Raw genomic sequence first — 72,089 nt, 5'->3', positions numbered from 1 at the left:
GAAGGTAGACACAGTACTTGAGGTTTGGGAGGGAACCACTGAAATGGGGTATCCTGGCATGACCGAGTCTGGTACTTAGTAGGGGCGTAAATCAGTATCAACTCATTTTCTCCTACCCTCTGCCCCAATCCAGTGTTTTGCAAAGGACCACCCGCATTAGAATTACCTAAGGGGTTTAATAAACATACACGTTGCCGGGTCAACTGAATTAGAATCTCTAGGCATGGGAACTAGGAAGCTGCATGCTTGACAGGCATCTGAAAGATTTTTTTATGTACACTAAAATCCAGAACCACTGGACTAGGTCAGCCGAGACTGCAGAAGAGATCTTATTACACAGTTTTACAGCTGCAAAGGAAACGAAAATAAAAGCCAAAAGTGGGCGTCAAAGAAGTTAGTGTCCCTGCCACACTTATTTCAGAAACTGTGAGTACAGTGTGTAGCTGATCAACTGATGCAAATACTGCTTAACCTGTAAAGAGGCCTTGCCCTACAGTCTGTCTACCATTTATTGTTTAAACAAACCAGATGTATGATGATTTCCTGGCCCATGTTTAACTGCCATTAACCTCAAAGGATTCTTGACACTGGATAGCCCATTTCTCAGTAAGATACTGGATATTCGATTACACTGAAGTGAGAAACAATGGTTTCTTTGGTTTTGATTTTTTTTTTATATTTATTTATTTACTTTGGCTGCACCAGGTCTTAGTTGCGGCAGGCAGGACCTAGTTCCCCGACCGGGGATCGAACCCAGTCCCCCTGCATTGGGAGCTTGGAGTCTTACCCACTGGGCCACCAGGGAAGTCCCTGATTTTTTTTTTTTTTTTAAATGAAACTTCCTCACCTTAGAACCAGCCTGAAATTCAATTGGCCTTTTTCTCACTGAGGAAATTTCAAAACGATGGACTTATTTCAAATAGCATTTTACTCACAAGTCCCCTAAATAACTGTCTTGCCAAGCCCTGCTCAAGTAAGCAAGCTGAGTGCACTACTAGAAGTTATTTGGCATTGCAGTGACAAGGTAAACGGTGATGTCGATTTTTATAATCCCACTCACTACACGGCCTTATCAACAATGATACCTCTGTAAGATGGGCACTAGGCCAAGTGCTGTATCGCAAAAAGTAACCTTTGCTTGGTGTGGCATTAATGCTCAGCCAAGCAGCTGGTCTCAGTCCACAGTCAAGTACAGAACAGGTATCAAAGGGCAGAATCTAAACCACAGGGGGAAGCACCACAGAAAGGAATCATACCAGACACCAAATGTCAGGAATGCTGGGTTTGCCTAAGGTGTCAGATACGGTTCCTTATCTGGTCCTCTTGAGGACCTCCAACAGCAAGAAAAGGATTAGATAGAAAGATTCAGATCTGTGCCTTCCCCCTTCACAAGAGTCTTGGTGCACCAGACACAAAGTAAATCATCACTCAAACCGGTATTTCCATTTCTTCCTTATCTGCCCGCACAGGCTTATACACCTGGTGTCAAATATTACAGCTTATTTTTCCTCTAGTAGAATCTGAATCATCAGAAAGAGGAAAGTTAAATTTTTCACAAATGAACAGTGATGACTTTGATAGCTAAATGACTGAAGGGGAAACTCCTTCGCCTGTGATAACTTGTGCCATGGTTTCAACATTCTCCAACCGCAAGTAAAAGTTAAATAAAGAGGGTGTCTGTAAATGCTAGTTTCATGTACACCCAAGAACACACAGGAAGTTGGTATATAATAAAGATGGTATTCTAAAATTGGTGGGAAATGGATGAAAGAGTAAACAAATTGTGTTTGTGAAGTTGGCCAGCCATTTAGGGGGAATAAATATATGCATTCATAACTCAAGTTCGGACCTTATGCCAAAATAAATTAAGCCTTTCAAAATATGTCACCAGAAACCAGAAACCACAAAGACTGTACCTGTGATTATATTAAAAAATTACATATGAGAAAAATACTATATGATTCCACTTATATGAGGTATCTAAAATAGTCAAACTCCGAGAAACAGAGTAGAATGGTGGTTTTCCAGGGGCTGGGGAAGGGGGAAATGAGGAGCTGCTATTCAATGGGTATAAAGCTTCAGTTATACAAGATGAACAAGTTCTAGAGATTTGCTGAACAGCACTGTGCCTACAGCTAACAATATTGTAGGTGCACTTAAAAATTTGTTGAGAGGGTAGATTTCCTGTTAAGTGCTCTCACCACGATAAAAAACTACAAATGATAAAACATATGTAGTATAACAAATGGTTAATCTCAAATATGCAAAAAGTTCTTAAATATCAAAGAATAAACGGTCATTGGGAAAATAGTCAAAGAGCATGGAATGGAAGTCATACACATACACTCCTCCACAAAGGACTAGTAAACAGATGAAAGCCTCGTCAACATTCAACAGGAAGAACATGGTTTTTGCCCATTTGGAATTAGTGACGTGCTGTTGCCAAAGGTTTGGAAAAACCATTATGCACTGCAAATGGGAGAGTAACCAGTACAGATTTTCTGCAAAGCAGCTCAGCAACTGCCATGAAAATATTACATACAGTTATGATTCTACACAGCTATTCCACCTAGGTTTTTATCTGAAGGAGAAATTAACCACGTGATAAACATAGGCACCAGGGCATTCACCTCTGTTATTTATAATGCTAAAAATGTAGAAACTAAATGTCAATAATGCAAGACTGGGTTGTGTAAGATGATAGTACATGCATTCTCTTGTGTGTGTGGCCATTGAAAAAGATGCAGACCTATATCGGACATCACGGAAAGTTACCTAAGTGTTTACTGAAGAAAAGCAAATTGTAAAACATTATATATAATTTGATCCCATTTGTGTAAAAGTATATTCGTATGTCTGTGCACATATGTTCATATGTAGAGAAGACCAGAAGTATGTTTACCAAACTGTTAACAAGTTATCTCTGGGATCTGGCATTGCAGTTGATTTTTACTTGTCTTGCACTTTCTGTCTTGTTGGGGGGTTTTGTTTTCACAATGAGTGTTTACCATTTTCACTAAAACAAAGGTCTCTTTTTGTAAGACGATACTAGTTTCATGAAACACATATATCAAAAACAGAGTAAAAAGATGCTTTCTGTATTTGGAACTCATCAGAGGAAAAATCACACACTATTCAAGGTTTGTCTCTGGTTTCCTTCTTACGAAATGTCCATCCCATTACCCTGGAACATGTTGCCTGAACATGCAAGATCTCAACTGGTGGTCAGATAACTCCTACCAAAGACATTGATAATGTTAGTATTCAGTTAGCATCATACAAACCAGACATGAAACTCAGGCCACCCCTGGCCCTTTCACCGCATCTCCCTCGAATTCACTAAACTGATCGATTTCTATATCAGAGGCAACTAGATTCTAGAGCACACAGAAGTCACATGGCTTTTTTTGATGAATGGTAATTGCTTCAGAGATTTACAAAGCTGCAAGTACCATAATGTTCACTAGAGACTATTCAATGGTGAGCCTCTCAACCCTAGATGTTTGTTTACATCCTACTTCCAATTCGTGTGTTTACCTCCTCACAAATCGGGGTGACAGAGTCTTCCTTGGTCCTACTCCAAATGTGATATGTGTGAACTGATGCTGATCCACGGACAGTTCACAAATCTCGAAGACGTAAGAAGATATTTAAGAGTAATTAGAAACTCTCACAGCAATTTGAAAGAGCAATTTTATGCTGTTGAATCCAAACTAAATAAAAGAATCGGGGCTTATCATTTGTATGCTTTTTAAATTTTTATTTCTTTAGGAGTAGTTTTTATTGTGTGTTATAAAAGAATCAGTCCATGACAGATGAGAAATGTTTAAATTGCTAACTTTTCAAGAAAGCCCCTTCACCTCAGTTTCAGGGGTGAAACTAATTTCCAGCAGTATGGATATGTTAGCATATTAAGTTTCCCATTGCTGTCATAACAAATTACCACTAATTTTAGCATCTTAAAACAACACAAATTTATTAGCTCCCGCTTCTGTGGGTCAGAAGTCCCGGTGGGCTTGTCTGGTTTCTCTGCTCAGTCTCACAGAACCGAAGTCAAGGTGTCAGCCAGCTACACTTTCATCAGGAGGCTCTGGGAAGAATTCCAACTGTTAGCAAAATCCAATTCCTTTCAGCTGTGGGACTGAGGTCACCCTTCCCTTGCTGGCTGTCAGCTGAGGGCCATCTTCAGCTAAAGGCCTCTCTCTGGTCCTTGCACGTGGATCCTCCTTGTCAGAAGCAGCAATGATGCACTGAATTCTCATGCTTGGAATCTCTCAACTTCCCCTTCAGCCGCATCACTCTTGCTTCCAGCTGGTGACTATATTCTGCTTTTAAGGGCTCGTGTGATTTAGATTGGGCCTTGCTACAGACTATCTGTGTCCCCCAAAATTCATGTTGAAACTTAATGCCCAATGTGATAGTATTAGAAAGTGGGGCCTTTGGGAGGTGCTCAGATTATGAGTGGGGAGCCCCCATGAACGGAATTAGTGCTCTTATAATAGGGACCCCAGAGAGCTCCCTCACCCTTTCTACCACGTGAGGACACAGTAAGAAGGCGTCATCTGTGAACCAGGAAGCGGGCTCTCACCAGACAATGAATCTACCAATATCTTGATCTTAGACTTCCCAGCCTCCAGAGCTGTGAGAAACACATTTCTGTTGTTTATAAACCACCCAGTCTATGGTATTTTGTTATAGAAGCCCAAACAGACTAAAAAAAATTGGTCTACAGTGATAATCCAGGATAATCTTCCTATTTTAAGGGCCACAGCCTTAATCACACCTGCAAAGTCCTTTGCCATGTAATGTAACATAGGCACAGGTTGCAGGGATTGGAACCACAGGATGTGGACATCTGTGAAGGGGGCGTTATTCTGCCAACCACAGACAGGGCAAGGTGAAGTCCAGGAGTCCTCACATACTTGTTCTTCTGGTGGGGAACCTAAAGGCTAAATGAAAGGAATGAACAATAATGATGGAATGACAAACAGTGGAAGTGACCATGGAGGACACATCAAACTCCCACAGGAAGCTGATCGACCTGACCCTGGTAAGGTAGGCCCTTCCAGTCTCATTTTTCCAGGATGGCTGCTTACTGAGTAGAGTTCGCTGCTGACTGCACCATCAGTGGGATTGTCAAGTGAAGGAAGACAAGTGGCGGTGGCTCCCCCTGACTAAAGCTGAAGGGGAGGCAATACACAGGAACACAGCAAAGTACACACACAATTGAAAGAAACGAGAAATGGAAAGAAGCTGGTTATGTGTGAAGAAAAAAACGTTGTCCACGATCTTACCTCCTTATGAGGCAAAGTTATGAATAACAAAGCCCTTCAATTTCTTCAGAGCAGAAAAAGATGCTGACAAAGCCAGCTTTCTGAAAAGAACAAAGACTGCCAAAGCCTCGATCCGAGAACATTCAGACAGTAGGTCAAATCCTGGCGCTCAAGGACAGTCAGCCCTATCTCCAGTCTCTTCTGCATCATCACAGACAGGCCTTCATTGCTCAGTTTTCTCCTCACCAGGCTGTCGCTTAGACACCAACTTTCACATCATTATTATTTTATCCCTTCACGTTCACCGCTTCATTTTAAATCAAACTTTAAACAAAAATTGATTTACCAACCTCTTATCTTTCATTTTAGATTGCAAATCTCTAAATCTCATTTCAGGTTATCACCACACGATAAATTACATAAATCTGAAAATTGATTTTTCCACAGGTTTTTCTCACCCTTTACGTTTCAACATGACCAAAGAGCATGATTCTAATTACAGCCCTGCACACCTGACCCACAGCCTGCTAACATTTACGCCCGCGATCTTTTAACTTCTCTAAATAGAATTCTTTGCCAGGCAGAAACAACTCAGTAAAATGTAAATAGCTTCAATGTCCTGGTGGGGTTGTGAGTGTCGTTTCTCTTTTTTGGTTTTTGCTTGTTTTCTCCCTTAACATGTGTCGGTTTTTTAATCCCATCTGCTACAAAGCACCAGTATCTATTGGGCTTACTGTCCTAGGTTCTGTAGCTATAAAGTTGATATAATAGTCAAAGTTGGTTATATTCTACGTAGAAACTGGAGACGTTTATATGTATCTACTCAATTGTAACTTAGAGAATTTAAGTGTTGAAGTAGGTTTCTCCCCATGAAGCAGGTAGACGGTATAAAGAATATTCATGGGTGTACAGGCACACTGCGTTTTACTACACTTGACTTTATTGTGCTTCACAGATGCTGTTTTTTACAAGTTGAAAGTTTGTGGCATCCCTGCCTATCGGTGCCATTTTTCCAAAAGCATTTGCTAACTTAGTGTCTCTGTCACATTTTGGAATTCTTGCAATATTTCAAACGTCTTCATTTTTATTTGATTTGTTATGGTGATCTGTTGAGATCAGTGATCTTTGATGTCACTAATATGACTCACTGAAGGCTCAGAAGATGGTTTGCATTTTTTAGCAATAAAGACATTTTAACGAAGGTATGTATGTTATTCTTTTAGATACAATGCCATTGCACACTTAATAGACGACAGTATAGTATGAGCATAACTTTTATACGCACTGGGAAACCAAAACGTTTGTGACTCCCTTTATTGGATATTTGCTTTATTGCAGTCTTCTAGAACCAAACCCACGATATGGCTGAGGTGTGTCTCTATGCGTGCTTGGGGGGATGAGGTAGAAGGGTGTATAAGTAGCCACCAGCCAGTTGTTTCAACTCTTCCTTCTCCACAGAACAGACTTCCTCCCCCACCATTACATTATAATCATTCTTACCAAGATTAGTTGTAGCCTGTTTCAATTCCACTAGATAGTTTTTGTCCCGTTACCTGACTTCTCAGCAGTAATTGATACTATCAATCGCTCCGGGTCCACCAGTTAAAGCAGGGTTTGAACATCAGCAGCCACGGCTCTCTCCCTCTCAGTGGTCTGAGCCTCAGAACTCTCCCAAGCTCCTCGATTCTCATTACTACCTCAGTCCTAGCAGCTACTAATCTCTGCGTGAACTCATCATGCACTGTTTGCTTTCAGCACCCAGCAGGAGTTGCGATGGTTCTAAAATATGTCAATAAACGCCCTGATACTTCCCCCTTCAAGAATGGAGCTGGGAGGAGCTTCAAGATGGCGGAAGAATAAGACGTGGAGATGACCTTCCTCCCCATAAATACATCAGAAATACATCTACATGTGGAACAACCCCTACAGAACACCTACTGAACACTGGCAGAAGACCTCAGAGCTCCCAAAAGGCAAGAAACTCCCCACGTACCTGGGTAGGGCAAAAGAAAAAAGAAAAAACAGAGACAAAAGAATAAGGACGGGACGTGCAGCAGTGGGAGGGAGCTGTGGAGGAGGAAAGGTTTCCACACACTAGGAAGCCCCTTCGCGGGCGGGGACTGTGGCTGGCGGAGGGAGAAAGCTTCGGAGCCGCAGAGGAGAGCACAGCCACAGGGGTGCGGGGGGCAAAGTGGAGAGATTTCCGCACAGAGGATCAGGGCCGACCGGCACTCACCAGCCCGAGAGGCTTGTCTGCTCACCCGCCGGGGTGGGCGGGGCTGGGAGCAGAGGGCTTCAGTCGGAGCGCAGGGAGAGGACTGGTGTTGGCAGCGTGAACACAGCCTGAAGGGGGCTAATGCGCCACAGCTAGCCGGGAGGATGTCCAGGAAAAGGTCGAGCTGCCGAAGAGGCAAGAGACCTTTTCTTCCCTCTTTGTTTCCTGGTGCGCGAGGAGAGCGGATTAAGAGCGCCGCTTGAAGGAGCTCCAGAGACAGGCGCGAGCTGCGGCTATCAGTGCGGACACCAGAGACCGGCATGAGATGCTAAGGCTGCTGCCGCCGCCACCAAGAAGCCTGTGTGCGAGCACAGGTCACTATCCACACCTCCTTTCCGGGAAGCCTGTGCAGCCCGCCACCGCCAGGGTCCCGGGATCCAGGGTCAACTCCTCCGGTAGAACGTACGGCGCGCCTCAGGCTGGTGCAACGTCACGACAGCCTCTGCCGACGCAGGCCCGCCCCGCACTCCGTGCCCCTCCCTCCCCCGCGGCCTGAGTGAGCCAGAGCCCACGAATTAGCGGCTCCTTTAACCCTGTCCTGTCTGAGCGAAGAACAGACGCCCGCCGTCGACCTACACGCAGAGGCGGGGCCAAATCCAAAGCTGAACCCCGGGAGCTCTGCGAACAAAGAAGAGAAAGGGAAATCTCTCCCAGAAGCCTCAGGAGCAGCGGATTAAATCTCCACAATCAACTGGATGTACCCTGCATCTGTGGAATACCTGAATAGACAACAAATCATCCCAAATTGAGGAGGTGGACCTTAGGAGCAACGATATACATATATATTTCCCTTTTTCTCTTTTTGTGTGTATGTGTATGCTTCTGTGTGGGATTTGTCTGTATAGCTTTGCTTTTACCATTTTCCTAGGGTTCTATTTTTTTTCTTTCTCTTAGTATATTTTTAGCCCTTGTTATCATTGGTGGATTTCTTTTTAGGTGTGGTTGCTCTCTTCTTTCTTTTTTTATTACTTTTTAATTTTTTTTTCCTTAATAATTATTATTTATTTTTTATTTTATTTTTTCTCCCTTTTATTCTGAGCCGTGTGGATGACAGGGTCTTGGTGCTCCAGCCAGGCATCAGGCCTGGCCTCTGAGGTGGGAGAGCCAAGTTCAGGACACTGGTCCACCAGAAAGCTCGCAGCTCCACGTAATAACAAACAGCGAAACTCTCCCAGAGATCTCCATCTCAACGCCAAGACCCAGCTCCGCTCAACAAGCAGCAAGCTACAGTGCTGGACACCCTATGCCAAACAACTAGCAAGACAGGAACACAACCCCACCCATTGGCAGAGAGGCTGCCTAAAATCATAGTAAGGTCACGGACACCCCAAAACACACCACCAGACGCGGTCCTACCCACCAGAAAGACAAGATCCAGCTTCATCCACCAGAACAAAGGCACTAGTCCCCTCCACCAGGAAGCCTACACAACCCACTGAACCAATCTTAGTCATTGGGGGCAGACACCAAAAACAACAGGAACTACGAACCTGCAGCATGCACAAAGCAGACCACAAACACAGTAAGTTAAGCAAAACGAGAAGACAGAGAAACACACAGCAGATGAAGGAGCAAGGTAAACACCCACAAGATCAAACAAATGAAGAGGAATTAGGCAGTCTACCTGAAAAAGAATTCAGAATAAGATAGTAAAGATGATCCAAAGTCTTGGAAATAGAACAGAGAAAATACAAGAAACGTTTAACAAGGACTTAGAAGAACTAGAGAGAAAACAAACAATGATAAACAACACAATAAATGAAAAATTCTGTAGGAGGATTCAACAGCAGAATAACTGAGGCAGAGGAATGGAGAAGTGACCTGGAAGTTAAAGTAGTGGAAGTATCTACCACAGAGCAGAATAAAGAAACAACAATGAAAAGACTTGACAGTCTCAGAGACCACTGGGACAACATTAAACGCACCAACATGCGAATTATAGGGGTCCCAGATGAAGAAGAGGCAAAGAAAGGGACTGAGAAAATACATGAAGAGATTATAGTTGAAAACTTCCCTAATATGGGAAAGGAAACAGTCAATCAACTCCAGGAAGTGCAGAGTCCCATATGGGATAAATCCAAGGAGAAACACGCCAAGACACATATTAATCAAACTATCAAAAATTAAATACAGAGAAAAAATATTACAAGCATCAAGGAAAAAACAACAAATAACATACAAGGGAATCCCCATAAGGTTAACAGCTGATCTTTCAACAGAAACTCTGCAAGCCAGAAGTGAGTGGCAGGACATATTTAAAGTGATGAAATGGAAAAACCTACAACCAAGATTACTCTACCTGGGCTTCCCTGGTGGCACAGTGGTTGAGAGTACGCCTGCCGATGCAGGGGACATGGGTTCGTGCCCCGGTCCGGGAAGATCCCACATGTCGCAGAGCGGCTGGGCCCGTGAGACATGGCCACTGAGCCTGCGTGTCTGGAGCCTGTGCTCCACAACAGGAAAGGCCACAACAGTGAGAGGCCCACGTACCACAAAAAAAAAAAAAAAAAAAGATTACCCAGCAATGATCTCATTCAGATTCGATGGAGAAATTAAAACCTTTACAGACAAGCAAAAGCTAAGAGAATTCAGCACCACCAAACCAGCTTTACAACAAATGCTAAAGTAACTCCTCTAGCAGGAAACACAAGAGAAGGGAAACACCTACAATAACAAACCCAAAACAATTAAGAAAATTGTAACAGGAACATCCATATCGATAATTACCTTAAATATAAATGTATTAAATACTTTAACCAAAAGACACACACTGGCTGAATGGATACAAAAAAATGACCCGTACATATGCTGTCTACAAGAGATCCACTTGAGACATAGGGACACATACAGACTGAAAGTGAGGGGATAGAAAAAGATATTCCATGCAAGTGGAAATCAAAAGAAAGCTGGAGTAGCAATTCTCATATCAGAGACAAAACAGACTTTAAAACAAAGACTATTACAAGAGACAAAGAAGGACACTACATAATGATCAAGGGATCAATCCAAGAAGAAGATATAACAATTGTAAATATTTATGCACCCAACATAAGAGCACCTCAATACATAAGGCAAATGCTAACAGCCATAAAAGGGGAAATCGACAGTAACACAATAATAGTAGGGGACTTTAACACCCCACTTTCACCAATGGACAGATCATCCAAAATGAAAATAAATAAGGAAACACAAGCTTTAAATAATACATTAAACAAGATGGACTTAATTGATATTTATAGGACATTCCATCCCAAAACAGAAGAATACACTTTCTTCTCAAGAGCTCATGGAACATTCTCCAGGATAGACCATATCTTGGGTCACAAATCAAGCATGGATACATTTAAGAAAACTGAAATCGTATCAAGTATCTTTTCCGACCACAGCGCTATGAGACTATACTTCAATTACAGGAAAACGTCTGTAAAAACTACAAACACATGGAAGCTAAACAATACACTACTTAATAACCAAGAGATCACTGAAGAAATCAAAGAGGAAATCAAAAAATACCTAGAAACAAATGACAATGAAAACACGATGACCAAAAACCTATGGGATGCAGCAAGAGCAGTTCTAAGAGGGAAGTTTACAGCAATAAAATCCTACCTTAAGAAACAAGAAACATCTCAAATAAACAATCTAACCTTACACTTAAAGCAATTAGAGAAAGAAGAACAAAAAAAACCCAAAGTTAGCAGAAGGAAAGAAATCATAAAGATCACATCAGAAATAAACAAAAAAGAAATGAAGGAAACCATAGCAAAGATCAATAAAACTAAAAGCTGGTTCTTTGAGAAGATAAACAAAATTGATAAACCATTAGCTAGACGCATCAAGAAAAATAGTGAGAAGACTCAAATCAATAGAATTAGAAATGAAAACGGAGAAGTAACAATTGACACTGCAGAAATACAAAGGATCATGAGAGATTACTACAAGCAACTATATGCCAATAAAATGGACAACCTGGAAGAAATGGACACATTCTTAGAAAAGTACAACCTTCCAAAACTGAACCAGGAAGAAACAGAAAATATAAGCAGACCAATCACAAGCACTGAAATTGACACTGTGATTTAAAAACTTCCAACAAACAAAAGCCCAGGACCAGATGGCTCCACAGGTGAGTTCTATCAAACATTTAGAGAAGAGCTAACACCGATTCTTCCGCAAACTCTTCCAAAATACAGCAGAGGGAGGAACACTCCCAAACTCATTCTACGAGGCCACCATCACCCTGAGGCCAAAACCAGACTAAGATGTCACAAAGAAAGAAAACTACAGGCCAAGATCACTGATGAACATAGATGCAAAAATCCTCAACAAAATACTAGCAAACAGAATCCAACAGCACATTAAAAGGATCATACACCATGATCAAGTGGGGTTTATCCCAGGAATGCAAGGATTCTTCAATATACGCAAATCAATCAATGTGATACACCATATTAACAAAATGAAGAATAAAAACCATATGATCTCAACAGATGCAGAAAAAGCTTTCGACAAAATTCAACACCCATTTATGATACAAAACCCTCCAGAAAGTAGGCGTAGAGGGAACTTATCTCAACATAATAAAGGCCATATACGACAAACTCACAGCCAACATCGTCCTCAATGGTGAAAAACTGAAACCACTTCCTCTAAGATCAGGAACAAGACAAGGTTGCCCACTCTCACCACTATTATTAAACACTGCTTTGGAAGTTTTAGCCACAGCGATCAGAGAAGAAAAAGAAATAAAAGGAATCCAAATCGGAAAAGAAGAAGTAAAGCTGTCACTGTTTGCAGATGACATGATACTATACATAGAGAATCCTAAAGATGCTACCAGAAAACTACTAGAGCTAATCAATGAATTTGGTAAAGCAGCAGAACACAACATTAATGCACAGAAATCTCTTGCATTCCTATACACTAACGATGAATAATGTGAAAGTGAAATTAAGGAAACCCTCCCATTTACCATTGCAAGAAAAATAAAAAAATACCTAGGAATAAACCTACCTAAGGAGACAAAAGACCTGTATGCAGAAAACTATAAGACACTGATGAAAGAAATTAAAGGTGATACAAATAGATGGAGGGATACACCATGTTCTTGGATTAGAAGAATCAACATTGTGAAAATGACTATACTACCCAAGCAATCTACAGATTCAATGCAATCTCTATCAAATTACCAATGGCATTTTTCACAGAACTAAAACAAAAAATTTTACAATTTGTATGGAAACACAGAAGACCGAATAGCCAAAGCAATCTTGAGAAAGAAAAACGGAGCTGGAGGAATCAGGTTCCCTGACTTCAGACTATACTACAAAGCTACAGTAACAAGACAGTACTGGCACAGAAACAGAAATATAGATCAATGGAACAGGACAGAAAGCCCAGAGATAAACCCATGCATATATGGTCACCTTATCTTTGATAAAGGAGGCAAGAATGTACAATGGAGAAAAGACAGCCTCTTTAATAAATGTTGCTGGGAAAACTGGACAGCTACATTTAAAAGAATGAAATTAGAACACTCCATAATACCATACACAGAAATAAACTCAAAATGGATTAAAGACCTAAATGTAACGCCAGACACTATAAAACGCTTAGAGGAAAACATAGGCAGAACAGTCCATGAATCACAGCAAGATCCTTTTTGACCCACCTCCTAGAGAAATGGAAATGAAAACAAAAATAAACAAATGGGACCTAATGAAACTTAAACGTTTTTGCACAGCAAAGGAAAACATAAACAAGATAAAAAGACAACCCTCAGAATGGGAGATAATATTTGCAAATGAAGCAACTGACAAAGGATTAATCTCCAAAAGTTACAAGCAGCTCATGTAGCTCAATATCAAAAAAAATAAACAACCCAATCCAAAAATGGGCAGAAGACCTAAATAGACATTTCTCCAAAGAAGATATAGATTGCCAACACACACATGAAAGGATGCTCAACATCACTATCATTAGAGAAATGCAAATCAAATCTACAATATCACCTCACACTATTCAGAATGGCCATCATCAAAAAATCTACAAATAATAAATGCTGGAGAGGGTGTAAAGAAAAGGGAACCCTCTTGCACTGTTGCTGGGAATGTAAATTGATACAGCCACTATGGAGAACAGTATGGAGGTTCCTTAAAAATATATACTGGGCATATACCCTGAGAAAACCATAATTCAGAAAGAGTCATGTACCGCAATGTTCACTGCAGCTCTATTTACAATAGCTAGGACATGGAAGCAACCTAAGTGTCCATCGACAGATGAATGGATAGAGAATATGTGGCACATATATACAATGGAATATTACTCAGCCATAAAAAGAAACGTAATTGAGTTATTTGTAGTGAGGTGGATGGACGTAGAGTCTGTCATACAGAGTGAAGTAAGTCAGAAAGAGAAAAACAAATACCGTATGCTAACACATATATATGGAATCTAAAAAAAAAAGAAAAATGGTCATGAAGAACCTAGAGACAGGATGGGAAGAAAGACACAGATCTACTATAGAATGGACTTGAGGACAAGGGGAGGGGGTAGGGTAAGCTGGGACAAAGTGAGAGAGTGGCATGGACATATATACACTACCAAATGTAAAAGCGATAGCTAGCGGGAAGCATCCGCATAGCACAGGGAGATCAACTCGGTGCTTTGTGACCACCTAGAGGGGTGGGATAGGGCGGGTGGACGGGAGGGAGACCCATGAGGGAAGACATATGGGGATATATGTATATGTATAGCTGATTCACCCTGTTATAAAGCAGAAACTAACACACCATTGTAAAGCAATTATATTCCAATAAAGATATTAAAAAAAAAAGAATGGAGCTGAATTCCCCTCTTCTTGGGGCCTGGACTTAGTGATTCATTTCTAATAGAGTGTGACAGAAATGAGAACGAGAGGAGAACACAAGTATCTGAGATTAGAACACAGAAGGAAATGTAGCTTCCTTCTTGTTTCCCTTGGATCACTTGCTCTGGAGGGAGCCAACTGCCCTATCACAAGGACACTCAATCAGCCCTGAGGAAAGGCAGACACAGGGAGAAACTGAGGTTAACAGCGATGTGTGGGGCCATCTTGGGAGTAGTACTCAAACCTGCAAATAACTGCATCACCAGAACTACCACCCAGCTGAACTGCTTCCATTTTTTTGACACACAGAAATGATGAGATTAAAATTTTGTTGTTTGAAAATCACTAAATTTGGGGATAATGTATTATGCACGGATAACTAGAACACTGGCATTACATCCTCTCTGAAATACCAAGCATTGTCTTTAATTCCTGACTAGACCCAACCAATACAAATGCCAATATCTTCTGAGCTAATCACTGGCTGGCATTCTTTGGAATGTTTTTTTTTTTTAAGTAAAAGGTAAAGACTTGGACTTTTAATTATAACTTTATCACAATTTTAAATGGTTTAATGGCTCTGATTTAGTCTTTTAATGTATAGGCAGGGAAGACAGACAAATATATAATCATATGATATACATATAGTTGGTTTCAATATATATATATTTCATGTGTTCTCTATATAATTTCCCTCCCTCTCTCTGCCTCTGTCTCCCTCTCCCCTCTAAATAATTCTAGTGAAGATGAGAAAGGAGCTTGAGGAAACTGAGGTACAGTGAAATTTAGAAACTTGCCCAACTTATATAGTTAGTAAGTAGTGGAGCCAAGATTCAAACCAGATTCACTTTCAAATTCTGCGCTCATAATCAATTATGCTATGCGGCCTCTCATTGTGTGTGTGTGTGTATGTGTGTGGTGTGTGTGTGTGTGTGTGTGTGTGTTGAGAGAGAGAGAGAGAGAGAGAGAGAGCGGGAGAGAGCGGGAGAGAGAGAGAGATCACGTTTTAAGAAATAGGTATAAGTTCTCAAATTCACCAGTATGTTTACATACATAGTCTACTGCTTGGCTGGTATTTCCTTCCATGGTACTTACACTGTTATTATCACATGGTCTGAACATTGTTAATAGTTAAATATCAACTGTTTTATGCAATGAAGAAAAGATGGACATGTACATATATACATACACACACACATACACAAATTAGGACACAAAAGACAATGTGGACTTTTTCGAGAAGGTACCAGATGGCACACACGTAAACAGCAGAATTCAACTGAAATATCTGTAGATCACTTTATAATATGTAATATCATGCCCCAGTACATGATCTACAAATCAGTTCCTGAGAGGTGTTTAGTGCAATGATAAACACATCACCTTCACTGTGTTACTTAAGAAAGAAAAAAAAACATTAATGCAAATCACATTGGGAGATTTTTTATTAATTTAAATTGACATTGTTAATTTTGTCTGCCAAGTCCTTAGTAAATATATCCTTACATGATACAAACCTACAGGTTCTTCTCAATACCACAAGATCATGAGGACTTGCAGATATCAATGTTCTGTAATGATTAAAACAATGCTTAAATAATTCACAAGTTACTTTCCTGAAATACTTAAAAAGAATATTCTGGGGAGTGTTTGAAAGGTCTGTTTATAAATAGTGACTGATATATTTAGTTAGGTATTTGGTGTTGAAGATAGACACTTCTTATATAAACATTGTTTTAATACACTGCTCTACTAATGAAACTAGTTATTAGATATAATACATTTCTGACACTAAAGAATAAAGCTTTGTCTTCATATTTATTTCATTCATAAGACTCTTATCAATGAAGAATGCTGTACCCAGCAATAATAAACTGGCATATTGCAAGTGACATTCTGTAAAACTGAGAAAGAAAGCTGCAACAAAACAAACTAGATAACTGCATTACACATACTTTATATAAACAGCCCATTCTGTACAGGATTAAATGCAGACCAAATGCTTTTAGAAGTTTTTGTGCCTAGACGGTAATTACAATCTTCACACACTAAAGAGAAAAGGAACAATAATAATACAGAACTCAGTATTTTTAACAATTATAACACATTTAACATCTTCAGCCAACCACTGGGTTCTCAAATCAGATTGGCAACTGAAATTTCACATCCACCTGGGCTTGCTTGGCTAAGGTCACTATCTCAGAGAGCTTTACAACCTGAAAGGAAAAAAAAAAGCTTTGTCTCTATTTTCATAAAAACACAGAATCAGAATGATTGGTCAATGTAAAATTAATTGCATGTTCAGTCTTTTTCATTTAAAATATCTGGGCTATTCTGACATTGTTATAAATCACTTCACAGTCTTATAAGCATTTGCCACTCTTGAAGGATAGTCAAATCTAACACTGTTCACAACCCACACCATAACCCACACTGGATTTTATTCATATATATAATATCAGAGGTATTAAATTGATACATATCTGATATATGTATATATCTCTTCATCATTGCCTAAATTTTATCTATATTTTTTTCCTTTTTTTAAAATTATAGTTGATTTACAAGTTGTGTTAGTTTCAGGTGTACAGCAAAGTGATTCTGTATTTTATTTATATATATATATATATATATATATTCACTTTTATATATAGATTCTTTTCCCTTATAGATATTGAATATAGTTCCCTGTGCTATACAGTAGGTCCTTGTTGGTTATTTTTTTATATATAGTAGTTTGTATCTGTTAATCCCAAACTCCTAATTTATCCCTCCCCAACTCCCTTTCCCCTTTGGTAACCCTAAGTTTGTTTTCTACGTCTGTGAGTCTGTTTCTGTTTTGTAAATAAGTTCATTTGTGTCATATTTTAGATTCCACATATAAGTGCTATCATATGGTATTTGTCTTTCTCTTTCTGACTTACTTCACTTAGAATGATGATCTCTAAGTCCATCCATGTTGTTGCAAATGGCATTATTTCATTCTTTTTTATGGCTGAGTAGTATTCAATTGCATATATATACTACATCTTCTTTATCCACTCATCTGTTGATAGACATTTAGGCTGCTTCCATGTCTTGGCTATTGTAAATAATGCTGCTATGACCATAGGGGTGCACGTATCTTTTCCAATTATGGTTTTCTCCAGATATATGCCCAGGAGTGGGATTGCTGGATCATATGGTAGTTCTGTTTTTAGTTTTTTGAGGAACCTCCATACTGTTCTCCATAGTGGCTGCACCAATTTACATTCCCACCAACAGTGTAGGAGGGTTCCCTTCTCTTCACACCCTCTCCAGCATTTGTTATTTGTAGACTAAAATACAGACTGGCCATTCTGACCAGTGTGAGGTGATAACTCACTGTAGTTTTTATTTGCATTTCTCTAATAATTAGTGATGTTCAGCATTTTTTCATGTGCCTGTTGGCCATCTGTATGTCTTCTTTGGAGAAATGTCTATTTAGATCTTCTGCCTTTATCTTTAAAGATAGAAACAGTGACTGTCTTAGCTGGATACTACAGAACGCAAAGCACGTCTAAATAAAAGCGATTCCCTAGTGGTCCAGTGGTTAGGACTCGGCGCTTTCACTGCCGGGCCCCAGTTTAATCTCCAGTTGGGGAACTAAAATCCCGCAAGCCTCACAGTACGGCCATAAATAAATAAATAAATCTTTTAAGAAATGTAAATAATCTTAACTTACAATGTTGGGATAGGAGCTTGGGTTTAGGAGTTAGTATTTTACTTTCTGTCAGTAAGTTAACAATTATCAAGCTGAATTCCAATGCTCTCTCTATCATCTGTCTGAGGATATACAGCTGGTACCATACAACATATACAAATTAAACATATCTAAAACCAAACAACAGATTTAGCTTCTCTCCTCCCCAGCAGGGTAGTTAAGAGAAGGTTTTAAAGTTAGACACCTTGAGTTCAGATCCCACTCTGATGTTTACGATACATGATCCTGAATAAGTTAATTTCTCTAGCCTCTGTTTCTTCATCTATAAAAATGGAGATTATTTCACCAAACTTGCATTAAATAAGATAATACGTGAAGAAAAAAAAGGCTTAGCATTGCATGCACAATAAATTATAAATGGTAGCAGTTGCTAATATTCATATTATTAATATTGTCATGACTTCCATAACCTCCTACTCATTAGAAAAGGACTACAGACACAACGAAAATCAACTGTTCACTTTTATCTTTCATGGTCTATTTGATCAAGCTCCTATTGATTCTTCTCCCTTCTCTCCATGTCCACAAAGCTTTTCTTAATTCAGGCTCTCATTGCAAACAAGCATATTTTCAGAGAAAAGTTCTAACCTATCCATTACCTTCACCTCACATCTAATTATTACACTAGCCAGACTCCTACTGTCCCTCACTCTTCCCTTCAACAATTGACTCCACATCTCAAAGTCAAAACAGGCTTTCTGAAACACTTTCTCATTCCCTTGCTCAAAATCTTAATTTAAACTCAAGACTGAGTGTAAATTCCTCTGTCTCTAAAGTGCAGTTGAATTTTATTTACTAGCTAAGTTTTTTCCCAAAGTATGTCCTAAAGAAGGAAATAAGACCTTTATTATGCTTATGAAAAGATATCACATTAACAAAGCAAATCTCAAAAGCCTAGTTACTGATTAAACCATATAGCCCCAAAGAGTATTCTGTGAAATGTCTATAAACATAGGTGGGAAAGAATCAGAAGTTCTCATTTAAAAACATCTCTGTATCTACTAGGGAGTGTGCACCAAGATATAGTGTAAGGTAAAAGAAATGAGGTAAAATACATGTTACCATCATATAATGTGGGAAAGTGGAGAGATATATGTATACATACATCTATATGTATACACATACATTATTTGCTTGTGTTTTTAAAAAAGTGAAAAGACGAACAAAAAAATCCTAAGAAAACCAAAAAACTGGTTACCTATGGGGAAGGAACAAACAGGAATAGGTATAAAGGCTAGATTCTCTAAGAATACCTTGTTTTACAGTTTGACTTTGGAAATATTATAACAAAAAAAATTTTAAGCAATTCCTTTAAAATAAATAAATGAAGCTAACCATGCATCAAAGGTGGGATAAAACAGAGAACCGTTTCATGTGAATTTTAAAATCCAGCAAATTATGGGAAATACTTCAAAGGACAAAAAGAACTGCACATACAAGTCTTGAACTACTTTCAGTAGTCATATTGTTGGTATTATTATTCTAAAACTAACATGTCTGTATTGAGGGACAAAGCAAAGGAATATTTATGTTACTACAGAATGGGAAAAAAGAGAAACAGATAACAGATAAGAAAAAAAAACTGTACCTTGGATTTGCATTGGAAATATTGGAAGTTATGTACTCATGTATTTATCTCTTTAAAAAATACATATTTTCCTAGATTTGCCACTTAAAAATACCTAGAAACAATGAACAACCCAATGGTTGTAAGCACCCTTAAAGCTTAAATTGTGCTGTCTAAACACCATCTGGCTGATTCCAGGTCTGCAGCAAGAAATGTAAAGATGAGCCTGAAAAATCTCATCATATCAGAAAGCATATCACAGGGCATGTAGGAAGGACTCAGGAGTCAACTTGAAGAGGTTCCCACTGACCAAAGATGAGACAATCTATGCATCAATAAAAATAACTAAAATGGACTGAACCACATCAAATATATTTAAATCCATGAGTTCAAAATAGCATGCGCATACATGCATGCATGCAACACACAACACACACGCCTAAAAACAAAAACTAAGAAACAAAAAAGCCTGGGTCACTTTAGTAGGCCATAATGGAACAAACCCATTATTTTGAAAACTGATCAATAAAACCAAAGAATTAAGTAAGTATCCTGCTTTTTCTATGAAAAATGTACTTTACGCCAACAAATAGTTGATACAAGAAAGTTTCGCTTTTTATAAGTATGCCATATAATAAATAATCACAGAGTTAGAAAATCACCACTTTGCATAAACAAAATATTGGATCTAAGTTATGAATGTCAATGACTGCTAGTATTACAAAAAGAGAAGTTATCTGACATTTATATACCTCCTTATGGAATTACACAAAATCAACCATAAAATATTCTTGCTCCCCACTCCTCAAAATCAAATACATATATGGTCAAACCTATAGATTGAACTACCAGTTTACAGGAAATACAGGAGCAGAGGAACATGTTAAATGACACCCCATGAATACAATAATTAAAATCCAGACTACAGGAAACACTACAAGACCATCAGCCTGGTTTTTTCAACAAATAAAGTTAAGAATAAAAAGAGAGGCAAGGGAGAATCTACAAAAAGAAATTTAGTGATATATTAACCAACTGCAAGCATAGACTTATTTTGATCCTAATTCTAACAAAGAACCTAGGCAAAAAATATTTAAGAGAATCAGGGAAATTTCAACACAGACTCAATTCTTTTTTTATAAAACATAAACATAATACCACTATCCCATCTGAAACAAGCAATAATAATCCCTTTATATCATCAATACCTTTATCTTTTACAGATACATGATGATAAGTATGAAATAATATAATGTCTGGGATTTGCTTCAAAATAATCACGGGCAGGGAAAGGAAGTAGGTAAGAATAAGATGAGACAAGACTGAGCATGAACTGGTAATTGTTTAAGATGGGTGATAGGTATATGGGGTTCAATACTCCTAGTGTTTAGCTGAAACACTCATTATTAGCTGGTTCATTTTAGAGTCTAAATGTTTATAAATCTTTCATACACTGCAAATTTATCCTCAGATCAACATAACCTGTTTACCATTTTAGCAGCTTCATCCAAGTCATCACAAGCAAGAATTTTAAGTCCACTGTCCGCTATCAGTGCCTTAGCATCATCAACTCGTGTACCTGGAAAAGATTTATGCAAATATAGACATTTTAAATACCTACACAAAATCATTTAAAATGTTTGTCACATATACATTTACAAATATGAAATTTCAACTAACTTTGTCATTTAATACAAATGCTTCTAAACCAAATACTATAAAAACCTGGAGTTACCTTGTGAAATACTTTGCCTTATCACATTAATGGTAATTCAGACAAGTCAGAATTCAAGATACATACAACAAATAAATAATGTATCAACTTATAGCAAGCAAAACTATGAACAATTTTGCTCCAATGTTAGAATTTTTTAACCCACGTTTTAAAAATTCCCTACTGTACTCTCATTTTAAAAATATAGCTATTGGGACAAAGTGAGAGGGTGGCATGGACATATATACATTACCAAATGTATAAAAGATAGCTAGTGGGAAGCAGCCACATAGCACAGGGAGATCAGCTCGGTGCTTTGTGACCACCTAGAGGGGTGGGATAGGGAGGGTGGGAGGGAGATGCAAGAAGGAGGGGATATGGGGATATATGTATTTGTATAGATGATTCACTTCGTGATAGAGCAGAAACTGGCACACCGTCGTAAAGCAGTTATACTCCAATAAAGATGTTAAAAAAAAATACAGCTATTTAAAACTAAATGAACCAAACCCCTTGGAATTATGAACTTTTAAGCAATGAGAGTTCACAGAACAACTGCAAGATCCTTTTACACTTACCTTGTAACCGTACCACAATAGGTATTTTAATTTCCAAATCCTTTACTGCCATGACTATACCCTGTGCAATAACATCACACCGCATGATTCCTCCGAAGATGTTGACCAGAATAGACAGTACCTGCCAATAAAATGTTTTAGATTAAAATATTAAAGGAATGACTGCTTTTCCTTCCTTCCCAAGAAAACACTAGTATCTGTGCCTTATGATAAAAGTTAATTTCATGCGAACATTTTCAGACCAAACAGCCATACTCTCTGCATGCAGCTCTCATCACTGAAGTGTGTGCAGTCCACCACCCAGCAAAACTTATTTCCCCTCCTTGGGTAATTTCAACACCTGGCTCACAGTCTCTTCTCTCCTGTCACATATTAACAAGACCTCCTGATTCCATTTACTTGTTTCCTATTAAGCATAGTCATTACCAACATTACTAACCCAGACCATGTTGTAAGACAACATCATATGCAATATCTCCAATTTAGTCCTCATTAACTATCATCTCTTCATTTTTCCCCATCAACTCTACCAACTTTTCACACAAACCAGGCCCTCAAAATTACTCAACATCTGTATGGACACTCCTGGCTACACATCACATCCAAACCTCAGGGCCTATTTGGGTTGGCATTCTTTCATCATCACACCGATAGTCTGAATCGCTGTTCTTCTAACCTTTAGAAAAAACCTTATTTGTTTTTTAAAAAGAGGCTTAGTTTATTCAGCTACACTAGAACTTCTGAACCTGTGAGATAGAAATGGGTTATAGACACACCAAGATATTGTTCCCCTCACCCCTTAGAGCAGGGGTCCCCAAGCCCTCCCGGGCCACGGACCGGTAGCGGTCCATGGCCTCTTAGGAACTGGGCCGCACAGCAAGAGGTGAGCGGCGGGTGAGGGAGCGAAGCTTCATCTGCCGCTCCCCATTGCTCCCCCACCGCTCCCCATCGCTCCCCATCGCTTCCCACCACTCCCCATTGCTCGCATTACCGCCTGAACCATCCCCCACCCCACCCCGTCCATGGAAGAACGGTCTTCCACGAAACTGGTCCCTGGTGCCAAAAAGATTGGGGACCGCTGCCTTAGAGCAATTAGGAAGGTTCTGGGACGGCTAGCACCTTGAGCCAGTGGCCTCTGACAACAAGCAACCTTCCCCATGTACCTCCCATGCCCCACTGAAATGTTACTTTCTGTGAATGCCATGACAGGAAAAAAGTTGAGACACAGTGAGTTATACTAAGCATTCCTTATCTTTACCACTATTATTTCTATACTTCAAGAAATAAAGGTCTAGAATTCATAATAGAATAGAATTCACAGTGGACTCTGGCACCCTCCCATCTCACCCCCTCCCGCCGCATTTGGGATAGCTACAGTACGCGCCACAGGCATCATCTAGCACTTGAGCCTCAAAGTGACTGGAGCTCTACCATGTCACTTTTACCTCCAGTCCATATCAACTGATTACTACCAAGGACAAATCCTTGACCTGACCAGAATGAATGTCTCTACAATATCAAATGTCTAAATCCCACTCTTGCTCAACCTCCTCTCCTTCCACTTAAGGCCTTTCATCTCTAACTCTACCAAATCCAATCTTTTAAAGTCTCTAGTCCCTCAACCCCTTCCTAATCAACCAGTCTATCAGCTCTCCCCCAATCTGGCGTGCTTCACTATAGAGCCTAGAAGCCACAGCTGAGCAAATCAATGACACTGTCGTGGGCACACTCAGCTTCCTCATAGCCACTCCTCTCTCATACCCAGTCTACCTGCGTCCCCATTCAAATAATGCATGATTCCAGCCTATTAGTTTATCCATTCCAACTTCAAGAAAAGCAAAAGAGTGGGAAAAAACAAAACCAAACACCAAACCTGTGAAACATGAGCATAACCTGAAGAGCAGTATAATAATGATTCATCAGCAATAGTTTGACTCATTCCTTTCAACTTTCTTCATGAGCCTCCTATCCCACTTCAAACTCTCTAACTTCTAGCATATGATCTTCCTTTTCCAGTAATACCTTAAGGAGTAACCTCCTCTCCAAAACTAACCTCATCACTAATTACTGTACTGTGTCTCCTCCAGGTCTCCACTCCTTTAGCTATATTTACTCTCTTCTTTATCTTCAAATCTCTTCTCCAGCTAGAAACAACCCATCTTCTTGGTCTTCTACACAAACACGCATACACTGCACAGCTCTTCTCAAGCCGACCTCCACTCAACTGAGAGCACTACGTCCTTCTGTGCCTCCTCAGACCCCACCGCCGAAAGAGTAACTCTCCTGTATGACTCCACACCCTCAATTCCCAATCACAACTCAACCCACTGCAGCCTGGCCTCTGTCCCCCTCTCCTCTCTTTCAGCATCTAACACTACTGCCCATTCCCTTACTTCCCAGAACTCTTCACCCTGGCCTTTGATGTCACCACTCTCTCCTGATCTGCAACCATCTCTGTCAGTTTGTTCTCTCCCTCTTTTATTGGGTCTTCCTTCCTTATTCAATCCTTCAGCACTGGGTGGGAGGAGCCAGGTTCCATTCTTGGTTTCCTCAAATCACTTGCATGAGTCATATCACTAACACTTCAACTTTTCTCAATATACTGAGGACTCTCAAATACACATCTGACCATTATAGGAAGAATATCTTTACAACTATCTACCAGGTATAATTACCACAGGGCAAACTTAACACATTCATTCAAAAATACCAAATTTCTTTACTTTGCCTCTGACAGCACAAAAGATATCACCAACCAATGATTCTCTGCAGAAGTCCTAACCAATCCCTCACCATGCCACGCCCAAAAAGGAGAAAAATGAACTTAAGGATTCTATCTCAGCAGTGTAGGTTTCATTGCTTTATTCTTACTGACACTGCCTTTGTTATGGACCTCTTCATCCTTCCCAACAAGCAGGTATAATAACCAAATTGATCTCTCCTGCCAGTGTCTCCCTATTCCCCATTTCACCCTTTACTAGCAGAATTACCTTCTTTTTTAAAAATAAAAAAACAAAAAGGTAAGGAGTTGATATATGTATTTGTAAATGTGCTGGGGTAGAAGTATTATATTCAAAACTCCTTAGCTATAGATACAGGGATCTTCACAACTTGGGTCTCAATTTGCCAACATTACTTCTTATCATTCATCCCAATAATGCTATATCTTTATGCATAAGCATCTTACCAGTCCATGAACACAGTGGCCCTCTCTGGACCCCATGCCTCTGCACATTTCCTTCCCCTTGCCCAACTCATTCAATTCTCAACACAGTTCAAGGTATCTTGATCCCTACCAATGACAAATTCTCAGTCTAAATTCAGTAAGACTAGTTACATGAAGGCCATTATCTTATTTCCATAAGCCTTAAAAAACCCACATTGGGGCTTCCCTGGTGGCGCAGTGGTTGAGGGTCCACCTGCCGATGCAGGGGACGCAGGTTCGTGTCCCAGTCTGGGAGGATCCCACATGCCGTGGAGTGGCTGGGCCTGTGGGCCGTGGCCGCTGCGCCTGCGTGTCCGGAGCCTGTGCTCCACGGCGGGAGGGGCCACAGTGGTGAGAGGCCCACGTACCGCAAAAAAAAAAAACAAAAAACAAAAAACAAAAAACAACCCACATTGGTCACACAGTAGATCTATTCCTTAAAAAAAATATCTGATGAATGATAATATGTCTGTTTCTTGGATCACAATGCTTCACATCTCTTGTATTCTGATAATCATTTATAAATTCGTAATTATAAATTATGGCATATCTATAATATGACAGATTATGCAAACATTACAATGAGTGTTTTAGAATAATACTTTACACAAAAAGTGCTCAAGAGATGTTAGCAAAAAAAGACTCAAAATGTGTGTATTGAGAGATATATATATGAATGGGTGAAATATATGGCATGTGAATTATATCTTTTTTTTTTTTTTTGGAAGCCAGGTTTTTGGGGGTTTTTTTGGTTTTATTTATTTTACTCATTTATTTTTGGCTGCACTGGGTCTTCGTTGCTGCATGTGGGCTTTCTCTAGTTGCGATGAGCGGGGGCTACTCTTCCTTGTGGTGCACAGGCTTCTCCTTGCGGTGGCTTCTCTTGTTGCAGGCCATGGGCTCTAGGTGCACAGGCTTCAGTAGTTGTGGCACATGGGCTCAGTAGTTGTGGCGTGCGGGCTCTAGAGCGCAGGCTCAGTAGTTGTGGCACATGGGCTTGGTTGCTCCGCAGCACGTGGGATCTTCCCGGATAAGGGCTTGAACCCGTGCCCCCTGCATTGGCAGGCAGATTCTTAACCACTGCGCCACCAGGGAAGCCCCATGAATTATGTCTTAATAAAGCTGTTTCTAGAATGATACATATGCAATGTGTATGAGTGTATGTGTGAAATACATAAGCATTAACAAGTCTTAAAGAAAATAAATCAAATTAATAGTAACAAAAGCTATGTCTGGATAGAATTAAAGATGATTTTTATTTTCTTTTTAGCTTTACAGACTTTCCAGATTTCTGGCTTTTTTAGTCAACTAACAGCTCCAAAATTTTTTCTATAGTAATGGGTTCTCATGCCAAATCATTACCGTTTATAGTATTATCTAATACCATCCAGTATTTCTTCACCTTGTTTTCTAAATCACAATGGGAAAGTTTATCTTTCTTGCTTGCTAACTTTTATTTTATTGATTTCAGCAAATTTTTCCAAACTATTGAGGACTTTTGAACTTTAACACTCAACTACTATAATGACCACATTTACTAATTAATCAAGCTACTTCTCTCCATTCAAATTCTAAAACATAAGTTCTGCCCCTACCTTTTTATCTGAAGTGATAAGTTTAAATGCTTCTGTTACTTGATGGACTGTGGCACCACCACCAACATCAAGAAAGTTGGCTGGAGTCCCTCCATGAAGCTTTATTATATCCATTGTGGCCATTGCCAAACCAGCACCATTTACTATCAAGAAGGGAAAATGATTTGTATAAGCAACAAACAAAGAAAATAAATTAAGCTTAGCCAATCCAACTCTTAACATAAAAACAGGTGGTACCTAGACAGCCTATATTTCCATCTAGGCCAATGTAGTTGAGATCTGCCTTAGCTGCATCTTTGTCCCTTTCATCTTCCTGGGTCCAGTCCTGTAGGTCAAAGATTTTCTTCTGGCGATAAGCTGAATTAGAATCAAAATTGATCTTTGCATCCATACATAGCACTTTGAAGGAAAAAAAATTAAGTGATGTTAATTTCAAGATAGACACAATAAACTATAATCAAATATTTTTGACTTCAGAAGAAAAACACACTTTGTTACTTACTGAAAGTATTTCAATTTATCTTCACAATTAATTCAAACTGTTTCTTGAAAAAGAATACGTGAAAATTAAAACTGCCCCATCAAAGTTACTGGTTCTACACCTATCCTAAGCAACAGATAAAGAAGGGGAAAAAAAACCCTCAAAAGCATTTAATTTTCTTTTTAATTACCAAGAATTAACTGTCCATGCTCCTAGCTAACTCCTTTGCTTGGGCCCAGGGTCTCAGCTCAAGGGGATTGTTCTGCTAATTCTGTCTTTCTTGCACTATAAATTCCACCCCACCCCACTTTTCTATTGGCTAAATCAAACTGACTTGTAAAAATGCTGTTCTTTCCCCCACCTCAATAAAAAGAAAGAAAAAACTCTTTACTCCCTACCTCCCCCTACCCCCTTACTCTCTTCTTTCTATGCAACATAACTCACGGAAAGAGTTGTCTCTTTAAACCCGGGGTCAGCAAACTATGGCCTATGGGCCAGATTCAGCCTGTGCTGGGTTTTTTATGGCCTGTGAGCCTACAAAGGGTTTTATATTTTTAACATATTATGAAGAAGAAAGAAGAAAGAAAGGGTAAAGGAAGAAGGAGAAGAACAAGTAGAGAAATAGCAGTAACTGAGACTACATCTGCCAAGCCCTGCTTAAAAAACTCCCTATACCAATACAAGTTTTTCTCCTGCCATTCTCTCTTAAATCCACTCTAATCAGGCTTTTACCTCCAGCACTCTACCAAAATGGCCCTTATGAAGGTTAATTCTCTGACTTTAGCTTTCAATATGTATTCTACCCCTTCCTTGCTCCAATGTAACTACAACTTTCTCCTTATTCCTGAACAGATAGAGGCTAAAAGAACTGAGCAGTTTCAGCTGTTGCACAAAACAAGAGACAAAGTTTAGAGTCAGCCAAATTAACTATTAACAACAAAAACCAACATTCTTTCAGAGGAAGCTGACAGAATTCAGTCTCCCAAAATGTCTAGTATACAACTAGAAATTACTAGATCTGTGAAGAAACAGGAAAATGTAACCAAAAGTAAAGAGACAAAGCAGTCAAACGAAACCAAACTCAAGATGACTCAAATTTTAAAGTATCAGAGGACTGTGAAATAGCTATTTTAAACATGTTTAATGATTTAAGGGAAAATATGGTCATAATAAAGTACCACATAAGTAATCTCAGCAGAAAATAAAACTATGAAAGGAACCATATTGAAAATTTGGAACTAAAAAGTACAATATCTGAAATCACTGGTGAATGATAATATGTATGTTTCTTGGATTGTGATCCTTCAGATCCCTTGTATTTTGATAATCATTTATAAATTTATAGTTATAAATTATGGCATATCTATATATGACAAATTTTACAAATATTAAAATAAGTGTTTTAGAAGAATGCTTTAGTAAATGCAAAAAGTGCTCAAGATATGTTAGCAAAAAAATCTGCATATAACTTTACAGTTGGCCCTCCACACCTGCAGTTTTGCATCCAAAGAGTCAACCAACCACAGATTATGTAGTACTGTAGTACATACTTATTGAAAAAAAAAATCTGCTTATAAGTGGACCCTCATGGTTCAAATTAGTGCTGTTCAAGAGTCAACCGTATATCTATTAAATTAATAACATTAACATGCCATTCAAAAAACAATGAGGAACACATAGTAAAGGCATTAATCCTTAGTAGGCCTCTAAAGTATATAGACTCAAGAAGATAAAGACAGGTTCACTCAGGTGATGGTGATTCTCCAATAAAAACATACTTGGGGTGAAATACCTAGGAAGCATATTTCCTGGACCTGAGCTCTGCAACAGTCAGTAGAACCAGCCACTGACAACTCTGCTAACAGCAAGGGTATGTGTAATATCAGTAAACAGAGCCCATACTCAATTCATAGTGTTCAAAAGAGGAAAAACTTTTAAGAAATGTACATTTTGGGTTTCTTCCCCCCTAGAAGTCACAAATGCACCAGGCCAAAATTAATTCCTTACTTGGAGATTTCTCTCAACTGATTTCAGGTCCATAGGTAAGATAATCAAGACAACTGGCATCCTGGGGAGACTAATATCAGTCCATTCTCTTTCATTCAGCTTTCACTGAGTTTCTGCCATGACCCTTGATAAAACGAAGTACATGGCTCTGAGAATATTATTGTGCCTGAGATCACTGTCCCTGGCAGTGGGAATGGCTTGAGTTTGGGGGGAGGGGTTTCTCCAAATTTGGTAATTGAGGGTCAAAGCTGTGATAAACTTATATGTATTATTAACCTTTTGTACACTTTTAGAATTCAGGCACATAAGAGATCTGAAATTCAAATAATATAACTTCTGAGATCACGAAGAAATTCTACCCATTCCTGTGACAGTCCAAACTGCCATGGCTAAAAGAATTTTAAAACTATCTAGAATTCATAACCTCTCATTCAATCAAAATATTTACAAAATTAGAAAGAACATTCATTTCTTTGAACTTCTAACTCAGATAAGAGAATGTGACTTGGGACTTCAGTTCTCTAGGTCCTCTGGACTTTCATCACATTTGGACTTTAAATCCAGCTGTGTCTTTATGTAATCTACTATTAGAGTATTTCAGAGTATTTTAATGCCATAATCTAATCTCACTGATGAACTTTTGAAATTCCGATAGACAACCTGACTGAACATAATGTGGTGTCAGAAACAGAAAAGAATAAATTTTCAGAATTGAGCATAACACTTTCTTAAAGCTGATACTGGTGTACTATTTTGACCCATTTTAGAAATTTCTGGGGGTAAAAATCCAAACTACCTATAGATGCTCCCATATGATAGCCAAAGGAACAATGGCTGGGATTGGAAAGGCAGCCTCAAAGTCAGAACAAGATTACCCAAACAGACAGCTAACCTCTCCTCCCTCAAGAGCTCCACATCCACCCTGATGGATCACAGGCTTGATGGTTGAGCTCAGTGGGTAAAGAAAATACTAAGGAATGTTTGGGGGGGAGGCGGCGGGATCAAATCTTCCCCACTCCTGATGCTTCCTTTCACATTCACTTAGTATAAGATCTGTCTCTCACTGTCTCTACTTAATTCTTCCCAGAGGAAATGACGCAAATTATCTGTCTAGTTAATCTAGATATTATAAAACTAGGCATGCATAATTCTGCTCAATCCTTCTTCCTCTTGGGAGTAAGCTTCCCACAGCGAGCAACCATTTCCAACTGCTATTCCCAAGGCATAGTCTATCCCTGAAAGGCCTGCCCTGTTAAAGCCTCATATTTGAATAGATTTATTAAGTCTGTCTAATGGTGTAATTTAGTTGTCGGATCCATTTTAGTCAGAACTCTGTCAGGGAAGATCAGTAATCACTGGAAGATCTCTCAGAAACCCCAATGATGGCAGTGGTATGATAAGCTATTTAAGCAATTGTATTCAAATATATATATATATATATTTTTTATATTACCCTATGTTTTCAGAGCATTACTAGGAAAATAAGTCTAGAGTCTATAAGCTTTCTTCTTACAATTATTCAAACAAGTAAACCGGTACAAATTAAGAGGTATACTTCATTCTATGCAGCATATATGTTCCAAAAAAACTGTGCACAAAGGAAATAACTCCAAATTTAGTCATTCAAAATATCCTTAAACTACTATTTTAAGGAATACTATGATAATTTTCCCAAATGTATATTCTATCTTGTCATATGGTAACTTGGTACCAAAAGGAGACAAATATCTATATTTTCTATTTTTAAAAATATTACTTTTGCAACTCAGTATGAACCTTATAAATAAAACATGTCAATCTGCATATGTTTATAACTACATAGTCTGCAGTGGTCTAACGCCTCCATTCAAAATATATAAAGAAAGTACTGTGAGAAATGTAGATCTGCTAACAGAGCCTGAGCTTGAACTCATCTGTAAAATAAAGCCTTCTCTTTTCCATTCCCACTGCCTTTGTCACCTCCTGCTTGGACTACTGCTACAGCTTCCTAACCTAAAAGATATACCTTATTGCTAATCTCTTCCTACTCCAATAATGCTGATATACTACTCTCTACCCAAAATATCCCTGTCATACAACTGTGTCATATGTAAGAGCACAAATTCTGCAGTTGACTGTTTAGATTCACTGCCCAGTTCTACCACTAGCCATGTGTCCCTGGGCAAGTCACTTAACCTCTTGGTAACTCAGTCTCCTAACCTATAAAATAAGGATAGTAATAGTATCTACCTCACAGAACTGCTATAAACATTTAATGAACTATAGGGGTCCATATCTGAAAAGTTCTTACAATAGTGCCTAGCATATAGTATTTGCTATGTTTTCGTTAAATAGAGGGAACATATTTTTTTAAATAAACTTTACTATAGGAAACCAAAGTATACTTAGAATACTTAGAAAACAAATACAACAATAGAATTAAAATCTTCAAATGAAGAACAAAATCAACAGTCTCTGTATACCGCAATAAACAGTAAGAAAATACAATGGCAGAAAAGATCCCAATCATAATAGCAACAAAAATATACTTCTACAAATAAATCTAAAAAGAAATATAATACCTACCCAAAGAAAATAAGTCTTATTTAAAAAAGTATAAATCAAGACTTACATAAATGGAAAATTAGGTATTTCTAGTTGGAAAACCTGATTACTAGGAAGATGTTAATTTTTCCCCAACAATTTATAGGATGAATACAATTCCAATAAAATTTCAGTATGGGGCTTCCCTGGTGGCGCAGTGGTTGAGAGTCCGCCTGCCGATGCAGGGGACACGGGTTCGTGCCCGGGTCTGGGAAGATCCCACATGCTGCGGAGCGGCTGGGCCTGTGAGCCATGGCCGCTGAGCCTGCGCGTCCGGAGCCTGTGCTCCGTAACGGGAGAGGCCACAACAGTGAGAGGCCCGCGCTGTGTACAGCAAAAAAAAAAAAAAATTCCAGAATGATCGGTTTTGAAACCTGACAAAAGGATTCTAAAGGTTGCCTAGCAATAGGAGTTAGTAATTTGACATCCAAGTACCAAATGCAGGACCAAAGGCTTCAAGGAGTTTGAGAACCCCTAAACTGCATGAAAAACAGTGCATATGCACATGCACACATGGGAACACTGGTGCAGACTCCTTGGTGAGGCTTACTCGCTTTCATGCAATTTTCACTGCATTTCTTAAAATTTGTCCTTGACCCACAAAGGATTAAGTAATGCCAATTTAAAAGAATAAACAGGTAAGAACTGCCTCCCTTAAAAAAAAATATCGGTTTCATACAGATAATTCTCCTTCACTGGACATTGCATTTTTAAAATGTGCATCAGCCCTCACTCTTTAAAAAAATTTAATTATTTTTAGTTTTATAAACTACCTCTACAATCACAAGAAAATTTACTCATTTTTCTTTATACAACCATAAAAATGACCAGCTAAAAATTGACTTCTATAATAATGAATATAACTAATTAGAAGTATAAAAGTGAAAGAGATCTACAAATGCTTAAGAAGAATAGAAATGTCCAAAGAGACTTGAAACAAAATCAAACAAATTACAGCAACAGAAGCAATTAATGTAAAATATCAAGAAAAATTTAGGCTACAATAAAGCAACTTATATTTTTAGAAAAACTATACATGGAAGGCATGATAATTCAAAACCTGATTTACCTTTTAAACATACGTAAAAGAAAAGCTGTCAAAGTGACAAGCTAATCTTACTTCCCTAATATTAAATGACTCTAGCATCAGAATACACACTTTGTACAATAACAATCATGGTGTCTCTAAAGTTTGAAACCTGGGGAGACTAAAATGGCTAATTCCCCCAAACTACAACTATTTATTCACTACTGTAGTGGATACTCTAATCCATCACTGCCCAACAGAAATTTCTGCAATGATGAAATTGTTCTTTATGTGTGCTGTCCAATACAGAGCTGTCCAATACATGGGGCTACAGAGCACTTGAAATGTAACTAGTGCAACTGAGAAATATTTTAATCTTATATCATTTCAATTAATTTTAACTGCCACATGTGACTGGTAGCTGCCATACAGTGCAGCTTTAACCCCTCTGTGTGTACATAAATATATATTTAAGGTGTTTGTTTTAAAGGGTCTCTTTAATATTTGTTCACATTCACTCTTTTCATTATAAAATAAGCTTCTACATAGAAATGAGTTCACTTCCTTATGAGTTCAACTTCCTCAGTGAAGAATATGATAAGTGGATAAACAGACAATCAATGTTTGATAAAAGATACTTTACCAGCTCCGTCTGAATCCTCTACCATTGGATTTATTTCTACCATGGTTGCATCATATTTCAGAAAAAGGTTGTAAAGCTTGATCATGTTTTCTGCTGCAGAATCCACAATATTGGCTGGAAATCCCATCTTCTGTGCAAGCTGAAATTAATTTGTCTCTTTATTATAGGAATGCTGTATACATCCAGTCAACATTAAATTATTACAAATAAAAAACCTTGTAGTTTATCATTTAAATAATAAACATGACTCATTTATGGTCAAACATTAATCACTAAAATAGCATCTACTATCACTAAATGGTTAAACAAAAGTTTTTATTCAAAATCCTCACAAAGCAGGTAGTATGCCCATTTTACAAAGAAAGAGATTCAGGGCTTCCCTGGTGGCGCAGTGGCTGAGAGTCTGCCTGCCGATGCAGGGGACACGGGTTCGTGCCCCAGTCCGGGAAGATCCCACATGCAGCAGAGCGGCTGGGCCCATGAGCCATGGTCGCTGAGCCTGCGCGTCAGGAGCCTTTGCTCCACAATGGGAGGGGCCACAACAGTGAGAGGCCCGCGTACCGCAAAAAAAAAAAAAGAAAGAGATTCAGAGAGGTCAAATGACTTGTCATTCGCCTCAATTCCTGTTCCTGTGTTATTCCATAGCCTCCATACTACCACTAAGCCTTATAGCCAACCTAAACTGAAAATAGAGACTTATATTTTATTAAAACTACATATAAAAGGCAGACTGATAATCCAAATGGTCCAATGGCCAAAATATTAACTCACCCTATTTTACCCTTTAGGCAATTTATGAAGAGTGTCTACCAAGCAATGAAGACATATCCAGTCAAACAAGTATTATCCCATTCATTCAAAAATCTACTGAACACCTAATATATGCTAGATTCAAAAGACATACAGGTACTTAAGCTTCTAATCTAGTAGAAAAGTTTACAGTCTTGAGCAGAGATTCCTCCCTAAATATACCTGAAGAGCTTTTTTTTTCCTTTCAATTTTTATTTATTTATTTATTTATTTTTGGCTGCATTGGGTCTCCGTTGCTGCACATGGGCTTTCTCTAGTTGTGGCGAGCAGGGGCTACTCTTCGTTGTGGTGCACGGGCTTCTCATTGCGGTGGCTTCTCTTGTTGCGGAGCACGGGCTCTAGGCACGCGGGCTTCAGTAGTTGTGGCGCATGCGCTTAGTTGTTCTGTGGCACGTGGGATCTTCCCGGGCCAGGGATCGAAACTGTATCCCCTGCATTGGCAGGCAGATTCTCATCCACTGTGCTCTTCAGGGAAGCCCTGAAGAGCTTTTTTTAAAATGCATACACCAAGGTCTCAACCCAGAAGTTGTGGTTCACAAGTTCTATAGTGGACCAAAACTCCATAATATTTTTAAGTTGTATAAGCAATTCTGAACCACTGGTATAGAAGCCACATGTCTCTTTTTTTATCCTAACTGTTGCAGCTGATCAGGAAACCTATGGAGTAGTTTTTTCCTCTCTTCCAATTGCTATCTAAGGCTACAATACATCTGACTTTCAATAACAGAAAATATTAAATTCTTTGAAAGTGAATGTGATTCTTGCAAGAAGACAAATGCAAATAATCAAATGAAAATAAAGTGGATGATCAAACTAAGAAATGTAATTTTGGGTTAAAACATTTCAAAAAAAAGAATAATGAGAAATAAAGTACCATTTCATTTAGAAAGATTTTCACTAGGTTACAATCTACTGTTTTAAATGTAAACACCTGAGAATTACAAAAGAATTCTGATCAGCCCAGTATGAAGTTAGTTTGTCTAGCACTGTGCTGGGAACTATTTCTGTTCATCCATCACTCAAAAAGGTACAATCTTAGTAGATTATTCCTTCAAGTATTCTTGTAAATCAAGTGTTTTCTTTCTCATTTAAATTTAAGTCTCCAGTCATCACTCTCACATAACTACCTAATGAATCAAATCTCTGTCCCCTTTAAACATTTATACCATTCACTTGCCTAAATGACTTTCTTCATGCTTTAGCAGGGAAATCTCTGTATCAGTCAAAGTTCCTGCTCTACTGTACTTCAATACCATAAGCTTCTTTTGACAGTTTCCTAATAAGAGATGTTAATTTCATTCAAACTTTAATATTCAAACTTCTTTTTAAGATGGGTCACTCATTTTTTATATATAAGCTAAACAATTTAATAGCAGTATTACAAACATTAACAAGCAACTCTCACAGGCCATAATACTGAACTTCATGGTTAAGTTTTTCTTTTGGGGGGCTTTTTTGGGTGGGGTGGGAATCGAATGGGAAGAAGAGGCACACAAGAAGGATGGTACAGAAAACTAGTGAAACTGTAGGCAAAATTTACCGAGTATGTACATACACTGAGAGAAAGTCCACAGCTTTAAACAGATTCTTAAAAGCGTCCATAAAACCCCCCAAAAATAAAATCACTGATCTATCGTAGGGATATATGAGACAGTGTCCCTACCATTCCATACAACTTACAGGAAATAAAGGGGGGATAGGACATGTTAAATGCCACCATGGGGATGTAAAATCCAGACTATGAAAAACAATAAAGTATAATTAACCCAGGTTCTTCAACAAAATGAAAGAAAATGGATGAAGAAAGTGAGGGAAAGGAAACCTATAAACTAGAAGAAGACCCATGAGACCTATTAACCAACCACAATGAAAGAACTTATGTGGATCCCAACTCAAACTGTAAAAGAAAAAAAAAAATTGAGACACTTAGGGAATTTGAATGGCTGGGTAAGTGATGATATTAAGAAGTTATTGTTAGTTTTACTAGGGATGGAATGGTATAGTGGCTATTTTAAAAGAATCTTTATCTTTTAAAGATACATAGTAAAATATTTATGAAGGATATGAAGAAAAACGCTTTAGATACTTCTAAAAAGTTGCAATTTCAAACTACATATTAACATGCCTTGACACTCAAAAAAAATTTTTAAGAAGTTTTGTCAATCACTTCACTTACACAGTTAATTCTCTTTAAGGGTTGCAATTATCCAATCAAAAGCTAGAAATGTTTCGGAGTACAACATACCCGAACAGCTTGTTCCTTTTTGATGCCTTCTACAATATCAATAGGTTCTTTAACTATGGCCTCAGGAGTCTCAGCAGCAACATCTTCAATGTTGACACCACCTTGAGAACTTCCTATCAATACAGGACCCTAGCAGGAGGGGAAACAGACAAAATATCTAGATTTTATTTTGGAACCGTCAATAAAATCTTAAAATCTATTTGTGTACACTATCAGACATACATCTATCACTCCCCACTATTTTTAAATTCCCTTGAGAATTTATCCTTGCATCACCTGCACAATGCCCCCCCTAAGTGTTCAATTGAAATAATGGAAAAGAAGTGAAAAGGAAGAGGAAGACAATGGCTCATCTGTGAGGGAAAAAGATTAAAAACAGATACAAACGTATACCAAACAACTTAATATAATCATATACATATGTGAAATATAACCTATGCATTTTTCACAAGAACTGAAGGGACATTCAAGTATTGTTTAAAGAACATTAAAAAAAATCTTAAAACAGTTTACTGATATTTAATAGGGAAAGCCTAATGAACAAAAGGTCCTGATTTTATAAGCTCTAGCCCTACTAGAAGTCAGTAAAAAAGAAAGCTACCTACCTTGAAAGAATAGCTCTGGCTATTATCATGAGCAATATAAGAAGGTAAGATGATAAATACCAAACAATTAAGTTAACTTTTAAGTCTTCTAAAATCAATCAAGAAAAAACAAAGTAAAATTATCTAATAGATTTGCTAATATATGCACAAAACCAGAAATACTCTTAACATGCAAAAACAAGGAAATGGTAAAACCATGCTACTAAAGATTATTTAATGCATCTGGAAAGGAAAATGATCTCAGCAGTGTAATCTGGGAAAAAATAATACAAAACCTTAGATTCTATTCTCAACTGTGTTTTTTTAACATAAAGTGTGCTTAAATATGCACCCTCCCACTATTCACACAAGCAGGAAAAAGATAAGAAATAAAACATTAAATGATAAGACTTTTGTTATTTTATGTGTCACTATTTTAAAAAAAATTTCTACAGTGAATATATTATTCTTAATCCAGAAAAAAAAACCTCAAAAGACTAATTTCACTTTTCTATCCCAGTACCTAAGTGTTTCAGTAACAAATTCATTTCAAGGTATAATGTAAAGGAATAATATTATATTCATTACTGTTTGGAGAACAATACAGTCTTTCAAATCCTCAAAATATGGCAATAGCCAAAGGGACCAGGGTGGGGAAGGCAGGGTGGTGGTGGTGGTGGTGGTGGTGGTGGAATTTATTATTTTTTAAAGAGAGTTAACTGTTATTTAGGCAAAAAAAGATTTAAGTGTCAGCCCTCCAGGAGAAAAACTGGGTGGTTGAGGAACAAGGATGGGTGGAAGATTTGTATTTCCCTGTACATCTTTGTACCTTTTAAATTTTATACTGCCTGACTAGATTTCAATATACATGTGTAATAAAGAATTTGGCTGGCCTTTGTCCCCAGTGCATGGGAGGCAACTTCTAAACCCTCCCCTACATCTGAGAGTTTATGTTAATGAGGTGACTCACAATGGACCCCTAGATAATACAAAGGAGATGACTCAGGTGGGCACTGACCAGGTCAGAAAGACTAATGATGTGATTAGAAGGTTGGAGCTTTGAGCCACATGATATCAGCCTACACTTCCAAGAGGGAAGGAGGCCTGGAGATTAAGTTTAACTTAGTGGGCAATGATTCAGTCAATCATTCCTACTTCATAACCCCTGCACAAACCCACTGCCACTACCCAAAAATACTCTGGACATCAGGGTCAGCAAGATGGTGGAAAAGAAAGCCCCAGATTTTGCTCTCCCACAGAAACACTAACTTAACAACAACAATATATAACGCCAATGCCTATTAGAGAAAACCAGAAAACAGTTAAGAAGTTGCAGTACTCCAAGCAAGTTCAACTGCAAGGAAATGGGTAAGAAAAGTCATTTTATTTCATCTAAGTGAGCCCCTCCCCCAAGCCAACACAGCTCAATATCCGAGAAATAGCCCAATGTGGGGCTTCCCCCTTGGGAGGGAAAGAGAAGAGTGAAATGTGCATCTCACATTTCTGCTTTTCAGGGGTCTGTCCAAGGAACTGGTTTCTGTCTCACCTGACTTGGAGGGCTAACAGGGAACCTGCAAACTCTGAATGTCTTGTGGGGGAGAGGCACTGAGAACAAAATAAAGCTCAGCAGCTTGTGACAGCACCAGAGAACTTGTCATACTATAGATAGAAGCCAACACAGCTCACCAAAGTTGGAGGAAAGTACCCAATTCATGGCTTTCTTTTTAACAACTCAAGGAAGTAGAAAAAGAAGAACAAACTGAACCCAATGTTAGCAAAAGGAAGGAAATAATAAAGATTAAAGCAGAAACATATGAAATAGAAATTTTTTTAAAAAACAGAAAAAAATTAGCAAAACTAAGAGTTGGTTTGTTAAAAAGATCAACAAAATTGACTAACAACTAGCTAGACTAAGAAAAATAGAAAAGATTCAAATAACAAAAATCAGTAGTGAAAGAGGAGACATTACAACTGATGCCACAGAAGTGAAAAGGACCATAAGAGACTACTATGAACAATCAAACACCAACAAATTGGGTAACCTAGAAGAAATAAATCCCTAGAAACATACAATCTAGCAAGACTGAGCCATGGAGAAATAAAAAATCTGAACAGAGCTATAACAAGGAGACTGAACGAGTAATCGAAAACCTCCCGACAAAGAAAAGCCCAGGACGAGATGGCTCACTGAAGAATTCCACGAATCTTTCTCAAACTATTCCAAAAAAAAAAAAGAAAACTGAAGAGGAGGGAACACTGCCAAACTCATTCCATGAGGCTAGCATTACCCTGTTACAACATCAGACAAAGATACTACAGGAAAACTACTGACCAATACCCCTGATGAATATTGATGCAAAAACTCTTAACAAAATACTAGCCTACCAAATTCAATAACACATTAAAAGGATTATATATCATGATCAAAGGGGGTTTATTCCTGGAATGCAAGGATGGTTCAACACAGGAAAATCTATCAGTGTACCACACCACATTAATAGAATCAAGGTCAAAAAAACCACATGACCATCTCAATTGCTGCAGAAAAAGCATTTGAAAAACTTCAACACCCTTTCATAAAAACACTCAACAACACTACATCAACATAATAAAGGCCACAGATGAAAAGCCTACAACCAACATCATATTCAATGGTGAACAACTAAAAGCTTGCCTTCTAAGATTAGGAAAAAGGCAAGGATGCCCATTCTTACCATTTTATCCAATATAGTATTGGAAGTCCTAGCTAGAGCAACCAGACAAGAGAAAGAAACAGAAAGCACCCAAATAGGAAAGGAAGAAATAAAATTACCTCTGTTCACAGATGATATGATCATGCATATACAAAACTCTCAAGAATCCCCCCAAAAACTGGCTAAGAATAAATGAGTTCAGCAAAGTTACAGCACAAAATCAACACACAAATATGCCTTGCATCCCTATACACTGACAATGAACAATCTAAAAAGGAAATTAAGACAATGATCCAATTTATTGATATAATAGAGTCAAAAAGAATAAAATAGTTAGGAATAAACTTAACCAAGGAGACAAAAGACTTGTACACTAAAAACTACAAAACAACGCTGAATGAAACTGAAGAAGACACAAATAAGTAAACATCCTGTGTTCATGGATTGGAAGACTTAATATTATTAGAATGTCCAATACTATGCAAAGCAATCTACAGATTCCATGCAATCCCTATTAAAATCCTAATGGTATTTTTTCCCCAATACAATCTTTTTTCCACTGTCCATTTTTTTGCAAAAATAGGGGAAAAAAATCCTAAAATTCACATGAAATCTCATAGGACCCTGAATAACCAAAATATCTTGAGAAAGAAAAACAAAGCTAGAGGCCTCTTACGTCCTGATTTCAAAACATATTACAAAGCTATAGTAATCAAAACAGTATGGTTCTGACATAAAGACAGACCTCAATGGAAAAGAATAGAGAACCCAGAAATAAATCCTCATATATATGGTCAAATGGTCTTCCAAAGGTACCAAGGCTACATAATGGGGAAAGGACAGGCTCTTCAACAAATGGTATTAGGGAAACTAGATACCACATGCATAATAATGAAGTTAGACCCTTACCTTATACATATACAAAAATTATCTCAAAATGGATGAAAGACCTAAATGTAAGACCTGAAACTGTAAAATTGGAAAACACAGGGGGAAAGATTCATGACATGGGATTTGGCAATAATTTCTTGAATAAGAGAAAATCATAGGCAACAAAAGCAAACTATACAAATGGGACTATATCAAACTTAAAAACTTCTACACAGCAGAAGAAACAATCAACAAAAAGGCAACCTAGAGAGTGGGAGAAAATATATGCAAACTGTATGTGAGAGATTAATATTCAGAATATATAAAGAACTACAACTCAACCAGAAAACCAAACAACCCAATTTAAAAATCGGCAAAAGACTTGAATAGACATTTCTCCAAAGGAAATACACATCTTAGTTTAGGATGCTATAACAAAATACCAGACTGGGTGGCTTAAACAACAGACATTTATTTCTCACAATTCATGGTTCACACCCATACTAATCTCCTTATCAAATGGTTCTTCAGCCACACCCTTCATAATTATCTTCCAAATAGCTTCCTAGTTTTTTGCAATATAGGCAGGGTGAGAATTTTCCAAACGTTTAAATTCTGATTACTTTTTGCTTAATAATTCCTTCTTCAATTCATTTCTCTCTTCTCAAGTTTTACTATAAGCAGTAAGGAGAAATGAAGCCACCCCTTCAATACTTTGCTTAGAAATCTCCTCAGCTGGGACTTCCCTTGTGGCACAGTGGTTAAGAATCCACCTGCCAATGCAGGGGATATGGGTTCGAGCCCTGGTCCGGGAAGATCCCACGTGCCGCGGCGCAACTAAGCCCACACTCCAGACCCCGCAAGCCACAACTACTGAGCCTGCACACCACAACTACTGAAGCCTGCGCCCCTAGAGCCAGTGCTCTGCAACAAGAGGAGCCACCGCAATGAGAAGCCTGTGCACCGCAATGAAGAGTAGCCCCCACTCGCCGCAACTAGAGAAAGCCCATGCACAGCAACGAAGACCGAAAGCAGCCAAAAATTTTTAAATTAATAAATTTGTTTTAAAAATCTCCTCAGCTAAATATTTAATATCATCACTCCCAAGTTCTACCTTCCACAAAACACTGGAACATGAATACAATTCAGTCAAATTCTTTGCCACTTTACAACAAGGATCATCTTTTTTGCATCATCTGAAGACATGTTCTTCATTTCTGAGACCTCACCAGAATGGTCTTTACCATCCATACTTCTACCAACATTCTGTTCATGATTATTTATATAATCTGTAAGAAGATGGAAGCTTTCTCTGTATCTCTACTTTCTTCTTTCTGAGTCCTCACCAGAATCAACTTTAAAAGTCCTTTCATGGCAATCTCAGCTTTTTCTAGCATGTACCTCAAAACTCTTCCAGTTACACAGTTCCATGACATTGGCAGTTAGGGCTTCAATATATGAATTTTGGGGGAGACATAAACATTCAGTCCATAACAACATACAAATGGCCAACAAGCATGTGAAAGGGTACTCAATATTATTAATCATTGGGGAAATGCATATCAAAACAACAATATAACCTCATACCCAACAGGATAATTTCTGTCAATAATAATAATAGTGTTTGTGAGAAAGTGGAGAAAATGGAACTCTTGTACCCTGTTGGCAGAAATGTAAAATAGTGGACTCACTGTAGAGAACAGTATGGAGGTTCCTCAAAAACTTCAATACACGATCCAGCAATCCTACTTCTGGGTATATATCCAAAAAAACTGAAAACAGAACCTCAAATAGATACTTCCATGCCCATGTTAACTGCAATATTATTCATAATAGCCAAGAGGCAGAAGAAACCTGGATGTCCACCAACAGATGAAAGATAAAGAAAATAATGTACATACATACAGTGGAATATTATTCATTCTTTAAAAGTAAAGAAATCTTGACATATGCTACAATATAGATGAACCTTGAGGACATTATGATAACCAAAATAAACCAATCACAAAAAGACAAATACTGCATGATTCCACTGATATGAGGTATCTAAAATAATCAAAATCTTACAAACAGAAAGAATGGTGGTTGCCAGGAGTTGAAGGAAGGGATAAAGGGGAAGGTGTTTTTCAATGGATACAGAGTTTCAGTTTCACAAGATGGAAAATGTCCTTGATCTGTTGTACAACAATATGCACAAAGTTAACATTATTGTACTGTACACATAAAAGCTGTTAAAGATAGTAAATTTCATATTCTATGTTTTGACCACAATTTAAAAAATAAAAACAACTCGACTAGAAACTCAGTGGGCTTTTGTGGTTGCCAATATTCTGTGTATTGTCACATATCAATATGTCAGGAGGGTGACACATCCCTGAAGCAAATGGAAACTTTATGCTTGGGACTCTCCCAGACCTTGCCCTATGCATCATCTGTCCATTTTGCTGGTTCTGATTTGTATCCTTTGGCAATAGTAAAACTGTAATCACAAGTGTAGTATTTTCCTAAGTTCTGTGAGTCATTCTAGCAAATTATGAAACCTGAGGGGTACTAGGAGTTCCCAAACTTGTTGCCAGCTCGTCAGAAGTGAGGGTGACCTGGGGACCCCCAAGCTTGAGGCTGATGTCTGAAGTGAGGGCAGTCATGTGGAGGACTGTGCCCTTAACCTGTGAAGTCTGGCTCAATTCTGGTTACTTGGTGTCAGAGCTCACTGCAACAAACACAAAAAATATTTAATAGAAGAATTCATTGTGCGTTTCTGAGACTAAAGAAGAGAACAATGGCAAGCTTAAATCAAGGGAAATGTTTGAAATTAAAGTCTAATTTTTTACTTTCTCTATAAACTTCAAATGAAAAGGTATTCATCATTTTCCCCTAGAACGGCAATTCAAAATTATAAGCTTTTAAAGAGATCTAAAGAGAGAGGAAAAAACTCAGATTTAAGAAGAATCTATCAACTACTATCATGCTATTAAAGTAAAATATAGATAAATGAATCTACTGTCATGCTATTGAAGTAAAATATAAGTAAATTAATCTACAGATAACCCCCAAATACAATTTTATTCAACTGAAAAGGTAGAATCAACAAACTTTTAAAGTATTTGAACATTTTATTCTAGTTTTACTGTCCTCTTCTTTTCATATCTACTGATAAGAGAAGTGAAGAGCCACATAAAAGGCAGCACTACTGGGGGAAAAACGTTTCTCACTAAAGTAATGATTAGATCTCCAAGAGTTCGCTATAAGTTAGAGAAAAGTCTAAAAAAAAATACATATGAAATAATAAATATATAAAAGAAAGTGAACAAATTCTCTTTGTACCAATTCCCTGACCAACTAGAAAGAAACCCCAAAATTTATAGCCAATTAGTCAGAAGAAAGCTTACATAGGTAAATAAAATAGAGATCAGTTAAAACAATGACTGTAGTTTTGCATATCATGACTGCTGAATGAACTGGTGCTTCTGTTTAAATGATTTGGTTTTAACTTTTAAATCTTAGTAATAAGCCTTCAGAACAATTTAAGTTCTAGCAAAGAACTGTAATTTCAAATAAATTAATAACGCTATTTTCACCTTCTTAACCTAAATTCCTCTTTTCTTGTTGGTCTTACAAAAGGTTTTGCCTTAAAATGGATTTGAATTTAAAATCATATGACAAAGAGGCCACTTAAAATAAGTATCTCGGGCTTCCCTGGTGGCGCAGTGGTTGAGAGTCCGCCTGCCGATGCAGGGGACGCGGGTTCGTGCCCCGGTACGGGAGGATCCCACGTGCCGCGGAGCGGCTGGGCCCATGAGCCATGGCCGCTGAGCCTACGCGTCCGGAGCCTGTGCTCCGCAGCGTGAGAGGCCGCGGCAGTGAGAGGCCCGCATACCGCAAAAAAAAAAATAATAATAATAATAAGTATCTCTTTTTAAGAAAAGTATGGAAAGTAAAATTTGGAATTCTCACAGCATATTTTATATTTAATCCAAGCAAAGTAAAAAACTGACACAGTTAAACGTACCATTCATTTACAGCAGATTGCAATGTTTTACTAGGAAAATAAAGCAGCAAATGTGATTTGTTAAATCAGATTTGTCTCAGTCCAGAAGTTCCCACCAGGCACTGGGAAAATGTTAAGAAATCTGATTTTTAAAAAGTACCAAAACACAGAATAGGAATTTAAATTGATTTTTTTTTTTTGGCATGTCAACCCCATGGTACATATCTGCCCAGGCTTCCTGATGCAATACATACAAAGAATACCAGTAGAGTTTATGATTCATCTTCTGAAAACAGATAAGCAACAAAAGCAATTTTTAAACATCAGTTAAGTCCTCGACTTCCCTGGTGGCGCAGTTGTTAAGAATCCGCCTGCCAATTCAGGGGACACGGGTTCGAGCCCTGGTCCAGGAAGATCCCACATGCCACAGAGCAACTAAGCCCGTGCGCCACAACTACTGAGCCCGCGTACCATACATGCTCTTCAACAAGAGAAGCCACCGCAATGAGAAGCCCACACACGGCAACAAAGAGTAGCCCCCGCTCACTGCAACTAGAGAAAGCCTGCACACAGCAACCAAGACCCAACGCAGCCAAAAATAAATAAATAAAGTTTTTTTTTAAGCCCACATATTAAAAAAAAAAAAGATCAGTTAAGTCCTAAGCATATGACTTTAATTCAATCAAAATGGGCTTTTCTTTTTAAATAGCTGACTTATTTTTGTCGTTTAATAGGAACCTGTCCAGAGGGAATCCCAAAATAGTTCTTTTTACCCCAGAAGTAACACCAACCAACTCCACATTGGCCTAATATGATAGCATCAAAGCACATTATAATGTCTTTGGCCAGATAGTTCAACTAGTACTACTGAATTTTTAGCATGAATTATTACAACTATATATTACTTGTGCAAATGAAATAAAAACATTTTTCCTTAATAAGACTCAGAGCTCTCCAAAAATTCAAGTTCTTGAAATGAATTCAAATTTGATCATTTTTCCTAATGCTTTAACATATCTTTAATACAATATATTCACTGTGTTATATTCATATCTTTAATAACACATATTCAGTTTGCTACATTTATTCTAATCAAGATGAGCTACTCTGTGCAATATTACAGGACTCATATCTCAAACTGTCCAGGCACATACACCTTGTTCCTGGCTACAACAGAAAGTAAAAACATTAATAACTAACAAAATGATAGATGTTGATATATAACATCAATGAAAAGGAAAAGAAAATGTAGTGAAAATAAATGAATTTGTAAAAACATAATTTTTGCAAATATTTGTAATATATAAGGTTATTGTCATGGGATTTCTAAAGTAACTTACAAAACTAAATTCTATCACATAAAGAAACCTACAGAGGTAAAGACATCACTTACGAACAAAACAATGTTCTTTAATCTTATATTCTGAGTGGGTTTTTACTATCATCTAGTGTTATACCCTAAAAAATACTTTCTTATAAAAATTCAAAGTTACAAAAGATATTTTATAATATCACTCAAACATTACAAGAAAACTTAATGAACTGTAAAAAAAAAAAATCACAATATGGAAAATAGCTATTTTTAAAAGAGCTGTTTTATATAAGAAAACATTTTCATGACCCCCTAAAATTTTTGTTACATTACTAATTACGTAATTAGTGATGTTCTACATCAAATCCTGACCAGGGCTACCAAATATGTACCCAGCCTGCTTCAAAAGACAAGCTAGTTACTACACAGATTCAGCTCATAAAAGTTAACCAATGCACTCAAAAAGCCAGATAATTACACCATAAAATCACTGTCAATGCCCTTTCCAAGCCCTAGGTCTATGAAGGAATTTTCTCTTCATGTGATGCCTTAAGTTCATTGCTAGCATTCTAAGTTCCATAAAGAGAGCAGAGCAGAATAAGGTTATGCTCCTTAGAAGCATACTGTTTCCTATTGAATGTCATCCTTGAACTTACCAAGTATCAAATCCTCTTGTGAAACAAACCGCAAACTATCAAAAATACAGAGGTTGAAAAAGAAAAAGATGAAGCCAGGGATACACATTCTCTTAGTGGTTCCAGAGACTTTCTCTTTGGTTAGAACATCTTACTGTGCTAGAAATTATTTTCTCAGTCTATGGAATCTAAAGGTGAATCAGAAATGATTTAAGCTGCTCTTAGCAAATTAACAATTTGGAAATTCTGTGGATTTTATTTCAGCATGGTTTTGCCTACAGTTTTTATTACCACAATATTATAGTATTAAGTCTGATGGCATTAATCATGTTGGTTTTTAAAAATGACATAAAAATATTGTTCCCATGACATATACAAATAGATTATGGACCATACCTTTTTAACCCTTCCTATACAAATAGAAATAATAATCAACTTTTGAACTTGAATGTAATAAGATCATCCTAAATGTATCATGTCTACAATTACTCACTTGAAATGACCTTTCCATTGTAATAGCAAAGTAGTATTCTCTCCTGGGATATCTTCGCTCACAAACCAATACTTGATTGCATATTCTGCCCTTTTCTCCTGTTTGCTTGGTAAACAACTTTCTCCCAATCATCTGTGAGGAAACAGCTTTTGCTTCTTCTGGACTAAAATAAGAAAAAGAACTCAAACTCTTTTCTCCTCCAACTGAGAAAAATAAAAGCACATGACAGGCAAAATCTTACCTCATCTAATATTTAAATCTCAGTATTTTTATCAATTCAATAATAAGGGGCATCTTTTACAAATTTACATTGTTTTCTTTAATAATGGTGTCTGTATGTGTAAAACATAACTTACGAGAAAACTATCTTCACTCCCCCTTTGAGGCCACTTTCAAATGTTCCTTTTCCTCTACCACCAGCTAAAACTTGTGCCTTTATCACAACATCTTTTGAACCTAGAAGAAAAACACTTCTATTAGATATAAAGCATGGAGCAGCATGCAAAACACAATATTTTGTTATTAAAAATACATATTAAGCAGTTATTAAATGTAGTAAAGTCTCATTTACCCACAATGTCACAAAAGGAGGCATTCCATGTATATATATTTTCTAGATTACAACACTAAAACATTCACCACCTAAAGACCCACAAACTTAAAAGAATGAGCCACTCATATTAAGCCATTTCTTAAAGCATACTGAAAATAATTTTACCTTTCCCTGATACTTTAAATATCTAGTACTTTGCAAGGTACTAAAAGTACAAAATTGAGGGTCAAATGTCTTCCTAACAATTTCTTCCCTCTATTGATATGTAAACTTACTACACTACGACAATTTGAGTTATAAATGCTGCTTTGAGTAGAAATGTACCATGACTTTCAGGGAAAGTGCCACTATTGATACCAATTCACATTGTCCCACTAACAGAAAGTCCTGTTAATATACATTCTTGAGCTGTACTGTTGTGAGAGGACTATCAGGAGTTAAGGTATGTTTATCAAAAGATTCTAGAATGTTACACTTCTAAGTCTTTAAAACATTTTTTAAGAAATACTCTGAATTTTTCTTCTTTAACAGGTAAACTGGTCTGTCTCTTTTCTTCCCCTTTCTAACATGCTGAAGAAAATTACCAAACTAGCTGTTTAAGCCTAGGTACTACTCTTCATGACCCAGAGCAATACATCTTAGAGGGGCATTCTGTCTCCCGAGACAGGCAGAATTTCAAAGCCTCCTCATGTCGCTTCTCATGGTATTTTGCCCATACTAGCAGTGTAACACCAATATTACATTATGAAAAACAATTAACCTTTGAGGTCAGGGTTAAGGACATTGTCTTATTCGTTGTATCTCTAGCACAAAGCAGTTCCTGGGATATAACCACCACTCCATAAATGTGTATCTGAATAGGCTAAAGATGGGAATTCTACTACTGGGGAAAGGCCACTCTCTAATGCACATATACCAAGCTGAACGAGAGCTGATCAAGGAGGTAACAAATAGCTTGTGATCAAACAAATAAGAAATGACCCAAAGTTAACAAACAATTACTACAAAACGTTTAGAAAATTAATGATATAAATGTGTCCACACTGGAAGTGTACACTTAAGTCAGAAGACAGCCCTATGAATCACTCCAGGCAGTTTCTTTTAAAAAAAAAACCCTCTTTCTCATACTCCACATCCATTCAGTCAGGAAATCATAGTGGTTCCACCTTCAAAATGTATCTAGAATCTTGACCACTCTTCATCACCTCCATTTTAGGCCCTGGTCCCAGCCACCATTACATCTCACCTAGATTATCCTTGTCCCCAAAAGTATATTCTCAAAGCAGCAGCCAAAGTGCGCATATAACTCCTCTACTTAAAACCTTGCACTGAATGCCCACTTCACTCAGAGTTAAAGCCACAGTCCCTACAATGGCCTCAAGGCCCTGTGTAATCCCCCAGCACCCTTGCCCTTTGTATCATGACCTCTTCATTGTTCACCCCACACCAGCAACTCTAATCTTCCTGTTCCTGGGCATATCCCTCCCTTCCTTTAGGACTTGACACTGATGCTCCCTCTCTCCCTGAATACTCTTCATCCAGGTATCTGTTTGGGAAAGGTCCTCATTCCCTTCCAGCTTTTCTTTAAGTCTAAATTGTCCATGAGACTTACCCTGATCACCCTACTTAACACTACCAACTGCCCACCCATGACCAATCCCCCTTAGCCCGCTCATTTTTTTCCATAGAAGTCATCACCTTCGAATCATAACATATAATCTTCCCATGTTTATCATTTTTGTTTTGCTCCCCCACTAAAATATAGACTCCAGGAGGGCAGAATCTTTGTTATGTTCATTGATGTTTGCAAGGTCCTGGGAGGGTTCCTAGCACATAATATTTTCTGAATGATAAATAAAAGAACATTTAGAAATCAAGAGAATTCTTATGAATCTAGATCTTCCACTGCTCTTGAGAAACACAGAACTGGAAATCCTGGGCCCTGCAACTGGAACTGACCACAAGTGCCTTGTTTATACAAGACATCATTTCAATTTGCCACAGTCCCCACCATTCCCAAGTGCCACAACTAATATCAGATGAAGATTAGAGAAAGTTTAGAAATGTCCTTAAAAGTAACAATAATTTTCTTACTGAGAAGACAACAGGTAGTCTCAGGGACTATGGCAAATTAGAGAGTTCATGCCCGAACTAAAAGGAGCAGCCACTAGTCATTCTACCTGTTTCTGGTTACCTGTCAAGTCAGTTTTCTAGTACTTCAGCAATATTCATTTATCTCCAAAAAGGATACCTATAATCCAAACAGTGTAAATGTAATGTAAATGGACAACAGTTAAACTGGTGCTCTGCTGGGCTAAATTCAAACATTCCTATTAATTAAGCTAGGAACTTAACATACTGAGCTATTAAGTAAGAGTAATGAAGCTCTATTTTTTCAAAAACATTTTATAAGAAGAAGGCTCTTCCCTAAAGCGTCAATTTTCTTTTTTTAAGAAAATAAACTCCGTAAGCGCACAGATGATTCTTCAAAAATTCCTTCTAAAAAAGCCCTTCACGGGGACTTCCCTGGTGGTCCACCCTGGCCAGGGAACCAGATCCCGCATGCATGCCGCAACTAAGAGTTCACATGCCATAACTAAGAAGTCCGTGTGCTTCAACTAAGACCTGACACAGCCTAAATAAATAAATAAATTTTTTTAAAATAAAATAAAAAAGACCTTCACAACAAAAGAAAAACAAAAAAAAGTAATGACATACAATCTCATCAACTATCAAGACAGGGAGAAGAATTAGAAGATAAATCTGAGGACAACTGACTAAAACAAAGATTTTATTCAATTCCATTAATTCAGTCAACAGTTACATCTACATACCAGACACTGCACTGGAGTTGTAGATACAACGATGAGCAAATCAGTCTTGCTAGATTTTGCCCTTTGCTCCAGCCACACAAGATCATTTATGGATCCCAAGATTGTCTTTAAAATATATTCACCATCCCTCCTAGCTTTAGTCATTCACAAATGTTTTAAGTATTCCTCATTTACAGTCATCTAATAAAACACTGGAAAAAGGAAAAAGAAGGCAAAGTCCTACTGTATGCCATTAGAAATCTCCCTCTGGGCTGACATTCATTAATTGACACCCTCTGCATGTTTATTCACCCAGAGAGAAATTCTATGTTAACTGTGCTAGATCCAAACTATATTTCCACAGTCAATAGGGAAATCATAAGAACTCTGCCAAATGCCTTACTGAAATCATATTTTCTTGTAACTACAAGAAGGAGGTGGGAATCTGCTCTTAGAACTGACCCCAAATTATAACTACTTCATTTCTCTGTGCTTAACAACCATCCCTTTGATAATCCATTCCAGAAACTTCTCCATGATCTTCCAGCTCATCAACCTTCATTTGTGGACTCATATAGTCTTTTAAAATATTGGAATTAGATTTCTTTCTAACCATTCTTCCATCCCTAACTTCAGTTATTCACAACAGGTAAAACTTGCCTCCAGGACAGTGTTTTCCAACTTTTGTCACATTATGACACACACAGAAAATGACAGAATTTGTAGGGAATACTGGGGAAAGAGGTCAGAGCTATTTTGGGAGGAATTACCAGCTATAGGGTTCAGTGGCCCCAGTCTCCATGTTAACTCAGCTTCTCTTGCCACCCACAACGACAAGCAATAGTTTGTCACACCTGTAATGCATTTATGCCCTAGTATATTGCTTGATAAGACTTTTTAAATAAATGGGAATTAACATTTTATGAATTTTGCAGTAACTGAGAAGCAAAAATTAGCCAAAGTCAGCACTGGGAATTGCTAGCTAGATGGAAAAAAACAGGTATATTTCTAGGGCACCTCATATCACACCCTGTGCAATTATATCCCATAATCAATATCTTCTGATATTAATGACTCACCACAAAAAAAAAAAAACACAACTGTCTCAACATCCTCAAAGTAGCTAGGAAATACATCTTTTAAAAAGTAGTATTTCTGCCCCTGTAGATTTAAAGGTCCTGATTAGTCACTAATCCCACTCCCATACTACAATCATCATTTGCAGCCTTCTTTGACAAAGACACACTTTCTAGATAAACAAGATACATTCTGTTCCAAGGAGCTGAAAATCAGAGCTGCCTACCTGCTCCTTACTACTTGTAAGTCCTGGTTCCAGAGGACTTGCCAGAAATACTCACAGTTACAGTATATCCTATATATATTAACTATTCCTTTTTCTACAGCTAAAAATCATTAAAGATTTTTACAATGAGTAAAGAAATCAAGAAACTGGCAACTGAATAAATCCTACTCGTTTTATGAAAAAGTTTGTACACAAATTATTTTTTTCTGACAAAATAGTAAAATTTGACTAAATGAGAAAACATGGAAAACTAATTAAGAAAACCAATTATAATAATTTGGAAATAAAAAAAGAAATACTAGCTTTCACTGACTTCATTAAATCAGGCCCTTTAATCAGTGGTATGAAAAACAGTTTATGCCTTCAGCATTATTAAGAAGGAAAGAACTGGTAAACAAAATATGCATCACTCAAGAGATTAAACTAACAAAATAAAAGAACAAAGTCAAGGGTCTGAAATTCATCCTTAAGGATAGAAGGGTAGGATAAGAAAACCTTATACTTTCTCAATTACATTTCCAAATTTTCCTTCTTATTTAGCTGGGTCTTCTTTAGAAATTAACATTTAGGTCATATATATAAGATGGAATCTCAAGAAGGTAGTTAATAAAGTGCCTTTGCAAGAAATACTACAGAAATACAATCATGAGTTTTCTTAAAGTCTTGACCCTTAAGAGCCTCTAACATACATAGAATTTTAAAGGTTAAAATGAGGTACATCTTTTACCATGGACAGGTTCAAACTACAAGACACCATTAATTAACAAAAATTTCAGCAAAAGTAGTATGAATTTACATAAGGCTTTTGCTGAATAAAAAGAAGCTTGCTTGTAATCTGAATAAAAAGAATTGTTTTTCTAAGCTTTCGACAAAATTCAACACCCATTTATGAAAAAAACCCTCCAGAAAGTAGGCATAGAGGGAACTTACCTCAACATAGGAAAGGCCATATATGACAAACCCACAGCCAACATCATTCTCAATGGTGAAAAACTGAAACCATTTTCTCTAAGATCAGGAACAAGACAAGGTTGTCCACTCCCACAACTATTGTTCAACATAGCTTTGGAAGTTTTAGCCACAGCAGTCAGAGAAGAAAAAGAAATAAAAGGAATCCAAATCGGAAAAGGAGAAGTAAAGCTGTCACTGTGTGCAGATGACATGGTACCATACATAGAGAATCCTAAAGATGCTACCAGAAAACTATTAGAGCTAATCAATGAATTTGGTAAAGCAGCAGGATACAAAGTTAATGCCCAGAAATCTCTTGCATTCCTATACACTAATGATGAATAATGTGAAAATGAAATTAAGGAACACTCCCATTTACCACTGCAACAAAAAGAATAAAATACCAAGGAATAAACCTACCTAAGGAGACAAAAGACCTGTATGCAGAGAACTATAAGACACTGATGAAAGAAATTAAAGATGATACAAATAGATGGAGAGATATACCATGTTCTTGGACTGGAAGAATCAACATTGTGAAAATGACTATACTACCCAAGCAATCTACAGATTCAATGCAATCCCTATCAAACTACCAATGGCATTTTTCACTGAACTAGAACAAAAAATTTCACAATTTGTATGGAAACACAAAAGACCCCGAATAGCCAAAGCAATCTTGAAAAAGAAAAACAGAGCTGGAGAAATCAGGCTCCCAGACTTCAGACTATACTACAAAGCTACAGTAATCAAGACAGTATGGTACTGGCACAAAAACAGAAATATAGATCAATGGAACAGGATAGAAAGCCCAGAGATAAACACACACACACACACACACACACACACACACACACACACACACGGTCACCTTATCTTTGATAAAGGAGGCAAGAATATAAAATGGAGAAAAGACAACCTCTTCAATAAGTGGTGCTGGGAAAACTGGACAGCTACGAGTAAAAGAATGAAATTAGAACACTCCCTAACACCATACACAAAAATAAACTCAAAATGGATTAAAGACCTAAATGTAAGGCCAGATACTATAAAACTCTTTGAGGAAAACATAGGCAGAACACTCTATGACATAAATCACAGCAAGATCATTTTGACCCACCTCCTAGAGTAATGGAAATGAAAACAAAAATAAACAAATGGGACCTAATGAAACTTAAAAGCTTTTACACAGCAAAGGAAAACATAAACAAGATGAAAAGACAACCCTCAAAATGGGAGAAAATATTTGCAAATGAATCAACTGACAAAGGATTAATCTCCAAAAGTTACAAGAAGCTCATGCAGCTCAATATCAAAAAAACAAACAACCCAATCTAAAAATGGGCAGAAGACCTAAATAGACATTTCTCCAAAGAAGATATACAGATTGCCAACAAACACATGAAAGGATGCTCAACATCACTAATCACTAGAGAAATGCAAATCAAAACTACAATGAGGTATCACCTCACACCGGTCAGAATGGTCATCATCAAAAAATCTACAAACAATAAATGCTGGAGAGGGTGTGGAGAAAATGGAACCCTCTTGCACTGTTGGTGGGAATGTAAATTGATACAGCCACTATGGAGAACAGTATGGAGGTTCCTTAGAAAAGTAAAAACAGAACTACCATACGACCCAGCAATCCCACTACTGGGCATATACCCTGAGAAAACCATAATTCAAAAAGAGTCATGTACCACAATGTTCATTGCAGTACTACTTAAACAGCCAGGACATGGAAGCAACCTAAGTGTCCATCGACAGATGAATGGATAAAGAAGATGTAGCACATATATACAATGGAATACTACTCAGCCATAAAAAGAAACGAAACTGAGTTATTTGTAGTGAGGTGGATGGACCTAGAGACTGTCATACAGAGTGAATTACGTCAGAAAGAGAAAAACAAATCCCATATGCTAACACATATATATGGAATCTTAAAAAAAAATGGTTCTGAAGAACCTAGGGGCAGGACAGGAATAAAGATACAGACATAGAGAATGGACTTGAGGACACGGGGAGGGGGAAGGGTAAGCTGGGACGAAGTGAGATAGTGGCATGGACATATATACACTACCAAATGTAAAATAGATAGGTAGTGGGAAGTGGCCATATAGCACAGGGGGATCAGCTCGGTGCTTTGTGACCACCTACAGGGGTGGGATAGGGAGAATGGGAGGGAGACACAAGAGGGAGGAGATATGGGGATATATGTATATGTATAGCTGATTCACTTTGTTATAAAGGAGAAACTAACATACCATCGTAAAGCAATTATACTCCAATAAAGATGTTAAATAAATAAAGTAAGTAAGTAAGTATGTATATGCCCTTCAAGCCAGCAGTTTCACTCCTGGGATTCTGTACTAAATAAATAAAACCATCAGTCCTTAAAAAAAAAAAAATTGTTTCTCTGATTAACAATAAACAAAACTGTAAATTAAAAATCATGCTTCCTTGACATATTTACACTACCAAATGTAAAACAGATAGCTAGTGGGAAGCAGCTGCATCACACAGGGAGAACAGCTCAGTGCTTTGTGACCACCTAGAGTGGTGGGATAGGGAGGGTGGGAGGGAGACGCAAGAGGGAGGGGATATGGGGATATATGTATACATATAGCAGCTGATTCACTTTGTTATACAGCAGAAACTAACACAACATTGTAAAGCAATTATACTCCAATAAAGATGTTTAAAAAAAAAATCATGCTTCCAAGTCAAGGAAATCAAGGCTACCTCATTCAAAAACATATCATATATGACAACTTTCTGATCTTCTACATGCTCTCACTTTTGAAAGAAAAACCCATTCTAGAAACAAATAAGTACAAATAGAGATGAAGACTTTTACAATTTTAAAGTTTAAAATGTTCCACATCTTTCTTGAAAAACTAATAAAAGTCTCCACCAAAGCACATTTAAAACCATATTAATCAAATGTACATACAGAAGAGATTAATTTTGGTAATCTACATAAAATTGGTGGGATTTTAAATACTACTACGAAGAAAATGCAGTGTATAGCTATTACATTACTCATTATCATGTTCTCTTATTAAACCCTTAAAAATATAAAGTGAAGCATACTTTCCAAACTCAAAATTTATATAATTAAAAGATTAATATAAATTCAAATTAACAAAACCTATTGTTTCTGTTATCAATAATCTAATAAACATAGGCAACTATTTAATTCATTTAACGATATTAACATTTATTGATTACCTAAGTGTCAGGCCCTCTTCTAAGAGGTTGGGATATATCAGTGAACAAAATAAGACAAAGAAACCCTCCTCTTATAGAGCTTACATTCTAATGCTCAACTTCTTTTTTCGCCCTTCTGGCTCTCTATTTTTCATGTCCAAAAAAAAAGACGGGAGAAATACTGGACCTCTCTTTACAATCGCATAAACAGGTAAGATTTTCTGTCACCATTTCCCTGAAGAATCATCACAGCCAGAATTTTCTTCCCCATAGTTGTAACTAAAAACAGGACTTCATAAGTCAGAAAGAGAAAGACAAATACTGTATGCTAACACACATATATGGAATTTAAGAAAAAAAAAATGTCATGAAGAACCTAGGGGTAAGACAGGAATAAAGACACAGACCTACTAGAGAATGGACTTGAGGATATGGGGAGGGGGAAGGGTAAGCTGTGACAAAGCGAGAGAGAGGCATGGACATATATGCACTACCAAACGTAAGGTAGATAGCTAGTGGGAAGCAGCCGCATAGCAGAGATCAGCTCGGTGCTTTGTGACCGCCTGGAGGGGTGGGATAGGGAGGGGGGGAGGGAGGGAGACACAAGAGGGAAGAGATATGGGAACATATGTATATGTATAACTGATTCACTTTGTTATAAAGCAGAAACTAACACACCATTGTAAAGCAATTATACTCCAATAAAGATGTAAAAAAAAACCCAGGACTTCAGCTTCCTGAAGCTTTGATTCTTAAGTTATCAGCACTACGGGGCGCAGAATAATCTCATAATAATTTTAGGATGCCAAAAATCATAAGTTCCACCTTCTCTTTTACGTTAATAAAACTTATTTTTTAAATATAAAATAAAAGCCAAAAGTTGTTATTAAACCAAAAGTAAAGTTCATATCTTATCAAAGATCCCATGTCGAGATGGCATAAGTTTTTCTTAATTTAGTACCTAATTTTTTGGCAATTGCATAAGCCTCATCTGGTGACTTAGCCACGTGTCCTTTGGGAATGGAGACGCCAGCTTCTTGCAACAATTCCATACTCATGTATTCATGTAGTGAGAGATTCCTTTGCTGTTGCTGCTGTATTTGGAGTCCATGGTTGTTAAACAATCCAGAACTTCCCAGAACCTAGAGAAATTGGGGACATATTTATACAGAGAGTGATTTAGCAGTAGTTCTTGTTAAAAACACCTTCTCAAAATACTTTAGAGTACTCCGTTCTTCAAAACTATAACAAAATTGTTATATTAAGACATCAAAATATAATATTCAGAGTAAATTACAACACAAAACTAAGAGCTAATCTACTAGCTAATATCAAATGTTACCCTTGTAGTTTTAACTATTTCCTCATCACCTCTAGTCCTTATCTTTTATTTGAGCTTTACTACCGTATCTCTAATGATCTACAGAGCATTTCTACCTCAATGCCAAATTTCGCAGATCTAAAACCAATCTCCTATTTCCACCAAATCAAAAATCCTTCCCATCTTTCTTCTCTCCACCATTCCTCCGGCACCTAACAAATTGTCTGACACTAGAGATAACTGAATGATTTGGTAGCATTAAGCTTTCGTGCATTCAAAGCTCAAACCCCTACTTCATCTGTAGTGCACATTGTGGTGTGCTGCCCAGATCCTCCCTTGGGACCAAGGCATTCATAGCCCAGCTGCTGGGAGTGTTGGCAGCTGACAGGTCTCAGCTGAGTCCCCTCACTGGAGCCTCCCTGCCTTAAGTCATACCTCCTTTCCCACTGTCAGTCTGCAGCCAATGACTGGCCAATGAGGGTTAAGGGAAGGATGTAAAGACCTGGCACCTCACCCCAATTTGGGACAATTCAGGACCATCCTAGCTGCAGACCTTCCATAGGAAGAGCAGAGGTCCCCAATGCACTGCACCACAGTTCTATGACTCCCTCTATTCAGTCCTCCTTCCTTCACTCTCCCGCAGTTGTTGATCCAGAGATCACTTTCTAGTAAACTTCCTCCATGAAACTCTCCATCTAATAGTCTGCAAATTACAGCTCAGAGAACCAATCTGCAACATCATCTTTAATGCATTCCTTCTAAATGATTCCTTTAACTGGTGTCTCCTTTACAAACCCAGTTCAGGTGTATGTCCTTCACAACTGGACTGCGAAAGCTTCCAAGAAAGAAATGCCCTACAAACTTCCCTTTTTCAATCTACGTAGAACATTCATTCATTCAAAAACTTACTGAGCACCTAGACACTGGAAATAGTGAGGTGAACCCAACAAAACCCTTGCACCTAAAGCTTACAATCTAGTGTGTATTTGTGTGTCGGGGGGAGGAAGAGGCACAGACAATAAACAAAATACATCAAACAGTAGTAATAAGAGTAAGGAGACAGAAAATAAAAAAATAAGAAGTGCTATTTCATACAGCTGGAGGAGTTTTCTCCACTAAAATATCCCTCAGTAGAGCTGAGTAAGAATTATTTTTTCAGAAAGAATTAAGTAGGAAACAAATAAGGTGTCCCTCTACCAGCTGAATAAGTCACTGATGAAAGACAAATGAGTATGAGAGCTGTCAGCCACCGGTGGCAAGGCCACAACAATGAGAACTATTGAAGGAAGGATGCAATCAGGAAGATCTCTAGCATCTATGGTCCCAAAGCTCCACTAAGTCAGAGCCTAGTCTTAGCCCATCATTAACAACACACAGAAACACCTCCCTCCCTTTTTTCAAACTCCTCAATCCTATCAACTTTATATGGCAATATGTAGAACAAATTAAGTGCTATGAAAGCCTTGGAAAACTGCACTGGAATCACACATTTAAGTGTTATCCACCCATACATTCCCATTATCTCCACACAGAGTACTGAAACGTTGTACATACGAAACAGTATCATAAAAACTGAATTCAAAGAAATCTTATACAAAACAGTCTGATTCTTAAAGAGAAAAGTCTGCATCAAAATTACCTGGGAATGCCTCTAAAAATGCAGATTCCAGGGTCCCCCTTTCATCTACAAAATCAGAGCCTCTGGACTGGGCCACAAGAAATCTGCACTTGTAAACAGTTATTCAGTTGATTCTTAAGCACGCTACAGTTTGAGAACCACTAGTCTAACAAATCAATCACATAGAATAGCAAGCTATTTCTGATTCATCTGGTAAGCTAAAATCCTGGATAACATTTCTCTTGGGTAGCTCAATTCCCTGATTTAGTTCCACTTTAACATTAAAAACCAACAACTTCCCAAACTTCAGTATACATCTACCTTGTGAAATCTCATTCCTGGGTATATACTCAACAGAAATGAGTGCTTAGTCTACCAAAAGGCATATATAAGAATGCTCATAGCAGGCTTATTCATATAGACAAAAAAATGGAAATGACTCAATTACCCATCAATACAAGAATGGGTAAATTGTAGTATATTAATATAATAGAATACTACAGAGCAAAAAAGAAAAAACCTACTGCTCACAAAACAATGGATTAATCTCACAAATATAATTTTAAGGGAAAGAAGACAGACACAAGAATACATACTTATATGATTTCTTTTTATATAGTTCGGACCCAGTCAGAATTAACATACAGTGATGGAAGTCAGAATAAGTGGTTACCTTCTGTTGGTGAGTATTGGTAAAGAGAGTGCCTTCTGAGGGCTAAAAACACTGTATGTATATCTTGATCTGAATGGTGGCTACACCATTATGTACATGGACACCTACATAAAAATTAATCTAGCTATCCACTGAAGTTGTACATAAAATATGCACTTTGCTGTACATAAACTATACCTCAAAATAATAAAAATAAGGGGGAAAGGGGGAGTACCTAGCATAAGCTTGACGAAAATAGTCATACACTGAAACATTTTTGAATGCCTATATACCAGACACTACCAGGAACACATAAAGAATGAGGCCAACCAGAGTTCACAGATGTATAAACAGCTGCAACACATATAAGAGCAATCACAGTCACTAAGTGGCACCTAATTAGCTGGACAGACCAGAAAAAAATACCATAGAGGCCCGATCCTAGTTAAAAAAAAAAAAAATCTAACATTTATAGAGGACACTTTGGGGACAACTGGGGAAATGTGAATCTGACTTATACACTAGATATAAGTATTTCAGCAATTTTAAATTTCCTAAGTACAATAACTATACTGTGGTTATTTAGGAGAATGTCCTTATTCTTAAGAGACATACACTGAAACATCTAAGGGTGAAGAAGTGCCATGATACCTGCAACTTACTTTCAAACGGTTCAGCAAAAATAAATGAATATAATTTATACATACATACGTATGTATATAAATTATATGACTGCATATCATATAATTTTTTTAAAGATAAAGCAAATGTGGCATAAAGTTAAATGTAGGTGAAGGCAATATGGGTGTTCAATGTACTGGCTGGAATATACCTATCAGTTTGAAATTTTTCCAAAAAAGGCTGAGGATAAATCCATGATGCAAACTCTAAGTATAGGGCTTCCCAGGTGGTGCAGTGGTTGAGAGTCTGCCTGCCGATGCAGGGGACACGGGTTCGTGCCCCGGTCCGGGAAGATCCCACATGCCGCAGAGCGGCTGGGCCCGTGAGCCATGGCCGCTGAGCCTGCGCGTCCGGAGCCTGTGCTCCACAACGGGAGAGGCCACGACAGTGAGAGGCCCGGGTACCGCAAAAAAAAAAAAAAAAAGAAAAAACTCTAAGTATATTTTTATGGTTTCTTTCAGATATCTATATGTATTTTCAAATATCTTGATTTACAAAGAATTAGTAGTACTCATAAGGTATTGCTGATAGCTTTTTATACCACTTTAAAGTTTTTTTAAAATATCTGAAATATTTTGATAATCCCTTCCTTGCACCACTAGAAGTTGTAACTTGAAATATCATCAGCTGTGAATTATGTTGGTAATACAAATCACTGCATAATCACAAAGATTTTTCTTTCCTGATATTATCACTTAGAAGACTCCTACTGCCAAAAGGCCACAAATTCCTGGCCAAATTCCTACCCCACCACCTAACCAATCACATACCTAGTTTAAATAATACTTAGTCAAAATTGGAAAAATGTAGTTACTGGGGAGTATGATTCACAACAAACAAGACGATACCTTAAATTATTTAACCTGAACTATTTTTACCAAATATACACTGGACAAAAGATACAGAGAAACTAGAAAAGGGTCAGAGAACTAAACAAAATGTTTAAGAGAATTTGCTAAACTCAGTGGGTGACCTTGAACAAGATTCCTTAGGCCCTGCACCTCTATGTCCCCATGTACAAAAGCAAGAGGTTAGACCCAATTTTCACTGCAGCACCATTTACAATAGCCAAGACGTGGAAGCAACCTAAATGTCCATCGAAAGACGAATGGATAAAGAAGATGTGGTACACATATACAATGAAATACTACTCAGCCATAAAAAAGAATGAAATAATGCCATTTTCAGCAACATGGATGGACCTAAAGATTATCATACTAAGTGAAGTCTGTCAGACAGAGAGAGACAAATACCATATCATATCACTTACATGCGGAATCTAAAAAAAAAAAAATTGATACAAATGAACTTATTTACAAAATAGAAAGACTCACAGACACAGAAAACAAACTTATGGTTACCAAAGGCGAAACGTTGGGGGGGGGTGGGGGAGGTGGAGTGATAAATTAGGAGATTGGGATTGACATATACACACTACTATATATAAAATAGATAATCAATAAGGACCTACTGTATAGCACAGGGAACTCTACTCAATATTCTGTAATAACTTGTATGGGAAGATTTTGAAAAAGAATGGATATATGTATAACTGAATCACTTAGCTGTACACCTGAATCTAACACAACACTGTAAATTAACTATACTCCAATATAAGACAAAAATTAAATTAAAAAAAAAAGCAAGGGGTTAGACTAAGGTGATTCCAAACTCTAAAGCCATATTACTTAATGTGAGGGTGGAAGAGAAGGTGTTTAAGGCAATATATTAGGCATCTCTATATGGAGAGATAAAGACTTTTAAAGGTAAATTTCCAAAAGTATAAAAACAATGTTAAGAATGGAAACATATTTGTTCACCAAAGTCTCATTTTCTAAAAACTAGACAGCCCCCTTTAAGACCCATAAGAGGGAAGTTCAAGGCCAAAAAAGTATCACTTCTCCTATTAGGAAGCAAACTCACAGAATTCACTAGGTTGAAAGTATGAATAGCTTTAAAAAGAAAAAAAAAAGTCTAAATCAATTCATTTATGACATGTCTGAGGTTACTTCACAACACAACCTAAAATTCTGGAATTGACTTAGGAAGCTAATCATGCCCTTCCACAAGTTTATCAGTGTCAATGTTGGAAAGAATTAATTCTTATGCTCTAGGAAAAACCGTAGAGCAGATTCAAGCACACAGGTTTTAGAGCCAGACACTTCTGGAATTAAGCCTCAGCTATGACCTCACCTGCTTGGTGACCTAGACCAAATTACTCGTTCTCTTAGCCAAGGTTTCTCCATCAATGATGTGGAAATTAATGACTGACTTACAGTGTTGCTGAAAAGCCTACTGAGAGATTACATGTAAAATGCTTGGCACAGTCCCTGGCCTACAATAAATGCTCCAACTGAGCCTTCCTACAACCAAGTTCCCTTACTGAACTTATGATTAATCCCTCTACCCAAAAGCTTATTCCCTTTCTTGTCCCCTCCAACTTCAATCCTGTGCTAACTGAACACTAATCAACCAGAATCAGATGACTAAAATTGCTGTGTTGATAACATCATTAATAAACTAAAATTGCTATTGCAGATACCATCATTAAAGTACAAACTCAGGTTGTTTCTCCAGGGCAAGATGAGCTAATAGGCCCCCAAGCCACGGACCATTTGGCCAGAGAACCATAAACAGGAGACAACCTGACCCTCTGAAACTAGAATTAAGAAATGTCACAGAAGTTACACAAGCCAATGATTAATCCCAGCTTCTTTGTTCTTCCCCTTTAAAAACAACTCCTAACTCAAAGACCAAGTTGTAGTGGATTTGTGTCTTGTCTCACACTCCCTTGCTTGGCGCGCTGCAAATAAACGCTTACTTTGCTGCAAACAACCCCTGACAGTTTGGTTTTCTGTGCCACGGGCACACAAGCCCTTGCTCCGTTACTTACACACTTACACACACACACACCCTGCGTCTATCATAAACACACACACACATATCCTGCGTCTATTATACACACACACACGCACACACCCTGCGTCTATTACACTATATTCCATGCAAAAATGAAGTGATCCAAAAGACTATCTTATTTCCCCAGTTGGTAAGCTGGTAAACATCATGTCATTACCGCTATTAAACAGAACAGTACACCACTACTTGGCGGAGATGGGAAACTTCCCGGCCTCGTCCCAGAAAAGGCCAGTCAGCAAGCACGGCTGGTTCCGTGAAGCCACTCCTACGTGTGACAGCTTCCAAGAGACACAAAAGTACATCTGAAGGGCATTTTCCCCCTCCCCAAAGAGGGGCCGCGGAAACCTCGGCCCACCGCGCCGGACGCCGGAGCAGCAGGAGAAAGCGTCCGGCCGCCACCTCTCCACACGGAGCCCACCCTGGCTCCCCGCCGCCCCCTCAGTAACTGGGTGAGCAGCCCTCACCAGAATGCTGGAGCTCCTCGCAAACTTAAGCCTGGAACAGGAAAGGGCAAACAAGAGCCCGCTCACAGTCCTGGCGGGCAGCACTCCCGGGCAAGCCGCCCGCCGGCCCGACGGGGCACCCCCTGATACCCAATGTCACCGACTGCGGAGTGACCCCGAGCCGGGCCCCGGATCCCCTCACACCTCGCCCACAGGAGCCAGTCCCCCACCTCGCCCTTTCTCCTGCCGACCCTCAAAGCGAGGGCGGGCTGGGCCGCAATACCTGGGCAGCGGCCCGCAGCGCCGTCCGGGACCGGTGGCTCCTAAGGGTGGCGGCAGCCAAGAGCCGGCTGTAGAACATGGAAGCCGCCATTTCTGAGTCCGACCCAGGCTCCTGGGCGCCGCGCGCAGGCGCAGAAGCTCTAGGCGGCTGTCGACGCGGCGGCTCCCGACACGCGGACCGCCCCTGGCCCCGCCCATGGGGCGGAGTCTAGGGTTGACTGCTGCGGCGGCTCGCCCCAGTCAGGCAAAGCAGGTATTGCTCCTGAGGAGCTGGGCTTGGCGGGCGTAGAGCAAACTTTGACCTTTGTAACTGTTCACCGCAGCCTCAATAAACGACCTTCGGCCATTGCTCAGCAACCTGAAGTTTTCCTAGCGAAATGTAATAGGGAGACGACCAGCGCCACCACCTGTGTGATCTTAAGTTCTCTGAGCCTCAGGTGCCTCATCTCTTTAAGATTCAGAAAATAAGAACTGCATGTCGGTTTTGTGCCAAACACTGCAGTTGAGCTTTGGGATACAGCAGTGAGTAAAACAGAGCGGTTCTGCCCTCCAAGAGAAGATGCTCAGCCACTGGTTACTGAGAACTGTTGCCGGGAGGCACCTCTCAGCTCTGAGGAACTGCTCCAAAAATGTAAGGGAGGAGCCAGGTTGTACAGGAGTTTTTTGGTGGGGAAAAAAAAAAACATGTAGTCGAACATAAAAGGATCACTGCTAATCACAAAGAGCAGACATCTCAAGTTAATGATTTTAGTGCCTTTCTAGGTATGGGAAGATGCAAGGATCTGGGTTCGTTGAAATTATTCCTCAGAAATGCATCTTAACTAACCAGGACCAGTATCCAGAGCACAGAAGTCTTCCTGTTTTTCTCCATCCTGAATTCCCCTCGGGGCACACCCAGGAGAGGAGGTGTGTGTGTCTGGGGCTCCGGTAGCCGAGGATGGCTTGATCCTTAAGTGGAATGGGGGGCAACATTCGCTATCCACACTACCAACCCAGAGGATGTATCAGAATCACCTGGGAAGCTTTTTTAAAAAGTACTTTCACCAGAACCCATCTAAGGCGTGGAGTCAGGGCATCTGTAGTTCTTAGAGTTCCGCAGGTGAATCACATACACACATCGTGCGTGGAAAACCCTGAGATGACATGTGCCCCACCAAAGAGTTGACCACTGGACAAATGACTGGGTGCCTATTCTGCTCTCAACAGTGAGCTTTAAAATGTGTCAAAGCGATTTCTGTGGGCAAGATCTTAACCTAAGAGTAAGTGGGCGTTGCTGACAGGCATTAGCCAGGCTCTGGCACCTACCTCTGATGCACAGTCACCCGATCCACAGAACAGCACTGTGCAAAGAAAAAGTGAATCTAAAACAAGCAGCCTATTGAATTAGGGAATGGAAAGGAGCTTTTTGCATCCCCCCTCCCCCCCCACCCAAATCTCTTAAGTTCTTAAAGGTAGGACTTTCTTAAAGACTTTATTGTTTCATTGACACTCATGCGGGGACTGACCTCAAGGCTCCTTTCATCGCTAATTGATATTTTGTGCAGTTTGAAACAGGAAGAGGGGAAACAGACATTAGCAGTTCATATGTCTCTTGCTCCACCTTTCTACTGCCCAATCTAACCAATCAAATAAAATCTGGATAATGTCCCAAAACCCAGCATTGAGACCTACCAGTGTCTGTTAGGAACAGCTATCCCATCAGATACGAATAGAGCTTATACTTATTTTCAAGCCAGCTCTTTTTAATTGACAGTAGACACAGTAGTTGAGCTACCAAGTACCACCAACCATCCGAGTCCAAGGCCAGCTATTTAAAGGGCACGTGGGTAAACCCAGAATAAGTCAGCATACTAAAATAAGATGTAATGCTATAGCCCGGCTAGGATCCTGACTGGGTTAACGTGGCTTCACAAGCTTCAAGTCAGTCACAGGTGATTCATTAAAGAAAGCATCTCCACTGCCATGCCCTCTGCAATACTAGCTCAAAAACGAGAACAGCAACAGCAGAAGTAGGGAAAGGAGCAGGAGTGAGAGAGAGCACATGCAGGTCCCATGGGCCCCAGCTCCTTTGGAAGCGTAGGCAAGGAGGTGGGAACAAACTCATCCCACAGAACTTCTTGGCTGTGCTCAGAGCTCTGTACCTCTAGATAGGTAGGTAAAATGATGACGGGCGTCATACCTGCTAAGTGCTTCACCACTACACAACGAGCCTTAAAAAATGAAATCACTTTATCAAGAAACTACTTTTTGCACAGCAAAAACTTGTGCAGTCCTTATCTACAAGGATCTTAGAAAACAGTAATGAGCAGTAAAGGATAGCAGAGTGTGATTAAGGAAAATAGACGCTGAGGTCTTGGTTTGCTTTTTTTTTTTTAAGTTGGGAGAGGTAGGAGGGAGAATCCTTGAGGAAGAGGGGAGAGGAAGATTTGTTCTTCGGGTACAATGGCATTCCTATCCTTAACCTTCAGTCTCCCACTTTGTCTGTCTCTTCCTTTTACTAGGTGATTAATGGTAGGATGGTATGCAGGAAGAAAGGCAAAAGAAATTTCCTGAGGGAAATTTAATTTTAATTTTTAAATTGAAATTTTCACAGTTTTTTAAAAACATTAAAGGTTTACACCCTCTACATTTCAATGCCCAGAGCAAAGCCTTAGCTAAACTGTCCTATTGTTAACTATAGAATTAATACAATTACAAAGTGCTGTAGAAACAACTTGCAACATATCTGCTTACCCCAAACTTCTGAGGGCTAAGATGAATAATAGCCATCTACTGAACACTTAGTTTTTAGTGCCAGATTCTTACATCCATTTTCTTTCTTTTTTCTTTTTTTCCCCTATCCTTTATTTTGCCGTGAGACATTTTCAGAATTCTCTGGTTTTCATCTTACTCCATTTAACACATCCAACCTCTGCAAGAGAAAGAAACTAACCAGATATATACTTGAACTAAAGTTTGGGGGTGAAGGAAGATCAGTAACACAACATGGGACAGCTGGATGTTTACACAAGATTTCTCTTAGTTCTCTTGAAGCCTCAGAAATGGTAGGAGAAACCTCATCTAGCCCACCCTTGAATGGCAGTGGCAACAGAGAGAGAAACATACATTTGCATATTAATCCTCACAACAAATCCTGCATTTTACATAAAGGAAAACTGAGGCTCCGAAACAGTGTCACAGCTTTTACTTGGCTGTCGCAGCACAATATTTGAACCCAATTCTGGGTGGCAGGATGAGAATTTGAGATAACAACTGAGATTCAAATCTTCTTCTTTAATCCTTTACCTTTCACACCATTTAGATAAAAGTATTCATCACCTAAAGAAAAAAATGATAGTGCAGACCAGCAGAGGACAGGTTTTGAATTGCAAGTTCAAGAGCCTTGAATTGCAAGAGACTGAACTTTAAGTCAAAGTCCAGTAGGACTCAAGGAAGGTTTATGCCTCAGAAATAGAATTGGAATTACCTTGCCCCTCGAGACAATGGGCAGGAGAGTAGAAGGGAAGCAAGACACTGTCTGGTGGTTCCTTGAGGAAGGTCCCCTTGCTGTGTACTTGCCAATGCCATTGTCTCCAGGACAAAAGGCAATTCCACCCCCAAAGAGATTCAGGAATCTAAAACAAGGAGCACTGGAGGGAGATTCAAAATCCCTTGAGTACAGGGATGGCACAGGGGTGGAAACCTCTGGCAGGCTGGTGCACCCCTGCAGATGGAGCTGAATAATATTCTTAGGATTTGCGAAAGTCTACAAGGGCTTTCGGAACCCTTGAGAGTTATGTCGACAAGCATGGAGAGCCAGCAGGCCAGAACAAGAAAGGATAGACCTGTAAGGAGAAATGACCCAGAGCATACAAGAAGAGGGTGTATCAGTGTATGCCAGCTTAGTTAAGTACATGCCAAGGACTAGATGTTCCCTGCTGATCTGTCCTGCATGTATCTCCTGGATCTGAAGAGGAGGGAGAGAGAGAGATCCTAATTTAACAAAGGGTAAGTTTCTGGCACTTGATGCAATAACAGTTAATAATAGAATTCAAATTCAAATGTAGAAAAATATACAAATATTTTCATAAACATGAATATATGGAATGAACTTGGAATCACTGCACCGCTGGTTCTCAACCTTGGCTGCCCCTAAGAATCACGTGGAGAGCTTTTAAAAATACCTTTACTTGGGCCCCACCACCAAAGAGTCTAATTCAGTTGTCCAGGGTGGGTCCTAGAGTGGTATTTTGTAAAAGTTCCCCTAATGTTTCTGATAAGCACCCAAAGGTGACAACCACTTCTGTCTTGCTCTTTCTATGATCCTCTCTATCTCACCGAGGGAAGAAGCTCAGTAAGGGAGGAGGCAGCCGTGGATGAGCATTGGATTTAAAGTCAAGAGACCTGGATTTGAATTCCAGTTTGGCCACCTGCTAGCAGTATGGTCTTAAACAAGATTTTTACTCTCTCTGAGTTTCAGGTTCTACATTTGTAAACGTGGGTGTATTCATTTCCAATAGCTGCTGTAACAAATTGCCACAAACTTGGTGGCTTTAAAACAACAGACATTTATCCTCAGTTCTGAAACCAGAAGTCCAAAATCCTTATCATTGGGCCAAATTGAAGGTGTCAGCAGGGACATGCTCCGTCTGGAAGATTTAGGGGAAAATCTGTTCCTTGACTTTTCCAGCTTCTGGTGGATACTGGCACTTCTTAGCCTGTAGCCACGTTACTTCAACCTCTGCCTCCTTCTCTTCTATCTGTGTCAAATCTCCTTCTGCTTTTCTCTTATCAGGATACATGTACATTTAGGGCCAACCATAATCCAGAATGATCTCCTCATCTCAAAATCCTAGTTTAATCTATAAATGATAGTTACATGAATTGTGTATCAACAGTTATAATTGGAGATGGCAAGAAGTAAGGGTGCTTGTTAAGTAACAAGTGGTTGGGGTCCAAAATAGTGGCATAGTTACAAGGGAAGACCTCGAGACCATAAGTTTGCAGCTGGCAGGCGTTATTCTGAATACAGCTGGTGGTGTCCTTAGGTCTGGTACAGTTCAAAGAAAGTTCAGGTTTTCCGTGATGCAGAGATGTATCTGAGACCAGATTCTCAATGGCCGCCCGACTCCATTTTTGTCTACCTGAACTGTGATTACTCCATGATAATTTCAATTTGTCATCAGAACATGCACCTTTTGTGAGTGCACTAATCACACACATGTGATACAATGAAAAGGACACAATTATGCATGCATCTAGCATGTGGATAATAGTGTGGAATATAGAGCTAGACTGCCTGGACACAAATCCTGGCTTTACCACTTTATGACTTTGGGAAAGTTTCTTCAAATTTTCATGCCTCAGTTTCTCTACCTTTAAAATAGATGTACAGGGACTACTCCGGCGGTCCAGTGGTTAAGACTCCACATTTCCAATGCAGGGGGCGCAGTTTCAATCCCTGGTCTGGGAACTAAGATCCCACATGCCTTGTGTCCAAAAATACACACACACACACACACACACACACACATACACAATAGTGAAAAAAAATAAATGTACATCAATACCAGCCCTAAAGTCATCATGTAAATGAAATGAGTTAAACTGGGTAAAAGTACTTGAAATAGTGGCTGGAGTAAGTGCTCAACAAATGTTAGCCCAAATTGTGAAGGAACATGAAAAAAATACAAAGTTAATAGTTCTGGAATCCAGATCTATTTCTGGTAGGATGGTCTCTATTGAAAAATGGATTATATTTTATTTTCTCCCCCCAAATAGGAGAAGAGTGGTACCAGGGTACTACAAGATTAAACAATGCTATGTTTCTCTGTGTTTAGTTATTAAGTAGAGCCGCCTGTTATAAATAACTCTACTCCCATTGTCTTCAGTGCTCTTTGCCCTTCCCCTAGGCAGTATTAAGAGCAAGTTAACTTGAGGTTTCACCTAATAGAGAAACCCAAGGAGCAAGATGACTAGTAAAACCAGAAATGTGAGTTAGTAGGAAAGAGCATACAATATGAAAATGCCCAAGAAGATAAAAAGGGAATCCAGTCTCCCTCCTCTCCAGCCCCTGCCCCCCCCACACACACATATACATACAGGGTAAATGGCAGAAGTCACAGCAAGAAGAGTATTTGTCTTTCCTCCATCCCCCACCCTGATACAATGAGGGTGTGATGTTAGGAAGAGGCTGAAACTAGAACAGTGTGCAGTGATGTTTTGGGAGAAGAATTTCCTTGTGAGCTGAATGTCTGTCAAAAATGTACACTTTTGAGGGCTTCCCTGGTGGCGCAGTGGTTGAGAGTCCGCCTGCCGATGCAGGGGACACGGGTTCGTGCCCCGGTCCGGGAAGATCCCACATGCCGCGGAGCGGCTGGGCCCGTGAGCCATGGCCGCTGAGCCTGTGCGTCCGGAACCTGTGCTCCGCAACGGGAGAGGCCACAACAGTGAGAGGTCCGCGTACCAAAAAAAAAAAAAAAAAAAAAAGTACACGTTTGAAACCAGCTTAGCTCACTAGAATGGCTGTTTCTCCTGTGGTTCTTTGAGTGTAGGAAAATAAAATCTTCCAAGGGAGTATCTGCCATAGTGATCTTTGTCTTCTGTTAAGTTGTCCTAGGACTCCAAAGAGCAAAAAGTAATTTTTTAAGATGCAGGGGAGGGGAGGATCTGGCAATGGTAACAGAATTTTCCCATTACCTAGCAATGTAACCTTGGGGCAGTCAAGTAACCACCTCACGCTTCAGATTCTTATGTGTAACATGAGAGAATGGACTAGGTATCCTCTGGGTTCCCTTCCGGTACTAGTGCTCCCATTCTGTAAACCACCATAAATTATCCCTTATTCCCCCAACAACCAACACAGGACAAACTAAAGTTGTTTCCTCAAATCCAAGGCTTTCCAAACCCCTGCTAGCTCTCCTTTGTTTCTTTAACAAATTCGGAAAAGCTACACCAAAGTATTACATGTTACAAATGATCATTCTTTTTCCTGACCAGCCTGCCCTGTGATGTGGCAGAGAAAACAATGCCCCACTCCTGACATTGTCCAAGGAGAATGGCACACCTAGGTGGAGATAGGTATTGAATATAGAAAATGAGCTCTCTTTCCTGTTGCAAACATGACAGTGTCAACTGAAAGTAGAGCATACTGTCCATCCTCTGGCCGTGATGCTAGTCGCTATGACAGGCCTGAGGTCCTTATTAGTTGAGGTATGCATTTGCAAGATTGCCGGCCAGGTTTAGGTATGCAATTCTTGGCTATGTACCAGGGCTAAACTAGATACTCATTCATTCATTTATTCATTCATTTAGTGCCCATCCAAGCAGAGCAATGTCATAGTGAAGAGCATGGACTACAAAGCCAGACTACAATTGTAGTAGTCTGGGCTACAATTTCAGCTCTACCATTAAAATCCATGTGATGCCAATTAAAATGTTAAAAAAAAATCCATGTGATGCTGGACATTAACTTCTCTGTGCCTCAGTGTCCTCATTGACAAGCTGAGGATGACTGCTGAGTACCTACTTCAGAGGATTGTCATGAGGGCCAAATAAATTCATAAATATTTAGCATTTATAACAGTGCTTGGCACACAGCTCTCAAAATATATTACTTATTATTGTTGTCATTATTATTATTTTTGGCCACACCGTGCAGTATGCAGGATCTTATTTCCCTCACCAGGGATCGAACCCATGCCCCCTGCAGTGGGAGCTCGGAGTCAGGGAAATCCCTGTTATCATTACTCTTATTTGTAGGTCCTAAGTTTCCAAATAAATAAACCACTTAGGAATTACATGATTACGCTTAGAATATAGAACATAAGCAGGAGGGTTTTGTCTTTTTCATTACCATAGGATGTTTATGAGTCAATTACATATTTTGGACACTCAATAAATGTTCACTGAATAAGTCAATGACCTAATTAATGAAATTAATCTAAAATTAGACAGCAGGTTAGCCAGGCACATGGATAATTTTCAGATTGTTGATTTGAATGTAAATATCAATTTTGAGTTTAAGAATTTTATCTTGAAATTAACTGGTAAAGGAAACTTGTCATTTTAATTTCTTGTCTTTTTATTATCTGAGCAAGAATTTTATAAAGCTTACTCTGATAAATAGTAGAACATTTCATCATGGCATTGCAAGGTCTTGGGTAAG

The 72,089-nt window shown here is 38.5% G+C and overlaps 1 protein-coding gene across 2 annotated transcripts; it reads right to left on the bottom strand.

The window, feature by feature from the left end:
* Nucleotides 1–15,846: 15,846 nt before the first annotated feature.
* Nucleotides 15,847–64,085, bottom strand: SUCLA2 (succinate-CoA ligase ADP-forming subunit beta). Of its 2 annotated transcripts, none has more exons than XM_032611565.1 (11): nt 63,945–64,085; nt 56,989–57,169; nt 47,548–47,647; nt 47,192–47,354; nt 36,617–36,745; nt 33,562–33,700; nt 27,058–27,219; nt 26,821–26,963; nt 22,021–22,141; nt 21,219–21,307; nt 15,847–16,635 (listed from the first exon to the last, which is right to left on the bottom strand). In XM_032611565.1, the coding sequence occupies exons 1-11, from the start codon at nt 64,032–64,034 to the stop codon at nt 16,561–16,563; spliced, it is 1,392 nt and encodes a 463-aa protein (XP_032467456.1). In that variant the 5' UTR covers nt 64,035–64,085; the 3' UTR covers nt 15,847–16,560. The 2 variants fall into 2 exon arrangements, with proteins under 2 accessions (XP_032467456.1, XP_032467457.1); XM_032611566.1 differs by having other exon boundaries at nt 27,058–27,177; nt 63,945–64,063.
* Between the last annotated feature and the right edge of the window lie 8,004 nt (nt 64,086–72,089).

Source organism: Phocoena sinus, chromosome 18 (assembly GCF_008692025.1).
Source record: "Phocoena sinus isolate mPhoSin1 chromosome 18, mPhoSin1.pri, whole genome shotgun sequence".
Classification (NCBI taxonomy): Eukaryota; Metazoa; Chordata; class Mammalia; order Artiodactyla; family Phocoenidae; genus Phocoena; species Phocoena sinus.
Note: the sequence above shows the minus strand (reverse complement) of the source record. Positions and strands in the feature narration are given on the sequence as shown.

What these genes read in the sequence shown, in the direction of transcription:
- SUCLA2 (XM_032611565.1), bottom strand. Translation starts at nt 64,034, where the DNA reads ATGGCGGCTTCCATGTTCTACAGCCGGCTCTTGGCTGCCGCCACCCTT. An exon ending in TTATCACTTCAGATAAAAAG is followed by an intron (nt 22,142 to 26,820) that starts GTAGGGGCAGAA and finishes TTTTATTGGCAG; the next exon opens with GTACTGTCTATTCTGGTCAA. An exon ending in TATTGTGGTACGGTTACAAG is followed by an intron (nt 21,308 to 22,020) that starts GTAAGTGTAAAA and finishes AATCTTTTCCAG; the next exon opens with GTACACGAGTTGATGATGCT.